This window comes from Ascaphus truei, unplaced genomic scaffold (genome assembly GCF_040206685.1).
Source record: "Ascaphus truei isolate aAscTru1 unplaced genomic scaffold, aAscTru1.hap1 HAP1_SCAFFOLD_1975, whole genome shotgun sequence".
In the NCBI taxonomy this organism is placed as follows: domain Eukaryota; kingdom Metazoa; phylum Chordata; class Amphibia; order Anura; family Ascaphidae; genus Ascaphus; species Ascaphus truei.
In genome coordinates, this window is record NW_027454881.1 from 1 (window position 1) to 55,562 (window position 55,562).

Below are 55,562 nucleotides of genomic sequence, written 5' to 3' on the forward strand. Positions count from 1 at the left end.
CTCAATATCTCCGTGTTAGTTAAAAGATATTTCAAATGCTGCCACCAAGTGGCCGCATATCGAAATTGCTACTTCAAAACCCTAATATTATCTCTACCACACTGTGGATAGTGCGGTATTCAGTTAAGTGTAGAGTCATTGTTTAAAATATATTGCAAAAGTATATTCCAGCGGATGACGAGAGTATATCAAATATGCATGAGCATGGGTTTACACAGACATTTGATATTAGAAAAATACTTGTATAGGTGATTTCGACGCGGAGCTCTCATGTGGTGAAAAAGTTCAAAATGTTCAAAACGTATAGTCCAGATTCTTCATAACTCCTTTCTAACTTCAATTCATGTTGCAGAGGTTGTCGCGATGGTATGCATCATTTCTGGTCCTCAAGGGTTGGTTCGAGGTAGATTCATATTTGGGACGTGCGCCCTATTGGAGATTGGAGAGGAAGTGGATCAGTGTGTGTTAAAACAAAGAGGTAGATGTAAATGAAATTTAATAAAATAAAATAGTAGATGTTATAGAATAGTAGATGTTTATAAAATATTAAAAAATAAAAGTTGTTTAAAAATTGTTTACAAATGGGGGATTTGGAGCAGATTGATGGGTGTTCAGAGAAAGGCTGCAATGTCTATCTCTACATTGAGGCCTGTGGGTACCAGGCTTTTCAATTTGTAGATCCAAAACGTTTCTTTTCTTGATAGAGATGTCAGTCTGTCGCCTCCCCTCCAATGTGGGGGGACTACTTCAATGCCCCTAAATTCAAGGCCCGACGGATCTCCTTGGTGATGTAGTGCGAAATGCTTAGAGACACTATGTGTCATTAGTTTCCGTCTGATATTCCCTTATATTCCCGTATATTCGTTTAGTGTGAGAGTCCTTTTTTGTGTTTGCTTCAGTACATCACATTGTGTTATCGTGTCATATATTGTTTTATACCTTTTAAGCACCACAACATGTATGCATAGTGTATGCACATGTCTTCACTGTTAACCCATTAAAGACCTTTTAATTCATTTTGACTTTTGGTTTGCACATTTCTTTTTGGTCATTTGGGATACGGGGAGAGGAGACACTCACACACCACACCCATCGGGGGACAACTCTGCTGAAACAACAGGACACCATCCATACAGGACATTACCCTCTGAGGGCAAGGACTCACATCAGGCCGTGTGAGTTTAATGTATATCTGAGACTCCAGTATATGAGTCTGTATTTACCCACACCAGTCAGCGTTGAGGGAGAGACACCACACAAGCCCGTGTGAGTCACTGGATCCATATATTCTATGCATTCTGTGATTAGTTAGTGGGAACCCACCATCCATCCCACAACCGTCCACTCCTACCCCACCCCTCTACTCCCCCTTCCCACTCCCCCCCTCCCCTTTTTTTCCCCCCAATCCCCAATGTGGACATGATACACTAATATCGTGTTTTATTCTTTTATTCTTGTCTTAATACTGCATCCGGATCCACTATATCCGTGAAGTCCAAGAGGTTCGCGCTGACCATCTTCACACCACTACTGCCACGCTGAGAAGGACACGGGATTCCCTTCTCCAAGGTCAAGCAGCAACCACAAAATCAACTAAAAGGGCCAGTATATGTTTTTCTACACACCCTTTTGCACCACAAACACCAAAATCATATTTTATATTTTATCATTTTTTAACAGAGTAAGGCGTTACAACAACTTTTTAAGCAACAAAATTTAGGGAGCGCCCCAGTCCAAATAACCTCCAGACTTCTCTAATCCCATCCTGGTGGCAGCACCCCACATTAGAAATCTCAACATGGAAGTAGCAACCATAGAGATAGAAGATATGGTCGAAATCAAGGAGAGTGTTTTCACAAAAAGAATTTTTAGAAGTAACAACATAGAGAACAAAATGAGAGAAATTGAGTCAGCGGAAATGGGAGACTTAGAAACAATAAATAATGAATTCGATAAACTAGAGAATTTACTTAAGAAGGAGACCAAAAAGGTCTGGGACAAAGTCTACCTAGAAAAATACATTGACATCAAACGTATTCCTAGGGGTTTACGGTTTGATAAAAAATCATCCTTTGAATTAGCAGATGTAGAATACAATGTACAATGGGAGGAAGCTATGGATGCCTGTTCATTCACTTTAATGAAACTTATCATTAAACACCATACAAAGACACTAATAGAAATTGACCGAGAAGTCACACTAATTCAGAAAAGATTAGAAACCTCTATAGATAATCCCACCTTCATAAGTAGGGACAGAAAACCAGCGGATGAAATAGACGCCATAGAAAAAAACCTGATAGAGTCAAAGAACAAAAAATTCAGACGAGACGAGGAAGATTATGTAGTGGGGTCAAACCCCAAATGGCAACGGGTCTCACTAGTCCCACCTAGCACCCCAAGGGATAGGAAAATGTTCGAATATAGGAGTAGAGAAGATAGTAATAAAAACCAGAATTCAAGATCCAACACATTAAGCTATCCAACGAATCCAGAGAGGCATAAGAACTATCCCAAATATGAAAACAATAAGAATGTATCATTTAATAAAGAGGCTAGACAAATTCCACCAAGAAGGCAGGAGGCGGGTGCCCTAGAAACCCCTAGAGAGAATAAAGAAACTAAAACGCACACTATTGAAGACACAGGAAGCCACAAAAGGGACGAGGCAAAGAAAAATGATAGAGACAGAGAAGAACATTGGCAGGACAATAAATACTATTCTAAAGCAAAAGAGTATCACGAAAGGTATCACACTGCTAAGCCAACAACATATAACTACAGAACTAGATCACCACTTGAACGCCGTGATAACAGGTATGAGAAAGAAAGGAGCAGAGATAGGGACCACAGATCACCTTACAAACACTATGGGTCAAATCGGGAATACAGAGAGAGACGCTATGAGAGAGAAGAAAGCCAAAGGAGACACTACCGGTCACCCCACAAACAATATAGGGACCAGAGCCCAAGACGGGAACGCAAATCACCTTACAGGGAACAGAAGCAAACATACAGAGAAAGACATGATAAGGAGCAAGGTCACGTGAGAGAACAACGATCACCCAGACCACATACAGGTCATTTTTTAGAACAGGCCCAAGTAGCAAAACCACCACCAATAGCCACCCAGAATCGCACTCTAGTGGTAGAAGAACAGAAAGAAATAGAAACACCAAACACAAAACTCAGAAAAAGACCACACGAGGAAAGCGGGGAGGAAGAAGGACACAGGAAAAGAGCAGCGATGTAAACAATACTGTATATTTAATCTAAGTAAAAAAGAACTCAACATAGATGAATGTAAGCTTATAAAAAAGGGGCTGAATTTCGCGCCAGTTGCTAAGGCGAATAGTTTTAATCTGTATATAGACGCACACAAATACATCAGACAGCTTACGCTTAAAAAAAAAATTCTTTCCAAAGACGCACAAACTAGGGAGATAGTAAGTAATGATACGAACATAAACATAGAGAGTGATTTTAAACATTCAAATCTTAAAAACAAGTCCAAATTCTATCCTAGCTGGGCAAAAGGCCATAATCTAGAAGTGTTCCACCAAAAAATCCAGGAAGACTTTGACAAACTGACCTCAGGTACGACAAAGATAACGAAGAACAATTTAACACTAAAAGAGAAAATCGCTTTGCAAAACTTAGAGAAAGATAAGGATATCATATTCAAACAAGCAGACAAAGGGGGGGGGGGGGGTTGTCATTATGGACACTGAATATTATAAGGGAGAAGCAGAGAGGATATTATCTGACGACATCACCTATGCACGTCTTAAGACGAATCCGCATAAAGAATTCTGTATAGAATTCCTCACCCTACTAGACAAAGGCAGTACAACAGGAGTCCTAAATGAAAAAAATACGACTATTTAAATATAAAATTCCCAGTTATGCCGATATTTTATTTTTTACCCAAAATACATAAGGATATTAAAGCACCACCAGGGAGACCCATCATCTCTGGGATAGGCTCACTCACGTCGCGACTATCGGAATATATAGATGGTTTTCTACAACCATATGTTGCGGAGATGCGGTCCTATCTAAGAGATACCACGCAAATTCTTAATGTATTAGAACAGGTAATTTGGCAAGATGACTACAAAATCTGCACTTGTGATGTAACTTCATTATACACATCCATAAAACACGACGATGGAATTGAAGCCATCAATAGGACATTAACAAAAGACCCAACTGTTAAAATAGAACAAAGACGCTTCATTTTAGAAAGTATCAATTTTATTCTGAAGCATAACCTTTTTAAATTTGATGGAACATATTTCCTACAAAAATGTGGCACAGCGATGGGTCCGAAATTCGCACCAAGTTATGCCAATCTGTTCATGGACAATTGGGAGACCGATACCATCTGGTCAGAGCATGAATTTGGTGCGGATCTCGTGCTATGGCGAAGATACATCGATGATGTGTTTTTCATCTGGAAAGGTAGTAGTGAAAACTTGAACCATTTCTTAAACTATATTAATACTAATGAGAGGAACTTGGCTTTTACAACTTGCATAGGAAATAACACGGTAGACTTCTTAGACCTTACTATTTACATAGAAGACACCAAACTAAAGACTAAAACTTTCTTCAAAAAAGTGGACTGTAACAACTACCTACTTAACACTAGCTGCCACCACAAAAAATGGTTAAAGAACATACCCCCAGGACAGTTTCGTCGAATTAGGAGAAACTGTAGCGATGACCATATTTATAGGGAACAATCCAATATTCTTAAGAAGCGTTTCATTGCTAAAAACTATGATAACGATAAGATGGATATAGCAATAAGAGAAGTAGGGGAGCTCGAACGTATTGAAATCCTTAAAACTAATCCACCTAAACCCAAAGAAGAGTTCAGCATCGCTTTCTTAACACAGTTTAGTCAGGATGCAGGAAGCATACAACAGATCCTGAATAAACACTGGCATCTCCTACAGGGAGACCCCACCCTGAAAGTGTACCTCCCAGAAAAACCGAAAGTCATCTATAAAAGGGCAGATAACATCAAAAGAAAGTTAGCACCAAGCCTCTTTAGAATGGAGAATAGAACAACAGGCCAGGACTCAAACTGGCTACAAACAGCCAAAGGTTTCCATAGATGTAATACATGCAAAGCATGCAAACAGGGAAGTAAGGAAAAAATTCAGTTCAGCTCTAATACAACAGGAGAACAGTTCAAAACCGGCAGCTTCATTAATTGCAAATCAGAATTCGTAGTCTACCTTTTAAACTGCCCCTGTGGACTCTAATATGTAGGGCGCACCAGTCGACCCCTGCGGGTGCGTATTTTGGAACACCTAGGGAATATCAGACGGAAACTAATGACACATAGTGTCTCTAAGCATTTCGCACTACATCACCAAGGAGATCCGTCGGGCCTTGAATTTAGGGGCATTGAAGTAGTCCCCCCACATTGGAGGGGAGGCGACAGACTGACATCTCTATCAAGAAAAGAAACGTTTTGGATCTACAAATTGAAAAGCCTGGTACCCACAGGCCTCAATGTAGAGATAGACATTGCAGCCTTTCTCTGAACACCCATCAATCTGCTCCAAATCCCCCATTTTTAAACAATTTTTAAACAACTTTTATTTTTTAATATTTTATAAACATCTACTATTCTATAACATCTACTATTTTATTTTATTAAATTTCATTTACATCTACCTCTTTGTTTTAACACACACTGATCCACTTCCTCTCCAATCTCCAATAGGGCGCACGTCCCAAATATGAATCTACCTCGAACCAACCCTTGAGGACCAGAAATGATGCATACCATCGCGACAACCTCTGCAACATGAATTGAAGTTAGAAAGGAGTTATGAAGAATCTGGACTATACGTTTTGAACATTTTCACCACATGAGAGCTCCGCGTCGAAATCACCTATACAAGTATTTTTCTAATATCAAATGTCTGTGTAAACCCATGCTCATGCATATTTGATATACTCTCGTCATCCGCTGGAATATACTTTTGCAATATATTTTAAACAATGACTCTACACTTAACTGAATACCGCACTATCCACAGTGTGGTAGAGATAATATTAGGGTTTTGAAGTAGCAATTTCGATATGCGGCCACTTGGTGGCAGCATTGTATTACAAATGAAATATCTTTTAACTAACACGGAGATATTGAGTGGTACATTTTAGATAGCTGAATGAGGAAACCAAGATTTTGGGTGTCTAGGTTGTTCTACCCTTATGTCAGATGTAGTGGCTATAAACAGTTAAGGTTTTTTAACCATCTTGATAATAATAATATTATATTTTTTCCGTCAAATATGTAATTCGTTATAACTTTTGTCACATAAATATATTTTTTGCTGTAATACACTCTGGCACATTTTTAAGTTACTTTAAAGGGATGTGTGCCACACTACCAAGATTGCTTAACTTTTACCATTAGGTTATGACAGTGTTGAGGTAATTTTCACATCCAGCCACATGGTGGCACTATTGTTTTACATATGTAAAGATTTTAACCAACAGAGAATGGTTTTAAAAATACTGCACACGGAGGAACTAAAAGATTCCAAATCACACAAATACCCCAATCAAATTCCAATTTCCACCGTTTTTTATTAAACTTAAAATGCTTCTAAGGACAAATACAATGATCATCTCTAAGTATTTTTTAAAATGTAGTTTTTATAATGTATTGATTTATTTTAATATATGCTTATCTAATTTTAATATATGCTTATCTAACCCATTATTTATATTTACAGGCACATCTCACTATCCCTGACATTAGGGGCTTCCAAAGGTAGCTCCTATAAAGAGATATAACCGTCTAAATTTAAACCATGCCCTTAATCCAGGTGTTTCTCCAATTAAACTAATGGGGGCACCTATAAATGCAGCACACAATGAGCATCCGGCAGGAACCTGACAAAGCTTATTGCGAAACGCGTAGTTCCCTGCCGGAGCTCATTGACAGAGGGACCCAGCACACTGCAGGACATCCGGTTCAGATCCCCCTTTCCGGTTCCGCTGCCGGACGCGCCAGTTGGAGCAAAAAACGGAGGAGGAGATCGTGCAGGAGTGCTCTGAGCGGATGATGCTGGGCAAGTGATTTTGTATATTCGTTTAGTGTGAGAGTCCTTTTTTGTGTTTGCTTCAGTACATCACATACTGTTTAGTTCATTGTGTTATCGTGTCATATATTGTTTTATACCTTTTAAGCACCACAACATGTACACTGGCGACACACTTTATTCGAGCACGGCTAGTCCCGCGAATTCGGGTATACTCGGGTGTATTCAGGTTTCTGATATTTTTCAGCCAGAGTGCATTGCGTTATTTTCCGGCAGGAATTTAAGCTTTTTATTCCGGCTGGTTACAATACTGCAATGCCGTCAAAATACACATGGTGGCGCTTGCGAGCTATTCTCTGTGAAGCCGTCCCCTATAATGAATTGTAATGCAGTATATATATATATATATATATATATATATATACTGTATAACAACAACCCCTGTAAGCCCTAACATACAGTACTGTACAGTACTGTACTGTACTGTATATGCACATACATAAATGATACTACTGTATGGGCGGCGGGGGCGAGATGTGTTTGCAGCAGAGAGAGATCCGCTGCTCTCTCTCTGCGCAAACATCCGCACATTAAAAATTATTTGAAATACATTTTTATTGATAGTGTAGATGTGCAGGGGGTCTCCGGAGCTGAACCGCGTTGGTTTTAGGTCTGGGGACCCCGTGCCCCCCGAGATACAGGCCCCTTTAGGGGGTGCCGGTATCCAGCTCTGCGTTAAAAGCCCCGATCACGTGACCGCGGCCTGTAAACCAAGCAGAGCAGAGGGATACCGGCACCCCCTAAAGGGGCCTGTATCTCGGGGGGCACGGGGTCCCCAGACCTGAAACCTGTGCGCTTCTGCTCTGGAGACCCTCTGCACATGTACAGTATCAATAAAACACATACAATATACAGTATAAATAAACACTCGTTCTTTACCTTAGCGTCTATGCGCTATGGTAAAGAAGCATTATTTTAATAATATTGTAAAGTGAGCAGGGGGTTCCCTGAGCCAGAAATTAATGCTCAGGGACCCCCCCTGCTCCTGCTCAATATTATTAAAAATACAGAAATGCTGCGTCATTACCATAGCGGATAGCCGCTAAGGCAATGAAGGGGTTAACCCACCGTGCCCGCTTTATTGTGTGTAGTGGGGATGGGTGAGGGGGGTATTTGGCCCTTGGTGTGAGTTTAGGACTTGCGGGAGGGGGGGGGGGGGTTGCGGGAGCACTTAACCCCTTCACGATTGTAGCAGTTAATACCGCTACGGTCATGAAGGGGTTAAGCCCTCCCGCTACCCCACCCCCCCCCCGCAAGCCCTCCCCAACCATCGTTGGGGCGAATACCCCATTCACCCACCCTCCCGCAACCCACAACAATAAAATACACACAGCAGCCGCCAAAAAATAAATAAATAAATGACAATAAATACATTTGAAATACATTTTTATTGATAGTGTAGATGTGCAGGGGGTCTCCGGAGCTGAACCGCGTTGGTTTTAGGTCTGGGGACCCCGTGCCCCCCGAGATACAGGCCCCTTTAGGGGGTGCCGGTATCCAGCTCTGCGTTAAAAGCCCCGATCACGTGATCGCGGCCTGTAAACCAAGCAGAGCAGAGGGATACCGGCACCCCCTAAAGGGGCCTGTATCTCGGGGGGCACGGGGTCCCCAGACCTGAAACCTGTGCGCTTCAGCTCCGGAGACCCCCTGCACATGTACACTATCAATAAAAATGTATTTCAAATGTATTTATTGTCATTTATTTATTTATTTATATTTATTAATTGTGCTGCTGCTGCAAGTCGTAAACTCACACCAAGGGCCAAACACCCCCCTCACCCCCAATAAAAAAAATTCACGCACAGCAGCCCCACAATTAATAAATAAATCTAAATAAATAAATAAAATCTATGTAAAACCCCCTCCCCCTATTCTCGCTTTTAAAACGCCCTGCCTTCTCTCTAATCTATGTAAAAAACCCTCCCCCTATCCCCCTATTGTGTGTGTGCGTTAAGCTTCCCTGCAAGCTATGTAAAAAAACCTCCCCCTATTGTGTGTGTGTTTAAATCTGGCTGGCCTGTGTTTCTGAGTGCTGAGTGCTCTGCGTTTAAAGGTCCCGATCACGTGATCGCGGCCTGTAAACCAAGCAGAGCAGAGGGATACCGGCACCCCCTAAAGGGGCCTGTATCTCGGGGGGCACGGGGTCCCCAGACCTGAAACCTGTGCGCTTCAGCTCCGGAGACCCCCTGCACATGTACACTATCAATAAAAATGTATTTCAAATGTATTTATTGTCATTTATTTATTTATTTATATTTATTAATTGTGCTGCTGCTGCAAGTCGTAAACTCACACCAAGGGCCAAACACCCCCCTCACCCCCAATAAAAAAAATTCACGCACAGCAGCCCCACAATTAATAAATAAATCTAAATAAATAAATAAAGACATGAAGAGAAATAAATATATACTGTACAGTATATACTTTGTATATATATATATACACTGTATATATATATATATATATATATATATATATACAGTATACATATATACACTGTGTATATATATATATATATCATACAGCTATATATATATATATATATATATATATATATATATATATATATATATACATACCAGTACTGTATGTGAGTGAAAAGAGAAAAAAGTAACCCGTATGGGAGCACTCAGGTATGCAATTGATATATTTGTTTATTTATTTGACACAGTGCAAAAAGGGATGAATAAACAGTACATGATTTAAAAACACTTAAAAAAGAGGCATGGACCCTTAAACACTAATGAACAGCACTAGGGAACGACACACACTGTCAACCCTAAACATGAAAAGGATAGTGACTCAAAAAACACTAGGGAGAATCAAAGTGAATCACAATAGGTTACTGGGTTTAAAGGCACCTACAGTATACAACGCTAAGGATAATGCACACTACACACCAAAAGGTAGACTTGTCAAAGTATAAATGACAGTCTCAAAGCATCACACATCTGCATTAGCATACAGTAATATAACCAATGCCTACAGCACAAATCATGTGTAGGAAAGGTGGTAAGGTGGAATGAAATCCCTAGATGTGTAGAGCAATGAAGTTAATGAATAGCATACAGTATACAGTAAAACATAACATTACAATCCACACAGTACATTGCATTTACAGTACATTGTATACTGTAAATGATGCATAGCATTAAATCTATGCACCATATACAGTACTGTACATTCTGCAAATGAATGTTAACAATATAATTGCAAGCTACTCTACCAGTAAATACTGTACAAACACTTCCAAACAAGTCAACTTAACTACAGTATTTTAACCAAGCAAGTAAACCAAAATCAATATATACTGTAAGTAACAACCAGAAAAGACAATTTAAAACCAAACTAACCCTTACAATACCAAGGATTACATCTACTGTATCTAATTGTAAAAAACCTTATACATTATACACAGCATTGTTTAAAAACCCCTTCCCCCCTAATGTTTGTGTTAAGCAGATTACACTGAAGGGAGAGAGATATAAAGGCCTAAAGCCCCTTCCCCCCTAATGTTTCTGTTAAGCAGATTACACTGAAGGGAGAGAGATATAAAGGCCTAAAGCCTTACCTGCATTGGTAAACCCTCCCTGCATTGGTAAACCCTCCCTGCATTGATGTCGTGTAGTGTACAGTATGTAAATGTGGGGAGGAGGGGGGCCCAATGTGCATAATGTACTGTGAGGTCTAACCACCCTCACCCCCTACCCACATACTGTACCGTTACCCCCCCCCCCCCCCATCCTGGCCATGGCCCCTCACGCACAGCAGCTCCACAATTAATAAATAAATATAAATAAATACATGAAGAGAAATAAATATATACTTTATATATAAATGTGAGTTTATAAATAAAATAAAGAATATTATTTCTAGGGGCCCTAGAACAGAAGTTCCCACGCCAATTTCACGCTCATTGCTCTTTTTTTGCTCTTTTTTTACAATGTTGCTGGTCTTGCGGCTTTGCAGTATGCAAGCAAAAAGCGCAGTGTATGAAGTCTGGGTGAGCGCTTTCCACATTTGATGCCTACGGCACCTTCCCATTTCTACACACTTCAATACCTGCACAGTTGGTAGCGCTTTCCATCCCAGCTACCATTCTGGATATTCACCTCTCACAGGCCATTCTTGCCCGAGTCTGTCCTATCAGACAGGGGCATTAACCTGTATCCACACCACCTGGACAATTTCTCTCTGTCAGAGACTTGTGCTATTTATTTTATATATTTTTGTGTAATTATTCATGCAAATTTATGCTCATTTCATATGTGGTTTTCAACATAAAGTGGCTGCTGGGCCTGATCCTAACTCATACAGTATACAGTAGCGCTTCCCTGTTTGTTTGTTTATTGCAAGCAAAAAGCAGTTTGTAGTACTGAGTGTGAGATAAATTACTGTATTTATCAGTGTTGATCAAAGAGAGTTGATCAGAAGGATTCCCCTTATATACAGTACGTAGAATTAATAAAATTGTATTATTTTCCGATATCCGCAGTGATTCTGGTCAACCTGACAGATTTTTAGTAATACAGTATACTGTACTGCAAGACCATGTGTTGTCTACCTTTTACTACAGTATACTGTACTGTATGAATGACAATAGAGTGCTGTATACTTTATAAGGGGAATCCTTCTGATCAACTCTCTTTGATCAATACTGATAAATACAGTATCATATTTATACCCCTTTAGCACCTGTCGTTCCATCCTATGCACCCATTTACTGTACAATGGTGATTGCGGTCGTATTCACGTACTTTATGTGAGATAAATTAACCAGTTCTTTTATTGCTGAAGTCGCCACAAAATACTTTTATTTACAAATATAGTACAATACAATGGTGAAACTTTTCAAGTTAACAGCAATTCAAAACATCAACACACAATAATACATACTTTACAGTACTGTACAGTATACTGTACTAGTATATTTGGGCCTTGTCTTTGGGGGTTTATTCATGCAATTATTAGGGTGACCTGGCGTTGGAAATACTGACACAGTACAATCCTACAGCTACACCACCCACCCCCTCCCTTAGAGTTTTGATCCCTCCCTGGCCAAGCATCAATCGTCTGGCTAATCCAATCCAAGCCATTGTTTTGTTAATCTGGCCCTGGGCTGTTCAGAACAGCCACTGCTTCTAAATTACTGAAAATATACAGGATAAATATACAGTGATGTGAAATAATCCTTTCTGTGTGTCTGAGAGTGTTGAAAGTCACCAGGTCCTCATCTAGTAGAGTACATTCTCGAATACCTTTAGAATAAAAATACAGTATATATAAATATACAGTATAAATATTGCACAGTATACTGTAATGTTAAATAACCCATCCTGTTCTTTTTCCCTTCATACTGTAACAGTATCCTCATTGTGTCTGCGGTACAGTAGTTCATTGAGAGAGGAGAGGTTTTGTGTACATCATTACTGCTGTTTATATACTGTACATTTGACTGCACAAGCAGATTTGACGAACACAAGGCCCCCCCTCCCCTCTGGTGCACCCTTTTTCCTGGAACGACAAGAAAACAAAAACTTTGTTCAGTTACTGTACTGTACTGTATGTGCGTACTGTATTATGGTAGAACTACTGTACAGTAGGTGGCTGGTGCAGCTTTCTCTGGAAAGAAAAAATGGAGCAGTTAGTAGGCAGTTACTGTAGTATGTCAAACTAGTCTACTGTACTGTATACTGGAACTACTGTAAACTCTGACTATTGGGAAAGCTAAAATCTGTGCCATACTTACCTGTATCATAGTGTACCTACTGTACAATACTACAGCACTGTACTACTTTCCTGATGCTTGTCCATTGCGCGCGATGACAATGGGCAACACAGTGGCAATATGGTCTATATATTTATTGCATCGTTCAACGGTGAGTACATCGTTCCAAAAACTCATTATGGCTGTATACAACTCGTCCTTCTTGGAGGGTTTCGCCACTTTACGGATGTGGTCCTTCAGCTGATGCCAGACCATTTCGATCGGATTGAAGTCTGGTGATCTGTGATTGGAAAGAAAGGACAATTAGTTTAAGAGATACAGTACACAGTAAAAACAGTGGGGAACATATAAATGGGACACGGTCTACTACACTTACTCCGCTGGCGTCTTCACCCAGTTGATGCCGCGCTCAAGGATATGCGCCGTCGACGCGGTGTGCTTGGGATCATTGTCCTGGTAAAAGCGATGACCATTGGGAAAGTCTTCTGTGATGTATCGCACTATCACGGGCACAATGTTGTCTTGGAAGAAATCTTTATTCATGATTCCTATAGCAAGAAAAGAAAAGTGCTCAATAGTACAGTACAGTGCATACGGTAAGGCAACACTAGTCAAGTACAGTGCATTAGGCGGCATTATATTTGAGAAATTGTACCTTCAAAGACGACAATGCATCCCGGTCCACGCCTAGAGATGGCACCCCACACATGCAGCTTCACAGGGTGTTTTGGCCGTGGCTTCAAAGTTATGCGGCCTTTTTTGTGGAACGCAAATCTTGCAAATCTCTCCAGCGACACAGTAGACTCATCAGTGAAGATGCAATCCTGGAAAGTCTCACCGCTGTCGATCCATGCCTGGGCCTGGAGCACTCTTTTGATTTTGTTTGCGTCCCGTATCATGGGGTACGCTCTGTAATGACAATGAATAAAAAATGTTAGCGTCACAGCGCAGTACAGTTTGCAAAACAACATTTTTACTTTACAGTACAGTACCTCCTGTACTGTCCACTACTAACCTCACACGTCCATATTTCCATCCAATTCTGCGTCTCATCTTCTTTATGCTGCTCTCGGATACAGTCAGATTGTGGTTTTCCTGAAGAGTGTTTTTAACCCTTAATGCGCTCCTCTCATCATTCTCCTCACTTATTCTGTCCACCAGAAGAGTAGTCTCCCTACAATGCAAAGAAATTATATTGTGTTATTAATATGCAGCAATATAAAATGTATATTGTATACTGTACATGTAATGTTGTAATATACAGTAAATATAAATATACAAAAAATGTATACTGCTGTACTATAAATATAAATAGACAAAATATACAGTATACAGTACTGTTGTAATATAAATATACTATATAAATACGGTATACTGTTGTTACTGTATATCATAATAAATACACATCATATACTGTATATTCCGTTGTCAGATGAATTGCAATATACCAAAAGTGTATACTGCTGCACAAAAAATATAAATTGACCACACATACAGTACACTACAGTATATACTGTTGTAATATAATAAATATACTATATAAATACGGTATACTGTTGTTATATCATAATAAATACACATCATATACTGTATATTCCGTTGTAAGATGAATTGCAATATACCAAAAGTGTATACTGCTGCACAAAAAATATAAATTGACCACACATACAGTACACTACAGTATATACTGTTGTAATATAATAAATATACTATATAAATACGGTATACTGTTGTTATATCATAATAAATACACATCATATACTGTATATTCCGTTGTAAGATGAATTGCAATATACCAAAAGTGTATACTGCTGCACAAAAAATATAAATTGACCACACATACAGTACACTACAGTATATACTGTTGTAATATAATAAATATACTATATAAATACGGTATACTGTTGTTATATCATAATAAATACACATCATATACTGTATATTCCGTTGTAAGATGAATTGCAATATACCAAAAGTGTATACTGCTGCACAAAAAATATAAATTGACCACACATACAGTACACTACAGTATATACTGTTGTAATATAATAAATATACTATATAAATACGGTATACTGTTGTTATATCATAATAAATACACATCATATACTGTATATTCCGTTGTAAGATGAATTGCAATATACCAAAAGTGTATACTGCTGCACAAAAAATATAAATTGACCACACATACAGTACACTACAGTATATACTGTTGTAATATAATAAATATACTATATAAATACGGTATACTGTAGATGTACACTACAGTTTTCTATATTTTTTTTGGTTAAGTTTTATAAATACAGTATACTTACGCATTTGTTACCCTTGGTGCCTTTTTGCGGTCTCTGTTTTTTCCTTGTGCATGATAGCACACAGTGCTTGATGGCACAACGAGGCCAGAAGCAGTTAACCAGCGCTGGATATCTGCAATTCGTTTTCCGCTCGTGTACATCTCCTTCATTCTCATGCTGAGATCCATTGAAATCTTCTTAACAGGCATTGCTGCGAGTAGAAAGAAATACAAACACAAGAATGTGTATTCGATGTTTAGTCGATGTGTATTCAATGTGCAGTGAATCCACAAAATGGATGGTGTATTTATATGTTAATGACTCACATAACAGACCACCCACTTTCAACACCTGTACCTGGCCACCATGCATAAAAGGTTGTACACGTTGCATAGCCCACCACTTGCTGATCTTTATCTGAGCCATTGTCCAGATACTGCATTGTGTCTCCCGCTTACATGGAGCAGCCCCGGTTCTATGGACGAAAGAATCATCTCACCTCTGCTGTGCCTGCCACACTGAAAAAGAGAAAGGCAGTTACCGTTTCCAAGCCAAAGGCAAAGCGACAGGCTAAGGCCAACAAAGAAAACCTTCTGCTGACCCCAAAGGCTAAGGCTTTTAAAACACGTCAGCCTTATTATGTGAAGAAGAAATACGGTACTGTGCTCGGTACGCAAGACGCATGGCAGCCAACTCACCGAATCCGCAGACCACTTGCTCCCATATGCTTCGACGACTCTGCTGTAGCTGTCCCGGAAATCTTCAGCCCGGCTTCTCCACCCCCATCTTCTCCGGTTCCATCTGAAGATGCTGCTGCCTCTGAAATCAACGGGTCACTGTCTCCTTTGCTCTTGGACGACTCTGCTTCTCTCCCGGAAATCCAGCGGTCACCTTCTCCATCCCTCTTCCACCACGCTGCAGCTTCTCCTGTACCGGGCATCCCCAGGTCACCTCTTCCACTCTCCATCGATGCCGCTTCTCTCCAGGGAACCCCCATCTCATCCTCCGTTGCACCCATCCCCCCAGATCTCCAGATGCCATGCACAAGCAGCTCGTTGGACCGGATCCTGAATGGGCTAAGTGTGGATCTCCCCGGGAATTCTAGTGTGCTGGCAAAGCTAGATCTGCTTCTGGAGTCGGTGCTACATATGGAGCAACGGATGCTACAAATGGAGCAGCGGCTGGATCAACGGATGGACAAGATAGAGGCAGACATAGCGGGCATACATTATTTGCTCGGTGTTAATGCCCCTGTTTCCCCGACGCTGGAGCAGGGGGGTGACATGGATGTGATGCATGGTACCTTCGACCCCCTTCCATCACCAAGCACACCCCCTCCACCAGAAGATACAGTGTACTATGCTATTGAGGAGGACATGACAACCCCATCTAGACCACGCCAGGAGACAACCCGGCGACCACTACCGGAGGAAAGCTTCCTCCCAGACACCCTACCATTGCCCATCGCCTCAAGTACACCCGCTCCCAAAAGACTTCCTACACCCGCTCGCATACAAACAGTGCCCGACATCTCCCTGTGCGATCTGACACCGGCGCTGAGGGAGAAGTATAGGGTGAGGAGTGCTGGTATAACACACAAGTATGCCTTGATCATATTTAAACACCATGTTCCCTACACATTGTACTGCGAGTGGGTGTTCAAAGTGAACTATGATGGGAATCGCCAAAAAAATGCCCTTCCTGCCAATTTAAGGAAAAAGATTGTGGAAGAAATGCAGCGCTATTACCCTGTTACAGATCCTGTAATGAGAGGCGTTAGAGACTGCATTAATGGCGTTTTGCGCCATGCAAGGCATCGGCCATGGCTGGAAAATGGGGAGGACTTTCAGTGAGACCATACTGTAATGTTGTGCTGTACTGTACAGTACATGTTTTACCCTATAGTACCTGCTGTACTTAAACAAAGGATACTGAATGTTGTTGTGTGTTGCACGGTTTTTGTACTGTATTTGTAAATAAAAGTTTTTAGTGGCGACTTCAGCAATAAAAGAACTGGTTACTTTATCTCACACACAGTACTACAAACTGCTTTTTGCTGCCAGACTGCAAACCCGCAAGACCAGCAACATTGTAACAAAAGAGCAATGAGCGCGCAATTGGCGTGGGAACTTCTGTTCTAAGGCCCCTATAAATAATATTCTTTATTTTATTTATAAACTCACATTTATAAACCCCGTCACCCACCCCCGCTAAACACAATAAAAAATAATCACACACAGCATCCCCACAATAAATAAATAAATACAAATAAATACATTTGAAATACATTTTTATTGATAGTGTAGATGTGCAGGGGGTCTCTGGAGCTGAACCGCACAGGTTTCAGGTCTGGGGACCCCGTGCCCCCCGAGATACAGGCCCCTTTAGGGGGTGCCGGTATCCAGCTCTGCGTTAAAAGCCCCGATCACGTGACCGCGGCCTGTAAACCAAGCAGAGCAGAGGGATACCGGCACCCCCTAAAGGGGCCTGTATCTCGGGGGGCACGGGGTCCCCAGACCTGAAACCTGTGCGCTTCAGCTCCGGAGAACATCTACACTGTGAATAAAACACACACATCATTAAAGAATCATTCTTTAGCTTAGCGGCTATGCGCTATGGTAAAGAAGCAGCATTTCTGTATTTTTAATAATATTGTAGAGTGAGCAGGGGGTTCCCTGAGACAGAAATCTAATCTCAGGGGACCCCCTGCTCCTGCACAATATTATTAAAAGTTCAGAAACGAGGCTTCATTAGCATAGCGTATAGCCGCTAAGGTAATGAAGGGGTTAAGGCATAATAACCAATAAATACATTCAATACACTACCCACTACCCATGGCAACCTCCGCTGCTGTACAGTAAAACAGAGAAAAAAAATAACACTTTCAAAGTAATGTCCCCTAACCCCTTAATCACCATAGCGGTTATTAACCGCTACAGTCATGAAGGGGTTAACCCGCCCTCACCCACCACTCGGGACGCCTACTGTACATACCCTCCCACTCTAACCCCCCACCCCGTGAGGCCTAACCACCCTCAACCCTCACCCACTAACTACCCACAAGGGAGGCCTACCCACATACCGTTGGGGAAACACCCCACCCCCACCCCAGTACCCACAATAAAAACAGTACAATCACCCACAATAAACAGCATTCTATTTATTAAATACATTACCCACCCCCTGTGCCCCCCCCCCATAAATACAAGATTTATTCTTTTACATTCAGGGTCCATAACGTAGCCCCACGCTAGTCCCCGGTGGGCTGGCAGGGCACCTGGACAGACCTACAGTTTACCAGCAGCATTCCACAGGTTCTGGAGGCCTGCTGGTGGATCCTGCCAGCACCATGGCGCCCAGGTGGTCTCCTTGGGTCACCGTGAGCCTCAATTGGGTCCACACGGTAGGCCCAAGGATGTCTGGGAGCCCCGGGTCAAACCCACAGGTGTCTGCGGGGCCTCGGGTGGTTCCCATGGGGGTCTGGGGAACTCACGGGTGCTCACTACGGGTCCGCGGTGCCCCCACAGAAGTGGGACCACACATCATCATCCCCGCACCTACGGCTCGGAGGTGCCCCCACAGAAGTGGGACCACACATCGTCATGCCCGCAGACTACGGGTCCGCGGTGCCCCCACAGAAGTGGGACCACACATCATCATCCCCGCATGTGTCACCCGTGGAACCACCAGCCTGCTACCCTTTAGGATACCCGAGGATTCCCCGCGGGTGGTCTCCAGAGGTCCCACGCAAAACCACGGAAGTAACCCTGAATGTAAAAAAAATAAACCTGGCCAATACATTCAATACATACACCCTCCCCCCCAACACCTACAGTACAATAATGTGCAAAATAACTATTATCCAGATATGGATAATAGATTAATTGCCCATTATTAAAAACATTAACTAGCATATACAAATAAATAAAGTACTACTGACCTCATCAATACGAAGTGTCCGACGCCAGCGCCTTCCTTCTCTTGCCCACACAAAACATAGCCAAAACCAAGCCAATACATTGCAATTACATTCAGATATCAATTAACCCCTTAAACACCTTATCGGATAATAACCGCAAAGGTAATTAAGGGGTTAAGCCACACAGGCACGATACCCACCCTTCACCCATGAATTTGTACTGTGGCTTCATCATGCAACTATATATATATATACTGTATATATATATGTAACGGGTGTTCCCTCTGGCCTGACCCACCCAATCTCATATTGGCCCGTGTAGTCTAACCAGTCCCCCATTACAAGGCGTGTGTGGTGGTGCACCTGCAAGTAACAGGACTCTTGAGTCTCCCGCTTGGTGTTATTAGGGGATGTCAATCAGGACAGGTAACTGAGGTAGTGGGTACGAGTCCAACTTACATCATGTGCAGCGCCTCCACCTCATCAGGATCTATGCTTCCGCAGGGAGATGGTCCTGGTGAGGAACTCCTTCTTGGTGCCATCCACTGTCGAGTAAGCTCACACTCACACAGTGGGGTTCTTTTTCTCAAGGACATCTTTATTAAGTACAGGGATGTAGCAGACTGCCCCATGCAGCTGCCAGCTCTAGCCGCACATCTCTGCGTGATGTCCCTTTGCCAGGTACGCCCTCCAATAATGAAGTGGGATTCCCTTTCTCCTAGGGAGATCACCACTGTGCCAGGTCCCTGGACACAGCGTGGCGTAACCGCACTGGAATTATCACTGTGCTCCCGCTAGTTACTGCACTAGGGTCACAAAAGTGTTCCTGCAATATCTGTATCTTCGGGTTACTCTCTGCTCCGAACTCAACACTAACTGTCAGTGTTGTGCCCTTTATACTCCAGGGGCAGGCGCAGCTCTGAGGTCACTATCCAGGGACTCAGAGCATACAGCCACTCCCATCCTTACACAGGGCACCCCACTTGGGTGTGAGGGAAAACCTCCATAACTACTGTGGGCAGGCCTGTATATACCAGGACTTACTGCCAACAGAGAAGACGTATGCAGTCATTATTATGCATGGCTACATATACATACAGAGAGACAGAGAGAAAGAGAGAGAGAGAGATATATACAGTATATATATATACACACGTTATATACACACCCATGATAAACCAAATATACAGTACAAATAAATGTAGAAGGGTTATCAAAACCATACTGTTCTACAACCAAACACTTCTCCATACAGACACTACATTAAAATCAATTTCCTTTAAAAATCCTAACTGATCTCACAATCTACTGTACTGTATATGATCACAAACCAATGAAAAAAGTCACATTCCAAAATGCATAAAATCTATGCACCATACTGTATACATTCTGCAAATTAATCAACGTAAACAAAAATCAATTAGCAATCATTATTTAGATCTCTAAACATTTCACACTCAATCATGAACAATGAAACCATTAACAGATTCACGCCTAGAGCAGAACAATTAAGCCTTTGAAAAAAATATAAGTACCAACAAAAATACAACCTTTACAGTACAACCAAGGCTATCTATCCCTGACCTTCCTCAAACACACAATACAATACCAAGGAATAATACATCTATCTAATTTTAAAATACTTTAAACTCACAAAATAATTAAAAACACATCTAATCCAGCTTTTAAAACATCATCATTTCTTACCCTGAATGTATACTGTACAGTATATCTCTCTAGACATACAGTATATATTGTACATACATACATACAGTGGCAAGAAATGATATACCACAAACAAAAAAAAAATACACATGTTAAAAAACCTTTTGAAATAATGAACAAGTTAAATAAAATACATTTCTTTACTGTAGTTCACTTACCATTACTTGCCCCCACCGACTCCCGTTGCCCAGCTTACTCACGAACCAATCCACGATCAGGAACCCATAAAATAATAAACCATTGAAAATAATAAACATTAAACTAAAAATCCAAACCAATCCACGGGTCTTCTACTTGTAATACACCTTCATCTGTATTCTTCTTTCTTCTATCTCCTTCCGGGCGGGGCAGGGCGTGGTCTTCTTTCCATCATCGGCCACGCCCTTGTCTTTTTTCTTCTCCGGAGGTCCTTCCTCCGCGGCGTCTGGCTGCAAAATGAGACGACATAGGCTTTTAAAGACCTATGACGTCACATTTTGCGTCATGGTTCCCACGGTCCTGATTGGACCGTGAAAACCATGTGTTTTGGCCGATAATAAAAAAATGATGACGTCACTTAAAGGGAATGAAAGCACAGCCAATCAGAATGGCTTTGCTTCAATTGCCTTTAAGATGACGTCATGAAAAGGCACATGGCCGTGCACACATGGTACTAGAGCCAATCAGAGCGTGGGAACTTTATCCCTACTCTGATTGGCTCTGGTATACCATGTGTCAGGGGCTTGGGGGAGAAAGGATGTGACGTCAATAAGGATAAAGTTCCCACGCTCTGATTGGCTACCGTACCACGTGACAGGTTTTCATTGACGTCACATCCTTTCTCCCCCAAGCCCCTGACACATGGTATACCAGAGCCAATCAGAGTAGGGATAAAGTTCCCACGCTCTGATTGGCTCTAGTACCATGTGTGCACGGCCATGTGCCTTTTCATGACGTCATCTTAAAGGCAATTGAAGCAAAGCCATTCTGATTGGCTGTGCTTTCATTCCCTTTAAGTGACGTCATCATTTTTTTATTATCGGCCAAAACACATGGTTTTCACGGTCCAATCAGGACCGTGGGAACCATGACGCAAAATGTGACGTCATAGGTCTTTAAAAGCCTATGTCGTCTCATTTTGCAGCCAGACGCCGCGGAGGAAGGACCTCCGGAGAAGAAAAAAGACAAGGGCGTGGCCGATGATGGAAAGAAGACCACGCCCTGCCCCGCCCGGAAGGAGATAGAAGAAAGAAGAATACAGATGAAGGTGTATTACAAGTAGAAGACCCGTGGATTGGTTTGGATTTTTAGTTTAATGTTTATTATTTTCAATGGTTTATTATTTTATGGGTTCCTGATCGTGGATTGGTTCGTGAGTAAGCTGGGCAACGGGAGTCGGTGGGGGCAAGTAATGGTAAGTGAACTACAGTAAAGAAATGTATTTTATTTAACTTGTTCATTATTTCAAAAGGTTTTTTAACATGTGTATTTTTTTTTTGTTTGTGGTATATCATTTCTTGCCACTGTATGTATGTATGTACAATATATACTGTATGTCTAGAGAGATATACTGTACAGTATACATTCAGGGTAAGAAATGATGATGTTTTAAAAGCTGGATTAGATGTGTTTTTAATTATTTTGTGAGTTTAAAGTATTTTAAAATTAGATAGATGTATTATTCCTTGGTATTGTATTGTGTGTTTGAGGAAGGTCAGGGATAGATAGCCTTGGTTGTACTGTAAAGGTTGTATTTTTGTTGGTACTTATATTTTTTTCAAAGGCTTAATTGTTCTGCTCTAGGCGTGAATCTGTTAATGGTTTCATTGTTCATGATTGAGTGTGAAATGTTTAGAGATCTAAATAATGATTGCTAATTGATTTTTGTTTACGTTGATTAATTTGCAGAATGTATACAGTATGGTGCATAGATTTTATGCATTTTGGAATGTGACTTTTTTCATTGGTTTGTGATCATATACAGTACAGTAGATTGTGAGATCAGTTAGGATTTTTAAAGGAAATTGATTTTAATGTAGTGTCTGTATGGAGAAGTGTTTGGTTGTAGAACAGTATGGTTTTGATAACCCTTCTACATTTATTTGTACTGTATATTTGGTTTATCATGGGTGTGTATATAACGTGTGTATATATATATACTGTATATATCTCTCTCTCTCTCTTTCTCTCTGTCTCTCTGTATGTATATGTAGCCATGCATAATAATGACTGCATACGTCTTCTCTGTTGGCAGTAAGTCCTGGTATATACAGGCCTGCCCACAGTAGTTATGGAGGTTTTCCCTCACACCCAAGTGGGGTGCCCTGTGTAAGGATGGGAGTGGCTGTATGCTCTGAGTCCCTGGATAGTGACCTCAGAGCTGCGCCTGCCCCTGGAGTATAAAGGGCACAACACTGATAGTTAGTGTTGAGTTCGGAGCAGAGAGTAACCCGAAGATACAGATATTGCAGGAACACTTTTGTGACCCTAGTGCAGTAACTAGCGGGAGCACAGTGATAATTCCAGTGCGGTTACGCCACGCTGTGTCCAGGGACCTGGCACAGTGGTGATCTCCCTAGGAGAAAGGGAATCCCACTTCATTATTGGAGGGCGTACCTGGCAAAGGGACATCACGCAGAGATGTGCGGCTAGAGCTGGCAGCTGCATGGGGCAGTCTGCTACATCCCTGTACTTAATAAAGATGTCCTTGAGAAAAAGAACCCCACTGTGTGAGTGTGAGCTTACTCGACAGTGGATGGCACCAAGAAGGAGTTCCTCACCAGGACCATCTCCCTGCGGAAGCATAGATCCTGATGAGGTGGAGGCGCTGCACATGATGTAAGTTGGACTCGTACCCACTACCTCAGTTACCTGTCCTGATTGACATCCCCTAATAACACCAAGCGGGAGACTCAAGAGTCCTGTTACTTGCAGGTGCACCACCACACACGCCTTGTAATGGGGGACTGGTTAGACTACACGGGCCAATATGAGATTGGGTGGGTCAGGCCAGAGGGAACACCCGTTACATATATATATACAGTATATATATATATAGTTGCATGATGAAGCCACAGTACAAATTCATGGGTGAAGGGTGGGTATCGTGCCTGTGTGGCTTAACCCCTTAATTACCTTTGCGGTTATTATCCGATAAGGTGTTTAAGGGGTTAATTGATATCTGAATGTAATTGCAATGTATTGGCTTGGTTTTGGCTATGTTTTGTGTGGGCAAGAGAAGGAAGGCGCTGGCGTCGGACACTTCGTATTGATGAGGTCAGTAGTACTTTATTTATTTGTATATGCTAGTTAATGTTTTTAATAATGGGCAATTAATCTATTATCCATATCTGGATAATAGTTATTTTGCACATTATTGTACTGTAGGTGTTGGGGGGGAGGGTGTATGTATTGAATGTATTGGCCAGGTTTATTTTTTTTACATTCAGGGTTACTTCCGTGGTTTTGCGTGGGACCTCTGGAGACCACCCGCGGGGAATCCTCGGGTATCCTAAAGGGTAGCAGGCTGGTGGTTCCACGGGTGACACATGCGGGGATGATGATGTGTGGTCCCACTTCTGTGGGGGCACCGCGGACCCGTAGTCTGCGGGCATGACGATGTGTGGTCCCACTTCTGTGGGGGCACCTCCGAGCCGTAGGTGCGGGGATGATGATGTGTGGTCCCACTTCTGTGGGGGCACCGCGGACCCGTAGTGAGCACCCGTGAGTTCCCCAGACCCCCATGGGAACCACCCGAGGCCCCGCAGACACCTGTGGGTTTGACCCGGGGCTCCCAGACATCCTTGGGCCTACCGTGTGGACCCAATTGAGGCTCACGGTGACCCAAGGAGACCACCTGGGCGCCATGGTGCTGGCAGGATCCACCAGCAGGCCTCCAGAACCTGTGGAATGCTGCTGGTAAACTGTAGGTCTGTCCAGGTGCCCTGCCAGCCCACCGGGGACTAGCGTGGGGCTACGTTATGGACCCTGAATGTAAAAGAATAAATCTTGTATTTATGGGGGGGGGCACAGGGGGTGGGTAATGTATTTAATAAATAGAATGCTGTTTATTGTGGGTGATTGTACTGTTTTTATTGTGGGTACTGGGGTGGGGGTGGGGTGTTTCTCCAACGGTATGTGGGTAGGCCTCCCTTGTGGGTACTGACTGGGTGGTTAGGCCTCACGGGTGGGGGGGGGGGGGGTTAGTGTGGGAGGGTATGTAGGCATCCCGAGTGGTGGGTGGGTGAGGGTGGGTTAACCCCTTCATGACTGTAGCGGTTAATAACCGCTATGGTGATTAAGGGGTTAGGGGACATTACTTTGTATGTTTTAATTTTTGTGTCTGTTTTGCAGAAGCGGAGGGGCCATGGCCAGGATGGGGGGGGGGGGTTAACGGTATGTGGGTAGGGGGTGAGGGTGGTTAGCAATGCAGGGAGGGAGATTTACTGGTAACAGAAACATCTCTCTCCCTTCAATGTAATCTGTTTAAAGCCCCCTCCCCCCTAATGTGTGTTTCTGTAAAATCTCTCTCCCTTCAATGTACTGTAATCTGTTTAACAGAAACATTAGGGGGGAAGGGGCTTTAGGCCTTTATATCTCTCTCCCTTCAGTGTAATCTGCTTAACACAAACATTAGGGGGGAAGGGGTTTTTAAACAATGCTGTGTATAATGTATAAGGTGTTTTACAATTAGATAGATGTAATCCTTGGTATTGTAAGGGTTAGTTTGGTTTTAAATTGTCTTTTCTGGTTGTTACTTACAGTATATATTGATTTTGGTTTACTTGCTTGGTTAAAATACTGTAGTTAAGTTGACTTGTTTGGAAGTGTTTGTACAGTATTTACTGGTAGAGTAGCTTGCAATTATATTGTTAACATTCATTTGCAGAATGTACAGTACTGTATATGGTGCATAGATTTAATGCTATGCATCATTTACAGTATACAATGTACTGTAAATGCAATGTACTGTGTGGATTGTAATGTTATGTTTTACTGTATACTGTATGCTATTCATTAACTTCATTGCTCTACACATCTAGGGATTTCATTCCACCTTACCACCTTTCCTACACATGATTTGTGCTGTAGGCATTGGTTATATTACTGTATGCTAATGCAGATGTGTGATGCTTTGAGACTGTCATTTATACTTTGACAAGTCTACCTTTTGGTGTGTAGTGTGCATTATCCTTAGCGTTGTATACTGTAGGTGCCTTTAAACCCAGTAACCTATTGTGATTCACTTTGATTCTCCCTAGTGTTTTTTGAGTCACTATCCTTTTCATGTTTAGGGTTGACAGTGTGTGTCGTTCCCTAGTGCTGTTCATTAGTGTTTAAGGGTCCATGCCTCTTTTTTAAGTGTTTTTAAATCATGTACTGTTTATTCATCCCTTTTTGCACTGTGTCAAATAAATAAACAAATATATCAATTGCATACCTGAGTGCTCCCATACGGGTTACTTTTTTCTCTTTTCACTCACATACAGTACTGGTATGTATATATATATATATATATATATATATATATATATATATATATATATATATATATAGCTGTATGATATATATATATATATACACAGTGTATATATGTATACTGTATATATATATATATATATATATATATATACAGTGTATATATATATACAAAGTATATACTGTACAGTATATATTTATTTCTCTTCATGTCTTTATTTATTTATTTAGATTTATTTATTAATTGTGGGGCTGCTGTGCGTGAATTTTTTTTATTGGGGGTGAGGGGGGTGTTTGGCCCTTGGTGTGAGTTTACGACTTGCAGCAGCAGCACAATTAATAAATATAAATAAATAAATAAATGACAATAAATACATTTGAAATACATTTTTATTGATAGTGTACATGTGCAGGGGGTCTCCGGAGCTGAAGCGCACAGGTTTCAGGTCTGGGGACCCCGTGCCCCCCGAGATACAGGCCCCTTTAGGGGGTGCCGGTATCCCTCTGCTCTGCTTGGTTTACAGGCCGCGATCACGTGATCGGGACCTTTAAACGCAGAGCACTCAGCACTCAGAAACACAGGCCAGCCAGATTTAAACACACACACAATAGGGGGAGGTTTTTTTACATAGCTTGCAGGGAAGCTTAACGCACACACACAATAGGGGGATAGGGGGAGGGTTTTTTACATAGATTAGAGAGAAGGCAGGGCGTTTTAAAAGCGAGAATAGGGGAGGGGGTTTTACATAGATTTTATTTATTTATTTAGATTTATTTATTAATTGTGGGGCTGCTGTGCGTGAATTTTTTTTATTGGGGGTGAGGGGGGTGTTTGGCCCTTGGTGTGAGTTTACGACTTGCAGCAGCAGCACAATTAATAAATAAATATAAATAAATAAATAAATAAATGAAAAATAAATACATTTGAAATACATTTTTATTGATAGTGTACATGTGCAGAGGGTCTCCAGAGCAGAAGCGCACAGGTTTCAGGTCTGGGGACCCCGTGCCCCCCGAGATACAGGCCCCTTTAGGGGGTGCCGGTATCCCTCTGCTCTGCTTGGTTTACAGGCCGCGATCACGTGATCGGGACCTTTAAACCAAGCAGAGGGCTACCGGCAGCCCCTAAAGGGGCCTGTATCTCGGGGGGCACGGGGTCCCCAGACCTAAAACCAACGCGGTTCAGCTCCGGAGACCCCCTGCACATCTACACTATCAATAAAAATGTATTTCAAATGTATTTATTGTCATTTATTTATTTATTTTTTGGCGGCTGCTGTGTGTACAGTATTTTATTGTTGTGGGTTGCGGGAGGGTGGGTGAATGGGGTATTCGCCCCAACGATGGTTGGGGAGGGCTTGCGGGGGGGGGTGGGGTAGCGGGAGGGCTTAACCCCTTCATGACCGTAGCGGTATTAACTGCTACGATCGTGAAGGGGTTAAGTGCACCCGCAACCCCCCCCCCCCTCCCGCAAGTCCTAAACTCACACCAAGGGCCAAATACCCCCCTCACCCATCCCCACTACACACAATAAAGCGGGCACGATGGGTTAACCCCTTCATTGCCTTAGCGGCTATCCGCTATGGTAATGACGCAGCATTTTCCGTATTTTTAATAATACTGATCAGGAGCAGGGGGGGGGGGTCCCTGAGCATTAATTTCTGGCTCAGGGAACCCCCTGCTCACTGTACAATATTATTAAATCTCTCTCTGCTGCAAACACATCTCGCCCCCAGTATGTGCAGTAATTTACTGAACATGTACTGTAGAATAAATGCATAGTTTTATTTATTCGGGTTTATTACACAGTATACTGTATGGCCGGAAAACATCAGCATACAGTACAATATAATCCATCGAAATCCCCCCATTAGCCGTTTTCTTTTCTGAGGAAAAACAAAATGAAAAGTTTTAATGTGCAGTAATGGTCAGCCCCCTAAAGAAGTTCCCAGCCAGCCCCACCAAAATAATACGGCAAAAATACAGTACTCACCATACTGTACAGTATTACTAAATTTCCCATTCAGCTTGCGCTGGCGCCGGTCCACTTCCAGTCCAGCTTTCATCATTTTGCAGAGGGACTAGCCCACCTGTAGTCAGCGGGAAATCGCTTAGGTACATGCAAGCTTCATCAAAACTGGCTGCGAAATCCATCTCAGAGTTGTCACCGACGGCGGGACCATGATGATAAGCTGGTGCTGCTGCTGGTTCTGGTTCTGGCGCATTGCTTGGCAGGGACTGTCGCTTCTTATTTCGTTTTAACACGACCCTTCGCCTTTTGCCGCCTCCATTATCATAGATACGGGAAAAACCCTGTGACACACACCAATACCCTCCAACAAATTGGGGCTCAATACGGTGAAAACAGGGGTCACTACATAACCTTTTCCTTATTGCATGCTTCCACAAATGAGGAGTTGGCGAAAATCTGTAAAAGTCATAATTTTCGATAAAATACTGATAAATTTGAACAACTGTTGCCATCTTATCCTCTGTTGCATTAATAGCGGCCCATATCAAATAAGCATAACTTCTGTCAGGTTTTTGGAACACGGGCTCCACTTGAACACTCATGTCTCTGTAGAATAGTGTAAGTGAAAATGATCTTTGTCTTTATTTAATACATTACTGTATGTAAAGCCTAAATTGATACATTTTTTGCAACTCTTCCTTCAGTCTCAAGGACAAGTTACAATACTGTAGCATACTGTACTGGGATAAAGTATCTTTTTTTGGAAACGAAACAACTTGCAAAGGCCACACATTACTTAAGTCATGAGTTTATGCCATCTGGTGGACAATCGAAACATCGCAGCCTAGTAAATCATTCTCATTATCATTTAACAGATCAGGCCCCCGTCAGCCAGGCATGAACCGTGGCTGGGAAGGCAAACGCAACGAAGCATGCAAGAGGTGAGCAGCGGCGGATTCCAGGTTTCTGCCAGGTACAAACCAGGCATTTGCTCGAATAAAGTGTGTCGGTGCAGTATGCATAGTGTATGCACATGTCTTCACTGTTAACCCATTAAAGACCTTTTAATTCATTTTGACTTTTGGTTTGCACATTGCTTTTTGGTCATTTGGGATACGGGGAGAGGAGACACTCACACACCACACCCATCGGGGGACAACTCTGCTGAAACAACAGGACACCATCCATACAGGACATTACCCTCTGAGGGCAAGGACTCACATCAGGCCGTGTGAGTTTAATGTATATCTGAGACTCCAGTATATGAGTCTGTATTTACCCACACCAGTCAGCGTTGAGGGAGAGACACCACACAAGCCCGTGTGAGTCACTGGATCCATATATTCTATGTATTCTGTGATTAGTTAGTGGGAACCCACCATCCATCCCACCACCGTCCACTCCTACCCCACCCCCCTACTCCCCCTTCCCACTCCCCCCTCCCCTTTTTTTTCCCCCAATCCCCCAATGTGGACATGATACACTAATATCGTGTTTTATTCTTTTATTCTTGTCTTAATACTGCATCCGGATTCACTATATCCGTGAGGTCCACGAGGTTCGCGCTGACCATCTTCACACCACTACTGCCACGCTGAGAAGGACACGGGATTCCCTTCTCCAAGGTCAAGCAGCAACCACAAAATCAACTAAAAGGGCCAGTATATGTTTTTCTACACACCCTTTTGCACCACAAACACCAAAATCATATTTTATATTTTATCATTTTTTAACAGAGTAAGGCGTTACAACAACTTTTTAAGCCACAAAATTTAGGGAGCGCCCCAGTCCAAATAACCTCCGTGACGGGGTGACTGACTGGGGTGACACACACACACACTCTCTCCCATGCATGCATGCACACACATACACACACTCTCCCATGCATGCACATGCGCACACACACACACACACACACACACACACACACACACACACACACGACAGGGGGTAGAAGAGGAAAGGCCGCACGACCGAGCACCACCACTGACCCGCTCGCTCCCCCCCCCCCCCCCGCGACCATCTCCCGCCCTGCGCGGACAGCCACGGGACAGTGGAGAAGCGGAGACAAAGTAGGTAAGGGGGGAAAACCCCCGCTACCATCTCCAGCCCCGCGCGGGGATCAGGCGAAGCGGCGCGGGAAGCCGGGGTAAGCGGGGAACACCCCCACTACCATCACCCGCCCCCCAAGGGTATCGCGGGAAGCCGGGGTAAGTGGGGAAGCCCCCCACTACCATCACCCGCCCCCCAAGGGTATCGCGGGGAACATCCCCACTACCATCACCAGCCCCGCGCGGGTATCGCGGGAAGCCGGGGAACACCCACTACCATCACCCAGGGATCGGGGGAGGCCGGGGGGGGGGGGGAGAAGGGGGGGGGACACCTCTGCCCCGCGCGGGAAGCTGGGGTAAGCGGGGGCTGGGGAGAGAAGGGGGAACACCCACGCTACCATATCCAGCCACGCGCGGGTATCGGGGGTTGGGGGGAGAAAGGGGGAACTGCAGGAGGCAGGGAAGGAGCAGAGGGGATGGAGGATTGGAGAGTACTTACGCTCGTACTCTCCAACAGATCTCCGGCCAGAAAAAATGGCCATACGTTGGGGGCCGGCTCATATAGAGCCTGGCCGCGCGCCCACAAAGCCTGGGAGCGCGCGCCAATCAGCAGTCAGGTAGGGGGAGTTTTTTTTTTTTTTTTTGTTTCAGGCAGCTAGAGCGGGAAAATTTCAGCGCGAGCAGGGAAATTTAAAAAAATAAACACGTGTGCTGCTTGGGCCAATATTTACTCGCCCAGGGTTAAATCCACCCGCCCCGGGCGTGTAAATGTATAGGATTGTCGAACACTGTATATATATATATATATATATGTGTGTGTGCGTGTGCGTGTGTGTGTGCTTGTGTGTGTGTGTATGTGTGTGTGTGTATGTGTGTGTGCGTTTGTGTGTGTGTATGAGCAGAGCAGTGACGTCACCAGCTCCCCAAGCAGGAGCGCCGGGTGTCCTGGCTATTTCGCAAGCTCACGCGGGGAGTGCTGCGGGCAAGTTGAGCGCGCTTCAAAGTCTCTTTTTTTTCCACTCTTTCGCCAGCACACATAGTTTTTATTCTTGACAGTATTAGATTTTCACTTACGCACAATTATTTTTTCTTTGACCAGCAGTACTCCAAACACGTGGGACAGCTATGGGGACATCCTTTGCCCCCTCCTACGCCAACTTGTTCATGGGTTGGTGGGAGATGTCCCACGTGTTTGGAGATTCCAATCCCTTCAGGCGTCATGTGGTGTTTTACAAACGCTACATTGACGACCTGATTTTGATCTGGAGTGGTGGGGAGGAAGACCTTTTGAGGTTCTTTGAATACCCGGCAGACAATACTCTCAACTTGAAATTTACTCACACATATAATAAAAACCACATTTACTTTCTAGATTTAAATTTATATGTGGATATGGAGTATAATATTCAATCAGACATCTATAGAAAGGAGAATGCCAGGAACTCATTACTTCATTATAACAGTTGTCACGCACGCCCTCTGGTTAAGGGCATTCCAAAGGGGCAGTTCCTGCGATTACGCCGTAACTGCTCCACATTGGAGGCCTTTATCCACAGGGCGAAAGAGATGAGGAGGAGGTTCCTGTCGAGGGGATACGATGGTGCAGACCTTGATCAGGCATATCAGCATGCACTGAATATGGATAGGAATACCCTCACCAACATAGCAGCCAACAGTACCCAGATAGATACACAGGCCGAGAACACAGAAGCGCCATTCTTTATTACAAACTATAGCGAACAAGCAAACTCAATTAAAACCATCATACGCAAACATTGGGCCACACTTTCACTAGACCCTTTACTAAATAAAATGGCATGTGTGGGACCCAAAATAGTGTTCCGTAGAGCAGCTACGCTAGGGAATCTTCTGTCACCCAGTTTGCTGAAAACTACTAATACTAACCAGAATAAACTGTCTTTCTTTCCAAAATTGATTGGATCATTTAAATGTGGGCACTGTAAGATTTGTCCCAAAATGAAGAAAGTTAAACATTTCACTGATAAACTTGAAACACGGAAATATCAGATAAAAACCTTTATGTCATGTCAGACCAATTATGTCATATACTTGTTACAATGCGGATGTAAAAAACAGTATGTGGGGCTTACCAGTAGAGCCTTAAAAATTCGCATTCTAGAACACTTAAGGCTCATCAAGAATTCAGACATGACACATCCGGTCCCAATCCACTTTAACAACTGTCCATTGGGTTCTGTGGACAATTTCAGTTGTTGCGCTATAGAACATGTAGTCCTCCCCCCTCGGGGAGGGGATAGAATCAAGCTCCCACACCAAAGGGAGGCGCACTGGATCCACACATTAAACACATTACAACCCAGTGGACTTAATGTGGATTGGGATCTACGATGTTTTCTTTAAGAGATATATAAGAGTGTTATACGTGGAATGCAGATATGTACATATTATGGTCTTCTTTAGAACAGAACGTCTATTGTGTATTTCTGATTTATTCTCTGCACTGTCCCTCCCTTAGCCTTTCCCCCCCCCCTTCCATACCTCCCCCCCCTCCTCTTTTCCCCCCCTTCTCTCCCCCCCCCCCTTTTACCCTTGTTTCTCTCCCTTTCCCACCTACCTTCCCTTGATTCACTGGTCTATAAGTCACAAATATGTCTAAATAAAGCATTAGGAAGCCCCTATATGTATGACTGACTAATCGGTATATAACTTGGGTTATTGTGAATCTAGTGTTGAGTATATTCCACTTGCAGTGTTTGCAACAGCTTTTTATGTTTATTCATATACCTGGAATGTGCTGCCAAATAGTCTTATCATTTTGCTACTGTGTATGTCTGAATATAAAATTTAGATGCTCTCTGTGCATATAATATGTTTATAGTGAGCTGCACAGACATTAAATACTTTAAATAGCATGATATTAGCTAACAGGCATATAGCACTGAAGGGGTTAAAGTTTTAATGCCGCTTTCGCGGGCTTTTAGGTATTTAAGAGGCTGTCACCACTTCTCCCCACTCCAAGACGAAGCCCTCTGCGTAAGGGTGAAACGCGTTGAGGGGGAGATGCTGGTGTAGCCCTGGTGTGTGTCAAATAAAGTTATGTTGAACTAGTCATCCGGGAGCCTTTCATTGGACATGCGCAGTTGCGCCGCACTTCTATCCATTTTCTTTTTTTTAAAGCCTGGGTGAAAACTAAACTCGGCAAGCACAGCGCGGTCAGCACGCTCAGCGCTAGCGTGGCCGCAGCCTAAGTGATGAGTAAAATACTTTCCCGCAGCTCCTGCGCTGACTCGCTTGCTACATACAGTTGCTTGCTTGCTGGATAGCGCAGTTGTGGGGATAATAATGCCGCGGCCGTGGGTTTGATCCCCACACCGGCCATTCTGCAGCTTTCTTTGCATTTGTTCTGTGTTTTATAAAAGATTATGAGGATGTAAAAGTTTAAATTGATAAACATACCATGAATCGCTCCCTAGGGTCGTCTCAATCAGCGCTGCTCCCTTCCCCCGTTACCACATGAGAACGCTGGGAAATTAAGGGATTTATAGCAGTATAGTGAAATATTAGGAACATTTTGTATGGAGCAGAATAATTAGCACAGGGAAAATAACAAGAAAATAAAGTCCATCATAAGCACAATTATTCACATATTTAATCTACATTCTTAGGCCGCGCTTATAGTACTGGCGACGTCGGCCGAAAACAGAAGCATTGCTGCCGCGTGCACTTATAGTGACATTGTCACGTGAACAAATCAAATTGCCGGAATCCCGCACTGCCACCGCCCGGCGAAACATATCTTTCGCCGGTGGCGACGGCGTCGTCACCCGTCGTGTCGCCATCGACGGCACTATAGGCACAGCCTTAATCATTTTTTCTCTCCCTTACTGAGCCTCTCTCTCCCCATCACTGTGCCTCTCCCGCTCCCCCCTCCTGTCCACTGTCCGTCCCCCCCTCCTCTCCCCCCCCCCCCTCATAGCTGGAAATTTAGCTCACGTGCAACGCCGGGTCTACACACACACACACACACACACACACACACACACACACACACACACACACACACACACACACACACACACACACACACACACACACACACACGACATTGTTTATTCAGTTCTTATCCCTTAACCAGCTTCTTCACTAGTAGTTTGGTTCCAGTTCTTATATTTCTCATTATGGGCTTTTAAATGTCTGTTACATTGTATATATATACATGTGCGCTAGCGTCCTTTGTTGCCATGGTAACAAGCATGATACACATGTGGTCCCGTGGCAACGACGCTCGTTATGAGGGGCAGACCTTGCCGTGACACGTGATGTCACAACCCGGAAGCACCGGCAACCAGATACGCGTGGTCTTACCGGCTAATTTGAGACCTCCACACAACTGGAACGGGGTCTGCTTAATAGCGTTTTGGCGCCAAGTGGGTGGGGGCGAATGTCAGTGTTACATAAATGTCTGTCTGTTATATTTGTGTAACACTGAGGGGCGATGAGACGGAAGGGCTGCCGCCCGGAAACGTTATTTGTTCCTTTCTGTCTGTAAATATACACTACGGCACGTAATATAGTGGGCGCGCTTGCTCCAGCGTGCGCGCGTGGCACTTATATATGGCTGTGGTTAGCCAGCCGTTCTATACTAGGGACGCACTAAGTGATGAGTAAAACACTTTCCCGCAGCTCCTGCGCTGACTCGCTTGCTACATACAGTTGCTTGCTTGCTGGATAGCGCAGTTGTGGGGATAATAATGCCGCGGCCGTGGGTTTGATCCCCACACCGGCCATTCTGCAGCTTTCTTTGCATTTGTTCTGTGTTTTATAAAAGGTTACGAGGATGTAAAAGTTTAAATTGATAAACATACCATGAATCGCTCCCTAGAGTCGTCTCAATCAGCGCTGCTCCCTTCCCCCGTTACCACACGAGAACGCTGGGAAATTAAGGGATTTATCTCAGTATAGTGAAATATTAGGAACATTTTGTATGGAGCAGAATAATTAGCACAGGGAAAATAACAGGAAAATAAAGCCCATCATAAGCACAATTTTTCAAATATTTAATCTACATTCTTAGGCCACGCATATAGTACTGGCGACGTCGCCCGAAAACAGAAGCATTGCCGCCGCGTGCACTTATAGTGCCCGCTACGGCGACAAAGCGACATCGCCGTTGCGGAAACTGGTAGCCGGCAAAATTAGATTTTTCAAGGGCCGTCACGTCACTTGAACAAATCAAATTGCCGGAATCCCGCACTGCCACCGCCCGGCGAAACATATCTTTCGCCGGTGGCGACGGCGTCGTCACCCGTCGTGTCGCCATCGACGGCACTATAGGCACAGCCTTAATCATTTTTTCTCTCCCTTACTGAGCCTCTCTCTCCCCCTCACTGAGCCTCTCTCTCCCCATCACTATGCCTCTCTCCCCCTCACTGAGCCTCTCTCTCCCCATCACTGTGCCTCTCCCGCTCCCCCCTCCTGTCCACTGTCCGTCCCCCCCTCCTCTCCACTGCCCCCCCCCCCTCATAGCTGGAAATTTAGCTCACGTGCAACGCCGGGTCCACACACACACACACACACACACACACACACACACACACACACACACACACACACACACACACACACACACACACACACACACACACACACACACACACACACACACACACACACACACGACATTATTTATTCAGTTCTTATCCCTTAACCAGCTTCTTCACTAGTAGTTTGGTTCCAGTTCTTATATTTCTCATTATGGGCTTTTAAATGTTTGTTACATTGTATATATAAATGTGCGCTAGCGTCCTTTGTTGCCATGGTAACAAGCATGATACACCTGTGGTCCCGTGGCAACGACGCTCGTTATGAGGGGCAGACCTTGCCGTGACACGTGATGTCACAACCCGGAAGCACCGGCAACCAGACACGCGTGGTCTTACCGGCTAATTTGAGACCTCCACACACCTGGAACGGGGTCTGCTTAATGGCGTTTTGGCGCCAAGTGGGTGGGGGCGAATGTCAGTGTTACATAAATGTCTGTCTGTTATATTTGTGTAACACTGAGGGGCGATCAGACGGAAGGGCTGCCGCCCGGAAACGTTATTTGTTCCTTTCTGTCTGTAAATATACACTACGGCACGTAATATAGTGGGCGCGCTTGCTCCGGCGTGCGCGCGTGGCACTTATATATGGCTGTGGTTAGCCAGCCGTTCTATACTAGGTAAAACACTTTCCCGCAGCTCCTGCGCTGACTCGCTTGCTACATACAGTTGCTTGCTGGATAGCGCAGTTGTGGGGATAATAATGCCGCGGCCGTGGGTTTGATCCCCACACCGGCCATTCTGCAGCTTTCTTTGCATTTGTTCTGTGTTTTATAAAAGGTTACGAGGATGTAAAAGTTTAAATTGATAAACATACCATGAATCGCTCCCTAGAGTCGTCTCAATCAGCGCTGCTTCCTTCCCCCGTTACCACACGAGAACGCTGGGAAATTAAGGGATTTATCTCAGTATAGTGAAATATTAGGAACATTTTGTATGGAGTAGAATAATTAGCACAGGGAAAATAACAGGAAAATAAAGCCCATCATAAGCACAATTTTTCAAATATTTAATCTACATTCTTAGGCCGCGCATATAGTACTGGCGACGTCGCCCGAAAACAGAAGCATTGCCGCCACGTGCACTTATAGTGCCCGCTACGGCGACAAAGCGACGTCGCCGTTGCGGAAACTGGTAGCCAGCAAAATTAGATTTTTCAAGGGCCGTCACGTCACTTGAACAAATCAAATTGCCGGAATCCCGCACTGCCGCCGCCCGGCGAAACATAACTTTTGCCGGTGGCGACGGCGTCGTCACCCGTCGTGTCGCCATCGACGGCACTATAGGAACAGCCTTAATCATTTCTTCTCTCCCTTACTGTGCCTCTCTCCCCCTCACTGTGCCTCTCTCTCCCCATCACTGTGCCTCTCTCTCCCCATAACTGTGCCTCTCTCTCCCCATCACTGTGCCTCTCTCTCCCCTCACTGTGCCTCTCCCGCTCGCCTCACTGTGCCTCTCCCCCTCCCCTCACTGTGCTTCTCTCCCTTCTCCTCACTGTGCCTCTCCCCCCTCCCTCACTGTGCCTCTCCCCCCCTCACTGTGCCTCTCTTTCCCCCCTCTGCTCACTGTGCCTCTCTCCCCTCCTCCCCTCACTGTGCCTATGTACCCCCCTCCCCTCACTGTGCCTCGCTCCCCCCTCCCGTCACTATGCCTCTCTCCCCTCCTCCCCTCACTGTGCCTCTGTACCCCCCTCCCCTCACTGTGCCTCGCTCCCCCCTCCCCTCACTGTGCCTCTCTCCCCCACTCCCCTCACTGTGCCTCTCTCCCCCCCTCCCCTCACTGTGCCTCTCTCCCCCCTCCCCTCACTGTGCCTCTCTCCCCCCTCCCCTCACTGTGCCTCTCTCCCCTCCTTCCCCTCACTGTGCCTCTCTCCCCCACTCCCCTCACTGTGTCTCTCTCCCCCACTCCCCTCACTGTGCCTCTCTCCCCTCCCCTCACTGTGCCTCTCTCCCTCCCTGTGCCTCTCTCCCCTCCCCTCACTGTGCCTCTCTCCCCTCCCCTCACTGTGCCTCTCTCCCCTCCCCTCACTGTGCCCCTCTCCCCTCACTTTGCCTCTCTCCCCCCCCCCTCACTGTGCCTCCTCCCTCCTCCCCTCACTGTGCCTCTCTCCCCTCTCCCCTCACTGTGCCTCTCTCCCCCACTCCCCTCACTGTGCCTCTCTCCCCCCCTCCCCTCACTGTGCCTCTCTCCCCCCTCCCCTCACTGTGCCTCTCTCCCCCCTCCCCTCACTGTGTCTCTCTCCCCTCTCCCCTCACTGTGCCTCTCCCCCCCCCCTCACTGTGCCTCTCCCCCCCCCTCACTGTGCCTCTCTCCCCTCACTGTGCCTCTCCCCCTCCCCTCCCCTCACTGTGCCTCTCTCCCCCCCCTCCCCTCACTGTACCTCTCTCCCCTCCTCCCCTCACTGTGCCTCTGTACCCCCCTCCCCTCACTGTGCCTCGCTCCCCCTCCCCTCACTGTGCCTCTCCCCCACTCCCCTCACTGTGCCTCTCCCCCCTCCCCTCACTGTGCCTCTCTCCCCCCTCCCCTCACTGTGCCTCTCTCCCCCCTCCCCTCACTGTGCCTCTCTCCCCCCTCCCCTCACTGTGCCTCTCTCCCCCCTCCCCTCACTGTGCCTCTCTCCCCTCCTTCCCCTCACTGTGCCTCTCCCCCACTCCCCTCACTGTGCCTCTCTCCCCTCCCCTCACTGTGCCCCTCTCCCCTCACTTTGCCTCTCTCCCCCCCTCCCCTCACTGTGCCTCTCTCCCCCCCCTCACTGTGCCTCCTCCCCCTCCCCCTCACTGTGCCTCTCTCCCCTCTCCCCTCACTGTGCCTCTCTCCCCCACTCCCCCTCACTGTGCCTCTCTCCCTTCCCCTCACTGTGCCTCTCTCCCCCACTCCCCTCACTGTGCCTCTCTCCCCCCCTCCCCTCACTGTGCCTCTCTCCCCCCCTCCCCTCACTGTGCCTCTCTCCCCCCTCCCCTCACTGTGCCTCTCTCCCCCTCCTTTCACTGTGTCTCTCTCCCCTCTCCCCTCACTGTGCCTCTCCCCCCCTCACTGTGCCTCTCTCCCTCCCCTCACCTCACTGTGCCTCTCTCCCCTTCCCCTCACTGTGCCTCTCTCCCTTCCCCTCACTGTGCCTCTCCCCCCTCCCCTCACTGTGCCTCTCCCCCCTCCCCTCATTGTGCCTCTCCCCCCTCCCCTCACTGTGCCTCTCTCCCCTCCCCTCACTGTGCTTCTCTCCCTTCTCCTCACTGTGCCTCTCTCCCCTCCCCTCACTGTGCCTCTCTGCGGCCCTCCCCTCACTGTGCCTCTCTCCCCCTCCCCTCACTGTGCCTCTCCCCCTCCCCTCACTGTGCCTCTCTCCCCCCCCCCTCACTGTGCCTCTCTCCCCCCCCCTCACTGTGCCTCTCTCCCCCCTTCCCTCACTGTGCCTCTATCCCCTCCTCCCCTCACTGTGCCTCTATCCCCTCCTCCCCTCACTGTGCCTCTCTCCCCCTTCCCTACATACAGTTGCTTGCTTGCTGGATAGCGCAGTTGTGGGGATAATAATGCCGCGGCCGTGGGTTTGATCCCCACACCGGCCATTCTGCAGCTTTCTTTGCATTTGTTCTGTGTTTTATAAAAGGTTATGAGGATGTAAAAGTTTAAATTGATAAACATACCATGAATCGCTCCCTAGGGTCGTCTCAATCAGCGCTGCTCCCTTCCCCCGTTACCACACGAGAACGCTGGGAAATTAAGGGATCTATCTCAGTATAGTGAAATATTAGGAACATTTTGTATGGAGCAGAATAATTAGCACAATTTTTCAAATATTTAATCTACATTCTTAGGCCGCGCATATAGTACTGGCGACGTCGGCCGAAAACAGAAGCACTGCCGCCGCGTGCGCTTATATTGCGCGCTACGGCGACAAAGCGACGTCGCCGTTGCGGAAACTGGTAGCCGGCAAAATTAGATTTTTCAAGGGTCGTCACGTCACTTGAACAAATGAAATTGCCGGAATCCCGCACTGCCGCCGCCCGGCGAAACATAACTTTTGCCGGTGGCGACGGCGTCGTCACCCATCGTGTCGCCATCGACGGCACTATAGGCACAGCCTTAATTTTTTTCTCTCCCTTACTGTGCCTCTCTCTCCCCCTCACTGTGCCTCTCTCCCCATCACTGTGCCTCTCTCTCCCCATCACTGTGCCTCTCTCTCCCCATCACTGTGCCTCTCTCTCCCCATCACTGTGCCTCTCTCTCCCCATCACTGTGTCTCTCTCTTCCCATCACTGTGCCTCTCCCGCTCCCCTCACTGTGCCTCTCCCCCCTCCCCTCACTGTGCCTCTCCCCCGTCCCCTCGCTGTGCCTCTCCCATGTCCCTCTCCTCCCTCACCTCACTGTGCCTCTTTTTCCCCCTCCCCTCACTGCGCACCTCTTCCCCCTCCCCCCACTGCGCCTCTCTTCCCCTCCCCTCACTGCCTCTATACCCCCTTCCCCCACTCCCCTCACTGTGCCTCTCCCCCCTCCCCTTGCTGCGCCTCTCTCCCCCCCTCCCCTCACTGTGCCTCTATCCCCCCCTTCACTGTGCCTCTCTCCTCCCTCCCCTCACTGTGCCTCTCTCCTCCCTCCCCTCACTGTGCCTCTCACCCCCTCCCCTCACTGTGCCTCTCCCTGTCCCCTCACTGTGCCTCTCTCCTCCCTCCCCTCACTGTGCCTCTCCTCCTTCCCTCACTGTGCCTCTCTCCTCCTTCCCTCAATGTGCCTCTCTCCCCCCCTCCCCTCACTGTGCCTCTCTCCTCCCTTCCCTCACTGAGCCTCTCTCTCCTCCATCCCTCACTGTGCCTCTCCGCCCTCCCCTCACTGTGCCTCTCCCCCCTTTCCTCACTCTTCCCTCCTTTCACTGTGTCTCTCTCCCCCTCACTGTGCCTCTCTCTCCTCACTGTGCCTCGCTCCCTTCAATATGCCTCGCTCCCCTCTCCTGTGCCTCTCCCCTCCCCGTGCCTCTCCCCCTCCCCTCACTGTGCCTCTTTCCTCTCCCCTCACTTTGCCTCTCTCCCCCCTCCCCTCACTGTGCCTCTCTCCCCCCCCCTCACTGTGCCTCCTCCCCCCTCCCCTCACTGTGCCTCTCTCCCCTCTCCCCTCACTGTGCCTCTCTCCCCCACTCCCCTCACTGTGCCTCTCTCCCTTCCCCTCACTGTGCCTCTCTCCCCCACTCCCCTCACTGTGCCTCTCTCCCCCCTCCCCTCACTGTGCCTCTCTCCCCCCTCCCCTCACTGTGCCTCTCTCCCCCCTCCCCTCACTGTGCCTCTCTCCCCCTCCTTTCACTGTGTCTCTCTCCCCTCTCCCTCACTGTGCCCTCTCCCCCCCTCACTGTGCCTCTCTCCCTCCCCTCACCTCACTGTGCCTCTCTCCCCTTCCCTCACTGTGCCTCTCTCCCTTCCCCTCATTGTGCCTCTCCCCCCTCCCCTCATTGTGCCTCTCCCCCCTCCCCTCACTGTGCCTCTCCCCCCCTCACTGTGCCTCTCTCCCTCCCCTCACCTCACTGTGCCTCTCTCCCCTTCCCCTCACTGTGCCTCTCCCCCTCCCCTCATTGTGCCTCTCCCCCCTCCCCTCATTGTGCCTCTCCCCCCTCCCCTCACTGTGCCTCTCTCCCCTCCCCTCACTGTGCTTCTCTCCCTTCTCCTCACTGTGCCTCTCTCCCCTCCCCTCACTGTGCCGCTCTGCGGCCCTCCCCTCACTGTGCCTCTCTCCCCCTCCCCTCACTGTGCCTCTCTCCCCCCCCCTCACTGTGCCTCTCTCCCCCCCCTCACTGTGCCTCTCTCCCCCCTTCCCTCACTGTGCCTCTATCCCCTCCTCCCCTCACTGTGCCTCTATCCCCTCCTCCCCTCACTGTGCCTCTCTCCCCCTTCCCTACATACAGTTGCTTGCTTGCTGGATAGCGCAGTTGTGGGGATAATAATGCCGCGGCCGTGGGTTTGATCCCCACACCGGCCATTCTGCAGCTTTCTTTGCATTTGTTCTGTGTTTTATAAAAGGTTATGAGGATGTAAAAGTTTAAATTGATAAACATACCATGAATCGCTCCCTAGGGTCGTCTCAATCAGCGCTGCTCCCTTCCCCCGTTACCACACGAGAACGCTGGGAAATTAAGGGATCTATCTCAGTATAGTGAAATATTAGGAACATTTTGTATGGAGCAGAATAATTAGCACAATTTTTCAAATATTTAATCTACATTCTTAGGCCGCGCATATAGTACTGGCGACGTCGGCCGAAAACAGAAGCACTGCCGCCGCGTGCGCTTATATTGCGCGCTACGGCGACAAAGCGACGTCGCCGTTGCGGAAACTGGTAGCCGGCAAAATTAGATTTTTCAAGGGTCGTCACGTCACTTGAACAAATGAAATTGCCGGAATCCCGCACTGCCGCCGCCCGGCGAAACATAACTTTTGCCGGTGGCGACGGCGTCGTCACCCATCGTGTCGCCATCGACGGCACTATAGGCACAGCCTTAATTTTTTTCTCTCCCTTACTGTGCCTCTCTCTCCCCCTCACTGTGCCTCTCTCCCATCACTGTGCCTCTCTCTCCCATCACTGTGCCTCTCTCTCCCCATCACTGTGCCTCTCTCTCCCCATCACTGTGTCTCTCTCTTCCCATCACTGTGCCTCTCCCGCTCCCCTCACTGTGCCTCTCCCCCCTCCCCTCACTGTGCCTCTCCCCCGTCCCCTCACTGTGCCTCTCCCCCGTCCCCTCGCTGTGCCTCTCCCATGTCCCTCTCCTCCCTCACCTCACTGTGCCTCTTTTTCCCCCCTCCCCTCACTGCGCACCTCTTCCCCCTCCCCCCACTGCGCCTCTCTTCCCCTCCCCTCACTGCCTCTATACCCCCTTCCCCCACTCCCCTCACTGTGCCTCTCCCCCCTCCCCTTGCTGCGCCTCTCTCCCCCCTCCCCTCACTGTGCCTCTATCCCCCCCCTTCACTGTGCCTCTCTCCTCCCTCCCCTCACTGTGCCTCTCTCCTCCCTCCCCTCACTGTGCCTCTCACCCCCTCCCCTCACTGTGCCTCTCCCTGTCCCCTCACTGTGCCTCTCTCCTCCCTCCCCTCACTGTGCCTCTCCTCCTTCCCTCACTGTGCCTCTCTCCTCCTTCCCTCAATGTGCCTCTCTCCCCCCTCCCCTCACTGTGCCTCTCTCCTCCCTTCCCTCACTGAGCCTCTCTCTCCTCCATCCCTCACTGTGCCTCTCCGCCCTCCCTCACTGTGCCTCTCCCCCCTTTCCTCACTCTTCCCTCCTTTCACTGTGTCTCTCTCCCCCTCACTGTGCCTCTCTCCCCTCACTGTGCCTCGCTCCCTTCAATATGCCTCGCTCCCCTCTCCCTGTGCCTCTCCCCTCCCCGTGCCTCTCCCCCTCCCCTCACTGTGCCTCTTTCCCCTCCCCTCCCCGTGCCTCTCTCCCCCTCCTCATTGTGCATTCCTCCACCCTCCCCTCACTGTGCCTCTCTCTCCCCCATTCCCTCACTGTGCCTCTCCCCCTCCCCTCACTGTGTCTCTCTCCCCTCCCCTCACTGTGCCTCTCCCCCTCCCCTCACTGTGCTTCTCTCCCTTCTCCTCACTGTGCCTCTCTCCCCTCTCCCCTCACTGTGCCTCTCTCCGGCCCTCCCCTCACTGTGCCTCTCTCCCCCCTCCCCTCACTGTGCTTCTCTCCCTTCTCCTCACTGTGCCTCTCTCCGCCCCTCCTCTCACTGTGCCTCTCTCCCCCCTCCCTTCACTGTGCCTCTCTCCCCTCCTCCCCTCACTGTGCCTCTGTCCCCATCCCCTCACTGTGCCTCTGTCCCCCCGTCCCCTCACTGTGCCTCGCTCCCCCCTCCCCTCACTGTGCCTCTCTCCCCCACTCCCCTCACTGTGCCTCTCTCCCCCCTCCCCTCACTGTGCCTCTCTCCCCCTTCCCTCACTGTGCCTCTCCCACCTCCCCTCACTGTGCCTCTCTCCCCTCCTTCCCCACACGTGTGCCTCTCCCCCACTCCCCTCACTGTGCCTCTCTCCCCTCCCCTCACTGTGCCCCGCTCCCCTCACTTTGCCTCTCTCCCCCCCCTCACTCTGCCTCTCTCCCCCCCCCTCACTGTGCCTCTCTCCCCCCTCCCTCACTGTGCCTCTCCCCCACTCACTGTGCCTCCTCCCCCCTCCCTCACTGTGCCTCTCCCCTCTCCCCTCACTGTGCCTCTCTCCCCTCCCCTCACTGTGCCCCGCTCCCCTCACTTTGCCTCTCCCCCCCTCACTGTGCCTCTCTCCCCCCTCCCCTCACTGTGCCTCACTCCCCCCTCACTGTGCCTCCTCCCCCCTCCCCTCACTGTGCCTCTCTCCCCTTCCCCTCACTGTGCATCTCCCTCCTCCCCTCACTGTGCCTCTCCCCCCTCCCCTCACTGTGCCTCTCTCCCCTCAGTGCCTCTCCCCCCTCCCCTCACTGTGCTTCTCTCCCTTCTCCTCACTGTGCCTCTCCAACCTCCCTCACTGTGCCTCTCTCCCGCCCCTCCCCTCACTGTGCCTCTCTCCCCCCCTCACTGTGCCTCTCTCCCCCCGTCCCCTCACTGTGCCTCTCTCCCCTCCTCCCCTCACTGTGCCTCTGTCCCCCCCTCCCCTCACTGTGCCTCGCTCCCCCCTCCCCTCACTGTGCCTCTCTCCCCCACTCCCTCACTGTACCTCTCTCCCCCTCCCCTCACTGTGCCTCTTTTTCCCCTCCCCTCACTGCGCACCTCTTCCCCTACCCCCACTGCGCCTCTCTCCCCCTCCTCCCACTGCGCCTCCCTCCCCCAGTCCCCTCACTGCCTCTATACCCCCTTCCCCCAGTCCCCTCACTGTGCCTCTCCCCCTCCCCTCGCTGCGCCTCTCTCCCCCCTCCCCTCACTGTGCCTCTATCCCCCCCCTCACTGTGCCTCTCTCCCCCCTCCCCTCACTGTGCCTCTCACCCCTCCCCTCACTGTGCCTCTCCCTGTCCCCTCACTGTGCCTCTCCCTGTCCCCTCACTGTGCTTCTCCCCCCCTCACTGTGCCTCTCTCCTCCCTCCCCTCACTGTGCCTCTCCTCCTTCCCTCACTGTGCCTCTCTCTCCTCCTTCCCTCAATGTGCCTCTCTCCCCCCCTCCCCTCACTGTGCCTCTCTCCTCCCTTCCCTCACTCTTCCTCCTTTCACTGTGCTTCTCCCCCCCCTCACTGTGCCTCTCTCCTCCCTCCCCTCACTGTGCCTCTCCTCCTTCCCTCACTGTGCCTCTCTCTCCTCCTTCCCTCATGTGCCTCTCTCCCCCTTCCCTCACTGTGCCTCTATCCCCCCTCACTGTGCCTCTATCCCCCCCTCACTGTGCCTCTATCCCCCCCTCACTGTGCCTCTCTCCTCCCTTCCCTCACTGTGCCTCTCTCCTCCCTCCCCTCACTGTGCCTCTCACCCCCCTCCCCTCACTGTGCCTCTCACCCCCCTCCCTCACTGTGCCTCTCCCTGTCCCCTCACTGTGCCTCTCTCCTACCTCCCCTCACTGTGCCTCTCCTCCTTCCTCACTGTGCCTCTCTCTCCTCCTTCCCTCAATGTGCCTCTCTCCTCCCTTCCCTCACTGAGCCTCTCTCTCCTCCATCCCCCACTGTGCCTCTCTCCCCCTCCCCTCACTGTGCCTCTCCACCCTTTCTCACTCTTCCCTCCTTTCTCTGTGCCTCTCTCCCCTCACTGTGCCTCTCTCCCCTCTACCCTCACTGTGCCTCGCTCCCCTCAATATGCCTCGCTTCCTCAATATGCCTCGCTTCCCTCTCCCTGTGCCTCTCCCCTCCCCGTGCCTCTCCCACTCCCCTCCCCGTGCCTCTCCCCCTCCCCTCACTGTGCCTCTTTCCCCTCCCCTCCCCTCACTGTGCCTCTCTCCCCCTCCTCATTGTGCATTCCTCCCCCCTCCCTCACTGTGCCTCTCTCTCCCCATTCCCTCACTGTGCCTCTCCCCCTTTCCTCACTCTCCCACTCCCCTCACTGTGCCTCTCCCCCCTCCCCTCACTTTGCCTCTCTCCCCTCCCCTCACTGTGCCTCTCTCCCCTCCCCTCACTGTGCCTCTCTCCCCTTCCCCTCACTGTGCCTCTCCCTCCTCCCCTCACTGTGCCTCTCCCCCCTCCCCTCACTGTGCCGCTCTCCCCCTCACTGTGCCTCTCCCCCCTCCCCTCACTGTGCTTCTCTCCCTTCTCCTCACTGTGCCTCTCCCCCCTCCCTCACTGTGCCTCTCCCCCCTCACGGTGCCTCTGTACCCCCCTCCCCTCACTGTGCCTCGCTCCCCCCTCCCGTCACTGTGCCTCTCTCCCCTCCTCCCCTCACTGTGCCTCTGTACCCCCCTCCCTTCACTGTGCCTAACTCCCCCCTCCCCTCACTGTGCCTCTCCCCCACTCCCCTCACTGTGCCTCTCTCCCCCCTCCTCTCACTGTGCCTCTCTCCCCCCTCCCCTCACTGTGCCGTCTCTCCCCCCTCCCTTCACTGTGCCTCTCTCCCCCCTCCCCTCACTGTGCCTCTCTCCCCCCTCCCCTCACTGTGCCTCTCTCCCCCCTCCCCTCACTGTGCCTCTCTCCCCTCCTTCCCCTCACTGGTGCCTCTCTCCTCCCCACTCCCCTCACTGTGCCTCTCTCCCCCACTCCCCTCACTGTGCCTCTCTCCCCTCCCCTCACTGTGCCTCTCTCCCCTCCCCTCACTGTGCCCCTCTCCCCTCACTTTGCCTCTCTCCCCCCTCCCCTCACTTTGCCTTCATCCCCCTCCCCTCACTGTGCCTCTCTCCCCCCCCCTCACTGTGCCTCCTCCCTCCTCCCCTCACTGTGCCTCTCTCCCCCACTCCCCTCACTGTGCCTCTCTCCCCCCTCCCCTCGCTGTGCCTCTCTCCCCCCTCCCCTCACTGTGCCTCTCTCCCCTCCCCTCACTGTGTCTCTCTCCCCTCTCCCCTCACTGTGCCTCTCCCCCCCTCCACTGTGCCTCTCTCCCTCCACTGTGCCTCTCCCCTCCCTCACTGTGCCTCTCTCCCCCCCCTCCCCTCACTGTACCTCTCTCCCCTCCTCCCCTCACTGTGCCTCTGTACCCCCTCCCCTCACTGTGCCTCGCTCCCCCTCCCCTCACTGTGCCTCTCTCCCCCACTCCCCTCACTGTGCCTCTCTCCCCCCTCCCCTCACTGTGCCTCTCTCCCCCCTCCACTCACTGTGCCTCTCTCCCCTCCTTCCCTCACTGTGCCTCTCTCCCCTCCTTCCCCTCACTGTGCCTCTCTCCCCTCCTTCCCCTCACTGTGCCTCTCTCCCCCACTCCCCTCACTGTGCCTCTCTCCCCTCCCCTCACTGTGCCCCTCTCCCCTCACTTTGCCTCTCTCCCCCCTCCCCTCACTGTGCCTCTCTCCCCCCCCTCACTGTGCCTCCTCCCCCTTCCCCTCACTGTGCCTCTCTCCCTCACTGTGCCTCTCTCCCCCCCTCCACTCACTGTGCCTCTCTCCCCTCCCTCACTGTGCCTCTCTCCCCCACTCCCTCACTGTGCCTCTCTCCCCCCTCCCCTCACTGTGCCTCTCTCCCCCCTCCCCTCACTGTGCCTCTCTCCCCCCTCCCCTCACTGTGCCTCTCTCCCCCCTCCCCTCACTGTGCCTCTCTCCCCCTCCCCTCACTGTGTCTCTCTCCCCTCTCCCCTCACTGTGCCTCTCCCCCCCCTCACTGTGCCTCTCTCCCCCCTCCCTCACTGTGCCCCTCTCCCCTCACTGTGCCTCTCCCCCTCCCCTCACCTCACTGTGCCTCTCTCCCCTTCCCCTCACTGTGCCTCTCTCCCTTCCCCTCACTGTGCCTCTCCCCTCCCTCATTGTGCCTCTCCCCCCTCCCCTCATTGTGCCTCTCCCCCCCTCCCCTCACTGTGCCTCTCTCCCCTCACTGTGCCTCTCCCCCTCCCCTCACTGTGTTTCTCTCCCTTCTCCTCACTGTGCCTCTCTCCCCTCCCCTCACTGTGCCTCTCTGCGGCCCTCCCCTCACTGTGCCTCTCTCCCCCTCCCCTCACTGTGCCTCTCTCCCCCCCCCTCACTGTGCCTCTCTCCCCCCCCTCACTGTGCCTCTCTCCCCCCCCTCACTGTGCCTCTCTCCCCCCTTCCCTCACTGTGCCTCTATCCCCTCCTCCCTCACTGTGCCTCTATCCCCTCCTCCCTACATACAGTTGCTTGCTTGCTGGATAGCGCAGTTGTGGGGATAATAATGCCGCGGCCGTGGGTTTGATCCCCACACCGGCCATTCTGCAGCTTTCTTTGCATTTGTTCTGTGTTTTATAAAAGGTTATGAGGATGTAAAAGTTTAAATGATAAACATACCATGAATCGCTCCCTAGGTCGTCTCAATCAGCGCTGCTCCCTTCCCCCGTTACCACACGAGAACGCTGGGAATTAAGGGATCTATCTCAGTATAGTGAAATATTAGGAACATTTTGTATGGAGCAGAATAATTAGCACAATTTTTCAAATATTTAATCTACATTCTTAGGCCGCGCATATAGTACTGGCGACGTCGGCCGAAAACAGAAGCATTGCCGCCGCGTGCGCTTATATTGCGCGCTACGGCGACAAAGCGACGTCGCCGTTGCGGAAACTGGTAGCCGGCAAAAATTAGATTTTTCAAGGGTCGTCACGTCACTTGAACAAATGAAATTGCCGGAATCCCGCACTGCCGCCTGCCCGGCGAAACATAACTTTTGCCGGTGGCGACGGCGTCGTCACCCATCGTGTCGCCATCGACGGCACTATAGGCACAGCCTTAATTTTTTTCTCTCCTTACTGTGCCTCTCTCTCCCCCTCACTGTGCCTTTCTCCCCATCACTGTGCCTCTCTCTCCCCATCACTGTGCCTCTCTCTCCCCATCACTGTGCCTCTCTCTCCCCATCACTGTGCCTCTCTCTCCCCATCACTGTGTCTCTCTCTTCCCATCACTGTGCCTCTCCCGCTCCCCTCACTGTGCCTCTCCCCCGTCCCCTCGCTGTGCCTCTCCCATGTCCCTCTCCTCCCTCACCTCACTGTGCCTCTTTTTCCCCCTCCCCTCACTGCGCACCTCTTCCCCCTCCCCCCACTGCGCCTCTCTCCCCCCTCCCCTCACTGCCTCTATACCCCCTTCCCCCACTCCCCTCACTGTGCCTCTCCCCCCTTCCCCTTGCTGCGCCTCTCTCCCCCCTCCCCTCACTGTGCCTCTATCCCCCCCCTTCACTGTGCCTCTCTCCTCCCTCCCCTCACTGTGCCTCTCTCCTCCCTCCCCTCACTGTGTCTCTCACCCCCTCCCCTCACTGTGCCTCTCCCTGTCCCCTCACTGTGCCTCTCTCCTCCCTCCCCTCACTGTGCCTCTCCTCCTTCCCTCACTGTGCCTCTCTCCTCCTTCCTCAATGTGCCTCTCTCCCCCCTCCCCTCACTGTGCCTCTCTCCTCCCTCCCTCACTGAGCCTCAGTCTCCTCCATCCTCACTGTGCCTCTCCGCCCTCCCCTCACTGTGCCTCTCCCCCTTTCCTCACTCTTCCCTCCTTTCACTGTGTCTCTCTCCCCCTCACTGTGCCTCGCTCCCCTCAATATGCCTCGCTCCCCTCTCCCTGTGCCTCTTCCCTCCCCGTGCCTCTCCCCTCCCCCTCCCCTCACTGTGCCTCTTTCCCTTCCCCTCCCCTCACTGTGCCTCTCTCCCCCTCCTCATTGTGCATTCCTCCACCCTCCCCTCACTGTGCCTCTCTCTCCCCATTCCCTCACTGTGCCTCTCCCCCCTTTCCTCACTCTCCCCCTCCCCTCACTGTGCCTCTCTCCCTCCCCTCACTGTGCCTCTCTCCCCTCCCCTACCCTCACTGTGCCTCTCTCCCATTCCCCTCACTGTGCCTCTCCCCCCTCCCCTCACTGTGCTTCTCTCCCTTCTCCTCACTGTGCCTCTCCCACCTCCCTCACTGTGCCTCTCTCCGCCCCTCCCCTCACTGTGCCTCTCTCCCCCCCTCACTGTGCCTCTCTCACCCCCTCCCCTCACTGTGCCTCTCTCCCCTCCTCCCCTCACTGTGCCTCTGTCCCCCCCTCCCCTCACTGTGCCTCGCTCCCCCCCTCCCCTCACTGTGCCTCTCTCCCCCACTCCCTCACTGTGCCTCTCTCCCCCACTCCCCTCACTGTGCCTCTCTCCCCCACTCCCCTCACTGTGCCTCTCTCCCCCCTCCCCTCACTGTGGCCTCTCTCCCCTCCCCTCACTGTGCCTCTCTCCCCCTCCCCTCACTGTGCCTCTCTCCCCTCCTGCCCCTCACTGTGCCTCTCTCCCCCACTCCCCTCACTGTGCCTCTCTCCCCCACTCCCCTCACTGTGCCTCTCTCCCCCACTTCCCCTCACTGTGCCCCTCTCCCCTCACTTTGCCTCTCTCCCCCCCCTCACTGTGCCTCTCTCCCCCTCCCCTCACTGTGCCTCTCTCCCCCTCACTCCCCTCACTGTGCCTCTCTCCCCTCTCCCTCACTGTGCCTCTCTCCCCCACTCCCCTCACTGTGCCTCTCTCCCTCCCCTCACTGTGCCTCTCTCCTCCACTCCCCTCACTGTGCCTCTCTCCCCCCCCCTCACTGTGCCTCTCTCCCCCCCTCCCCTCACTGTGCCTCTCTCCCCTCCCCTTCCCCTCACTGTGCCTCTCTCCTTCCCCTCACTGTGCCTCTCCCCCTCCCCTCACTGTGCCTCTCCCCCCTCCCCTCACTGTGCCTCTCCCCCCTCCCCTCACTGTGCTTCTCTCCCCTCACTGTGCTTCTCTCCCTTCTCCTCACTGTGCCTCTCTCCCCTCTCCCCTCACTGTGCCTCTCTCCGGCCCTCCCCTCACTGTGCCTCTCTCCCCCCCTCACTGTGCCTCTCTCCCGCCCCTCACTGTGTCTCTCTCCCCCCCTCCCCTCACTGTGCCTCTATCCCCTCCTCCCCTCACTGTGCCTCTCTCCCCTTCCCTACATACAGTTGCTTGCTTGCTGGATAGCGCAGTTGTGGGGATAATAATGCCGCGGCCGTGGGTTTGATCCCCATACCGGCCATTCTGCAGCTTTCTTTGCATTTGTTCTGTGTTTTATAAAAGGTTATGAGGATGTAAAAGTTTAAATTGATAAACATACCATGAATCGCTCCCTAGGGTCGTCTCAATCAGCGCTGCTCCCTTCCCCGTTACCACACGAGAACGCTGGGAAATTAAGGGATCTATCTCAGTATAGTGAAATATTAGGAACATTTTGTATAGAGCAGAATCATTAGCACAATTTTTCAAATATTTTAATCTACATGTCTTAGGCCGCGCATATAGTACTGGCGACGTCGCCCGAAAACAGAAGCATTGCCCGCCGCGTGCGCTTATAGTGCGCGCTACGGCGACCAAAGCGACGTCGCCGGTTCGGAAACTGGTAGCCGGCAAAATTAGATTTTTCAAGGGCCGTCACGTCACTTGAACAAATCAAATTGCCGGAATCCCGCACTGCCGCCGCCCGGCGAAACATAACTTTTGCCGGTGGCGACGGCGTCGTCACCCGTCGTGTCGCCATCGAAGGCACTAAAGGCACAGCCTTAATTTTTTTCTCTCCCTTACTGTGCCTCTCTCTCCCCTCACTGTGCCTCTCTCCCCATCACTGTGCCTCTCTCTCCCCATCACTGTGCCTCTCTCTCCCCATCACTGTGCCTCTCTCTCCACATCACTGTGCCTCTCTCTCCCCATCACTGTGCCTAACTCTCCCCATCACTGTGCCTCTACCGCTCCCCTCACTGTGCCTCTCCCCCCTGCCCTCACTGTGCCTCTCCCCCCTGCCCTCACTGTGCCTCTCCCCCCTGCCCTCACTGTGCCTCTCCCATGTCCCTCTCCTCACTGTGCCTCTTTTTCCCCCTCCCCTCACTGCGCACCTCTTCCCCTCCCCCCACTGCGCCTCTCTCCCCTCCTCCCACTGCGCCTCTCTCCCCCTCCCCTCACTGCCTCTATACCCCTTCCCCAGTCCCCTCACTGTGCCTCTCCCCCCTCCCCTCGCTGCGCCTCTCTCCCCCCTCCCCTCACTGTGCCTCTATCCCCCCTCACTGTGCCTCTCTCCTCCTCCCCTCACTGTGCCTCTCACCCCCTCCCCTCACTGTGCTCTCCCTGTCCCCTCACTGTGCCTCTCTCCCCTCTCCCCTCACTGTGCCTCTCTCCCCCACTCCCCTCACTGTGCCTCTCTCCCCTCCCCTCACTGTGCCTCTCTCCCCACTCCCCTCACTGTGCCTTTCTCCCCCCCTCCCCTCACTGTGCCTCTCTCCCCCTCCCCTCACTGTGCCTCTCTCCCCCTCCCCTCACTGTGTCTCTCACCCCTCTCCCCTCACTGTGCCTCTCCCCCCCCCTCACTGTGCCTCTCTCCCCCCTCCCCTCACTGTGCCTCTCTCCCCTCACTGTGCCTCTCCCCCTCCCCTTCCCCTCACTGTGCCTCTCTCCCTTCCCTCACTGTGCCTCTCCCCCTCCCCTCACTGTGCCTCTCCCCCTCCCCTCACTGTGCCTCTCCCCCCTCCCCTCACTGTGCTTCTCTCCCCTCACTGTGCCTCTCCCCCCTCACTGTGCTTCTCTCCCTTCTCCTCACTGTGCCTCTCTCCCTCTCCCTCACTGTGCCTCTCTCCGGCCCTCCCCTCACTGTGCCTCTCTCCCCCCTCACTGTGCCTCTCTCCCCCCCCTCACTGTGCCTCTATCCCCTCCTCCCCTCACTGTGCCTCCTCTCCCCCCTTCCCTACATACAGTTGCTTGCTTGCTGGATAGCGCAGTTGTGGGGATAATAATGCCGCGGCCGTGGGTTTGATCCCCACACCGGCCATTCTGCAGCTTTCTTTGCATTTGTTCTGTGTTTTATAAAAGGTTATGAGGATGTAAAAGTTTAAATTGATAAACATACCATGAATCGCTCCCTAGGGTCGTCTCAATCAGCGCTGCTCCCTTCCCCGTTACCACACGAGAACGCTGGGAAATTAAGGGATCTATCTCAGTATAGTGAAATATTAGGAACATTTTGTATAGAGCAGAAAATTAGCACAATTTTCAAATATTTAATCTACATTCTTAGGCCGCGCATATAGTACTGGCGACGTCGCCCGAAAACAGAAGCATTGCCGCCGCGTGCGCTTATAGTGCGCGCTACGGCGACAAAGCGACGTCGCCGGTTCAGAAACTGGTAGCCGGCAAAATTAGATTTTTCAAGGGCCGTCACGTCACTTGAACAAATCAAATTGCCGGAATCCCGCACTGCCGCCGCCCGGCGAAACATAACTTTTGCCGGTGGCGACGGCGTCGTCACCCGTCGTGTCGCCATCGACGGCACTATAGGCACAGCCTTAATTTTTTTCTCTCCCTTACTGTGCCTCTCTCTCCCCCCCTCACTGTGCCTCTCTCCCCATCACTGTGCCTCTCTCTCCCCATCACTGTGCCTCTCTCTCCCCATCACTGTGCCTCTCTCTCCCCATCACTGTGCCTCTCTCTCCCCATCACTGTGCCTCTCTCTCCCCATCACTGTGCCTCTACCGCTCCCCTCACTGTGCCTCTCCCCCCTGCCCTCACTGTGCCTCTCCCCCGTCCCCTCGCTGTGCCTCTCCCATGTCCCTCTCCTCCCTCCCCTCACTGTGCCTCTTTTTCTCCTCCCCTCACTGCGCACCACTTCCCCTCCCCCCACTGCGCCTCTCACCCCCTCCTCCACAGCACCTCTCTCCCCCTCCCTCACTGCCTCTATACCCACTTCCCCAGTCCCCTCACTGTGCCTCTCCCCCCCTCCCCCTCGCTGCGCCTCTCTCCCCCCCCTCCCTCACTGTGCCTCTATCCCCCCCTCACTGTGCCTTTCTCCTCCCTTCCCTCACAGTGCCTCTCTCCTCCCTCCCCTCACTGTGCCTCTCTCCTCCCTCCCCTCACTGTGCCTCTCACCCCCCTCCCCTCCACTGTGCCTCTCCTGTCCCCTCACTGTACCTCTTCCCTGTCCCCTCACTGTGCTTCCCCCCCTCACTGTGCCTCTCTCCTCCCTCCCTCACTGTGCCTCTCCTCCTTCCCTCACTGTGCCTCTCCTCCTCCTCACTGTGCCTCTCTCCTCCTTTCCTCAGAGTGTCCTCTCTCCCCCCCCTCCCCTCACTGTGCCTCTCTCCCCCCTCCCCTCACTGTGCCTCTATCCCCCCCTCACTGTGCCTTTCTCCTCCCTTCCCTCACTGTGCCTCTCTCCTCCCTCCCCTCACTGTGCCTCTCTCCTCCCTCCCCTCACTGTGCCTCTCACCCCCCTCCCCTCACTGTGCCTCTCCCTGTCCCTCACTGTACCTCTCCCTGTCCCCTCACTGTGCTTCCCCCCCTCACTGTGCCTCTCTCCTCCCTCCCCTCACTGTGCCTCTCCTCCTTCCCTCACTGTGCCTCTCCTCCTTCCCTCACTGTGCCTCTCTCCTCCTTTCTCAATGTGCCTCTCTCCCCCCCTCCCCTCACTGTGCCTCTCTCCTCCCTTCCCTCACTGAGCCTCTCTCCTCCATCCCTCACTGTGCCTCTCTCCCCCTCCCCTCACTGTGCCTCTCCCCCCTTTCCTCACTCTTCCCTCCTTTCACTGTGCTTCTCCCCCCCTCACTGTGCCTCTCTCCTCCCTCCCCTCACTGTGCCTCTCCTCCTTCCCTCACTGTGGCCTCTCTCTCCTCATTCCCTCAATGTGCCTCTCTCCCCCCCCTCAACTCATTGTGCCTCACTACTACCCTTCCCTCACTGTGCCTCTCTCCCCTCCCCTCACTGTGCCTCTTCCACCTTTCCTCACTCTCCCCTCCTTTCACTGTGCCTCTCTCCCCCTCACTGTGCCTCTCTCCCCTCTCCCCTCACTGTGACTCGCTCCCCTCAATATGCCTCGCTCCCCTCTCGCTGTGCCTCTCCCTTCCCCGTGGCTCTCCCCCTCCCCTCACTGTGCCCCTCTGCCCCCCTCACTGTGCTCTCTCCCCCCTCCCCTCACTGTGCTCTCACCCCCGCCCCTCACTGTGCCTCTATCCCCCCTCACTGTGCCTCTATCCCCCCCTCACTGTGCCTCTATCCCCCCCTCACTGTGCCTCTCTCCTCCTTGCCTCACTGTGCCTCTCTCCTCCCTCCCCTCACTGTGCCTCTCACCCCCCTCCCCTCACTGTGCCTCTCTCTCCTCCTTCCCTCAATGTGCCTCTCTCCCCCCCTCCCCTCACTGTGCCTCTCTCCTCCTTCCCTCACTGAGCCTCTCTCTCCTCCATCCCTCACTGTGCCTCTCTCTCCTCCATCCCTCACTGTGCCTCTCTCCCCCTCCCCTCACTGTGCTCTCTCCCCTCACTGTGCCTCTCTCCCCTCACTGTGCCTCTCTCCCCCCTCCCCTCACTGTGCTTCTCTCCCTTCTCCTCACTGTGCCTCTCTCCCCTCCCCTCACTGTGCCTCTCTCCCCCCCCCTCACTGTGCCTCTCTCCCCCCCCCTCACTGTGCCTCTCTCCCCCCCTCCCCTCACTGTGCCTCTCTCCCCCCCTCCCCTCACTGTGCCTCTCTCCCCCCCTCCCCTCACTGTGCCTCTCTCCCCCCCTCCCCTCACTGTGCCTCTCTCCCCCCTCCCCTCACTGTGCCTCTATCCCTCCTCCCCTCACTGTGCCTCTATCCCCTCCTCCCCTCACTGTGCCTCTCTCCCCCTTCCTACATACAGTTGCTTGCTTGCTGATAGCGCAGTTGTGGGGATAATAATGCCGCGGCCGTGGGTTTGATCCCCACACCGGCCATTCTGCAGCTTTCTTTGCATTTGTTCTGTGTTTTA

General features: G+C 49.7%; 1 long non-coding RNA gene across 1 annotated transcript; it reads right to left on the reverse strand.

Annotated features, from left to right (window-relative positions):
• Window positions 1–6: 6 nt before the first annotated feature.
• On the reverse strand, window positions 7–39,616 carry LOC142477130 (uncharacterized). The gene is made up of 5 exons (XR_012792185.1): window positions 39,503–39,616; window positions 36,679–36,744; window positions 35,127–35,192; window positions 33,718–33,783; window positions 7–429 (listed from the first exon to the last, which is right to left on the reverse strand). It is a non-coding gene; the product is annotated as an uncharacterized LOC142477130 (long non-coding RNA).
• Between the last annotated feature and the right edge of the window lie 15,946 nt (window positions 39,617–55,562).